At 35.6% G+C, this 60,948-nt stretch overlaps 4 protein-coding genes and 1 long non-coding RNA gene across 8 annotated transcripts; 3 read left to right on the top strand and 2 right to left on the bottom strand.

Annotated features, from left to right (window-relative positions):
- The first annotated feature begins 5,287 nt into the window (after positions 1–5,287).
- LOC138905207 (uncharacterized) lies at positions 5,288–9,431 on the top strand. Its single transcript, XM_070193713.1, has 6 exons — positions 5,288–5,596; positions 5,694–5,937; positions 6,330–6,607; positions 6,704–7,653; positions 8,259–8,778; positions 9,006–9,431. Exons 1-6 carry the CDS (start codon positions 5,288–5,290, stop codon positions 9,429–9,431), a joined length of 2,727 nt encoding a protein of 908 aa, XP_070049814.1.
- A 25,229-nt stretch (positions 9,432–34,660) lies between these two features.
- Positions 34,661–47,403, top strand: LOC104119512 (histone-lysine N-methyltransferase SUVR5). Of its 2 annotated transcripts, none has more exons than XM_009631031.4 (12): positions 34,661–35,024; positions 37,181–37,762; positions 38,826–39,128; positions 39,257–39,367; positions 40,232–40,330; positions 41,114–43,927; positions 44,076–44,237; positions 44,490–44,606; positions 44,673–44,776; positions 44,860–44,997; positions 46,512–46,599; positions 47,009–47,403. In XM_009631031.4, exons 2-12 carry the CDS (start codon positions 37,277–37,279, stop codon positions 47,114–47,116), a joined length of 4,530 nt encoding a protein of 1,509 aa, XP_009629326.1. In that variant the 5' UTR covers positions 34,661–35,024; positions 37,181–37,276; the 3' UTR covers positions 47,117–47,403. The 2 variants fall into 2 exon arrangements, with proteins under 2 accessions (XP_009629326.1, XP_009629327.1); XM_009631032.4 differs by lacking the exon at positions 34,661–35,024 and adding an exon at positions 35,065–35,280.
- Positions 47,404–47,407: 4 nt separating this feature from the next.
- On the bottom strand, positions 47,408–48,366 carry LOC104119511 (uncharacterized). Its single transcript, XM_009631029.4, has 3 exons — positions 48,078–48,366; positions 47,690–47,977; positions 47,408–47,590 (listed from the first exon to the last, which is right to left on the bottom strand). Exons 1-3 carry the CDS (start codon positions 48,163–48,165, stop codon positions 47,511–47,513), a joined length of 456 nt encoding a protein of 151 aa, XP_009629324.1. The 5' UTR covers positions 48,166–48,366; the 3' UTR covers positions 47,408–47,510.
- Positions 48,367–54,326: 5,960 nt separating this feature from the next.
- On the top strand, positions 54,327–60,559 carry LOC104119513 (BTB/POZ domain-containing protein At3g50780). 3 transcript variants are annotated; one of them, XM_070195681.1, is made up of 3 exons: positions 54,327–54,885; positions 55,248–55,890; positions 57,683–60,559. In XM_070195681.1, the coding sequence occupies exons 2-3, from the start codon at positions 55,249–55,251 to the stop codon at positions 58,655–58,657; spliced, it is 1,617 nt and encodes a 538-aa protein (XP_070051782.1). In that variant the 5' UTR covers positions 54,327–54,885; position 55,248; the 3' UTR covers positions 58,658–60,559. The 3 variants fall into 3 exon arrangements, with proteins under 3 accessions (XP_070051782.1, XP_009629329.1, XP_009629328.1); XM_009631034.4 differs by having other exon boundaries at positions 54,328–54,885; positions 55,180–55,890; XM_009631033.4 differs by having other exon boundaries at positions 54,328–55,890.
- Positions 55,701–56,113, bottom strand: LOC138906579 (uncharacterized). The gene is made up of 2 exons (XR_011414046.1): positions 56,011–56,113; positions 55,701–55,975 (listed from the first exon to the last, which is right to left on the bottom strand). It is a non-coding gene; the product is annotated as an uncharacterized lncRNA (long non-coding RNA).
- Positions 60,560–60,948: the final 389 nt, after the last annotated feature.

The following is a 60,948-nucleotide window of genomic DNA, read 5'->3' on the forward strand; positions in this document are numbered from 1 at the left end:
TTTGGCTTGAGTTCCTCTATGGTTTTTGTTCTATGTTGATGGGTAAAGTCCCTTGTTTGGATCTGAGCATGCCATTTGCGAAGAAAGAGTTTGTTGAAGGCCCAGGCAATACTGGGTGTCTCCTTTTGGGCCTGTTGTAGGCCTACTATTATTTCCTATGTAATATTTATATTTACATTCTTTGGGCCTGTAATAATTTGTAATAACAAACAATTTGGGGTGCTAGTGAAATTGAGGAAATGGGTATATTCTAAAGTTTACATGAAAGGGTAAAAAATATGCCTATAGGGTTCGCATGATTTACATGTTGTCAACCTGCTATATATGTTGTTTAATCTCAATATACACTAGTAGAAATCATGCTATTAGGGGAATCACGCACTCACACAACTTGTTTACTATCAAAGCATGAGCTTAAGTACTTTATTTATTCCTATGTCTACTGCTGTGTTGTACTAGACAACATGCCTATAGGAAACAAAATGCCAATAAAATTTCCTTCAATTTGTATAAATGCAGCATATTAGATACCATGCCTATAAGATTATACTAGCTTATGTTCTACTGATCTTCATCTAGAAATCATGCTTATAGGACTTTAATTGGCTAATTTGCTATTGCTATTATAATCATATTGCGCGCCTACAAAATATGCCTATAGGGGCTAAGTATAAAAAAAATCAGTTTCCATTGTCAATCGCTAGAAATCCTGCCTATAGGGTATTATCACTCGCTTAAAATAGTTATAAGATCAACAATGTTATAGACTCTCAAATGCGGTTTCATTGCTTAACTATGCCATCGTTAAAAATCATGCCTATAGGACCGTGTCACCTTCCTAAGACGCATATCTATAAAATCGCCGCTAATAGCTCTAAGCTTACAAATAGTTTACTGCTCCTTCCACCTAAGCCCCTAAGAGCAATAATGCTGGAATTCAGAGTCGCATAGAAACCATGTCTATAGGGGCTTAATGACTTTAATTTGCCTCAATTCTGAAACTGCTTATTCATAATCCTGAATCTGCTTGCGTGAATTCGTTGTCTAAGTGTGGAGGCTAACTTGAGCCTTTAACTGCCTTTACATGAAGTCCTACTTGTTTTGTATGTCGCTTAGTTTTATCATTTTGAGCAGCCTAAGTAAAGTCTAGAACCACCCAAACAGAGGTCCAGTGCCTCCTGGACTATAGGCATGGGACAGGTAGAGCACGCATAGGGTACGACTTAGAATTGAACTAGCTCGCTTTAGATAAATAACTTTAACATAGTAATCGGGTAGCAGGAGATGATAGTCTGTTCCCGCTGAATAATATGAGTAATTCCCTATCTCAAGGGAATTGCGAAGTATTATTTATGTTGCACGGGGTGATCCTTTAGGCTAAAAAACTTAGGACCCCCCCCCTTTCTTTATACATTTATTCATCTAATATAGACCGCTATAGTTATATCCTTGTAACTCTTAAGATTTCTATCAATTCTCATTGTGTTATACTAAAACTCTTTTACCTTTTATTCTCTTTGATCATCTTGCTAATCATAATCCACATAGTTTTAAGTTCGTCCGGGACCCACAGTTGTGGATCTCGAAGAGTGCCTAACACCTTCTCTTTGAGGTAATTTGAGCCCTTACCCGATCTTTGGTGGCGTTGACTAGTCATGCAGAGTTATCTGCACAATAGGTGCCCTAACGCACCTTAAAAATCGTTAGGTGGCGGCTCTCATCTTTTAATACTGGCCATTTAAAAGAGTTGTCATAACGTCGAAGCCCGCTTTCGCGAGAAAACGGGCGCGACAGCATGGCGACTCTGCTGGGGATATACTTAGGCTCTTACCATAATGAACTTGGCTTACGTGGATTACTTTCTTTATTACATGCACTTCCCTTCTTCACCTTTATGTGTTTAAATTTGCTATTACATACATATCCCTTCCCCTATTCACCTTTATTTGTTTAAATTTGTTATGACATGCACATCCCTTCCTCGTTCACCTTTATTTAAATATGTTATGACATGCACATCCCTTTCCCGTTCACCTTTATTTGCTATGACCACTTTTCATTTCATCTTGTCTAAGATTGCCATATCATGCCTCCCCATACCTTTTCCCATATCTGTTTTATTACATTCTTGCATATATTCCACGAACTAAACTGACTCTTTCCTTTTATCTTTCCTTTCTATGTTTACCTTACTATTGTATTTACTGCTTTTACATATTTATTATGCAAATACTTGACAACGTGTTATTTTTGCATAAAGCATGCTCCACATCATACTCCACTTGTGCCAATTATCAACATAGTGGCGCTTGATTAGTGTCCGCGCTCTTCCAAAATTACCTTTTTAAATTGAAAAGGCTTATTTGCGGTAGACTAGTCGATCAGCAGTGCAATAGACGGTCCTGTGCCTTTCCCTCTCAATTTTTCCACTTGGGAGTACCGGTCTAGGACATTCTAGAAACCTTACTCCAATATCAAACATACATGCATCATGTTAAACCTAGTACGGGTTAGAACGTTGTTAATGTAATAGCCCGCTAAGATAAGCCTTGTCCAAAGTCCGACGGGATTTCTACAGTCCCAATGGACACTACAATGTTATGTGCATTACTTGGAGAAAACGTGCCAATATGTTGATCATTATTGTGTGAGTGGTCGAATCTGGAGGGGGAAAGGGCTAACTTTATTTGTTTGCAGAAAATGAAGCACGAAGTCCCCAGGTTTGGCATGGTCCAAAACATTCCACCTCTGCTACTTGACTGGTGGAAAGACCTTGCGCCTTGCGACAAGAATCATGTGAGAAGAGTACTCGGTGACTTGCCGTCTTTGCTTAATATCCAACCAAATAGAGCTTTGATTGAGGCTGCTACCATGTTCTGGGATGAGAAAAAAATGGTCTTCCAATTTGGTGATATAGAAATGACTCCTCTCCTAGAAGAAATAGGAGGCTTCGCTAAGTTGCCGTAGGATAGTCCAGGGTTATTAGTACCGGAAAATCTCACCCCTCACGATTTTCTGAAAATGCTAGGTTTCAAGAAAAATGATGAGTTGCTTTGTTTGAAGAAATCACACATCCCCTTTGAATTCCTTTATGAGCGTTATGGGTATAGTAAGTCATACCGTATTCATCATGAGGAACTTGCCATTACCTCTTTAAGTTGGATGCACCACCGAGTTTATATATTCATCATTTGCTTCATGGGTTTGTTGATATTTCCAATGAAAGGGGGAAAGATTCACACTCGTTTAGCTATGGTTGCAAGAACTTTAATGGGAGGCATCGAGGGGAAAACCTACACCATTATCCCTATGATCCTATCTGAACTATACCGCGCTCTAGATCGGTGCAAGCATGGGTTCGGACATTTTGAAGGTTGTAACCTATTATTGCAAGTCTGGTTATTGGAACACTTTCAGAGGGGAGAATATCATCAAGAGCTTCTGCGACGGCCATTGAATGACTACATAGCTTACCACGATCCAAAGAAAATGACATTCATCCCAGATAGGTTCGCACAACCCGGAAGTGCTGTAAGTTGGGTATGTTTCTTCAGCAATCTGACAGACGAGAAGGTATATAAAATGTTTGAGTAGTTTCCTAGCAGTGAGTTCATCATCAGGTCGAGAGATACTACTCATTTGGTATTGATCGGGTTGCGAGGCATTTATCCTTATGCTCCTATAAGGGTAATGAGACAAGCAGGAAGAAACAGGTCATACCTCGAGTTTCCAACATGGTTCAGTACAAGACAGATTTCAAAGGGGACATCATTCCTTTCAAGTTCAAGGCACAACATTTGTGGAACCAGAAGGTCATTGTGGAAAAAGGGACTATCGAGCCAGACAGGTACCATGCCGGTCACGAGTATTTTTATCCATCATGGTTGGCAGATGATATAGCAGGAAACGTCAAGCTAGGGGTCAATTTGGAAAATAGGATCATTGATGATGCTGCTAAGGCACATGTCAAGTATAGAAGGCTTCGCAAAAGGGCTTTTGAGTCGGAAGATAGGCACCTGGAACAACATAAAATAGACATGGAGTCTATAAATGAATGGAAGGGGATCGCCACTAATGCAACAGAAAGGTTAGAATATCTAGAACAGGGATTGATGGAGCTTGAAGGGAAAATGAGAAAGAGGCTTTCGATTGTCAAAATATAGATGACAGTGAAGGAGGGCATCTAGAAAAGGCTTACATATTGTTGGATATGCGCGATCTGGGGAACTTAATTGATGGAGTCAAAAGAGCCAAGCACGGAGAAGGTCCTCTAGGGACCAAGTAGACTAGAAAATAATGTCCTTTATTGTTTTCTAGCTTAGTTTCAGATTTCAATTGTGATAAGGCTAAATGCCATTAGTAGCTTTATTATTATTATTGTCGATTTAGAGAAGGTTTGGCTCATTTTCACATTAATGAAATGACGCAATTATTGGCATCAATTTTCTCCAAGTCTATGTGTCGCTTAGGCCTACCTTGGGCACAATGAGGTTCCCAAATTAGGACGCATATTATTGCATGATTTTGCAAAATATGTTTAATATTGCAAGCATTCTTTCAATATCCCTTACTAACTTGGTTACCTTTTGCTTTTCCTTCTTTTTGATTATTCCCATTCCCCAAGGTTGGTTCGTGCATACTGGCATCGTCAGCATATCACACTAGATCCAGAGGTCCTCTACCTGCTCCTCCACCAAGTGATCCTAAAGGCAAAAGCAAAGGAAAAATGGATGATTTTAGTGGTATCAGGAAGGAGAACACTATTATAGCTGAGAACGTCGAAACTTCAGATGGTCGGAGCACCCCGACACAGAATGAACTGGTCTTACGTCTGGAACAAAAGATTTTGGAGCTACAAGGAGAACTTGAGCAGGTCCGGAACTTGGTAAACCTCTCTTTTGCTCTAAATGTCCCTGATATTGGTCAACAAAATCCAATTACCCAGAACCAAGCACCACAAAACCCACAAAACCAAAACCCGCCACCAAACCCTCCTGCACCACACCAGTACCCAACACCTCCTCAAAACCCTAATCCTCCTCCAATACCAACTCCGCAACAACAACATCACCACCCAATCCAATACCCGTAGACTACCACTTATCATACTCCCCAGAATATACCACAACCCACTCCTGACCTCCAAAACTCAACAAATGATCACCTTTATACCTAGATCCCTGGAGTCCACCAAAGTAACCCAATATATATGGAGATCTTACCCCACACCGCACAACAAACCCTATACATACCTGAATCAACCGAGAAAGAATTACTCATTAATAACATGGCAGAAGAACTCAAGAAGCTCACTGGTAGAGTTCAAAATGTCGAAGGTGGTAAAGGCATTGAAGGTTTAAACTATAAGGACTTGTGCATTCAGCTAGATGTGGAACTGCCGGAGGGTTACAAACCTCCCAAGTTCGAAATGTTCGATGGAACTGGTGATTCGAAAGTGAATCTGAGGACGTATTGTGACAAACTTGTAGGAGTGGGCAAAGATGAACGAATCTGTATGAAATTGTTCATGCGAAGACTCACCGGAGATGCGTTGTCTTGGTATATCAGTCAGAACCCGAAGAAGTGGGTTAATTGGGTAAGTATAGCATCAGACTTTATGGACAGGTTCAGGTTCAACACCGAGAACGCACCAGTTATTTTCTACATTCAAAACCTTAAAAAGAAACCAACAGAGACCTTCCATTGAATATGCTACTCGGTGGAGGTCTGAGGCTGCAAAAGTAAGACCAACACTTGAAGAAGAACAAATGAATAAGTTCTTCGTCAGAGCTCAAGACCCGCAGTACTATGAAATGTTGATGGTTATTGAGAACCACAAATTCTCCGAAATCGTCAAGCTAGGAGAAAGAATAGAAGAAGGGATGGTGACGAATTTCGAAGCACTGCAGGCCACAAATAAAGCCTTGCAATCGGGAGGTATCTCGAAGAAGAAAGAAGTGGATGTTGTAATGGTGGCCCATGGTCCTAAGTCTCCCCTCACATACCAAACACCTCCACCTACATACCAAGCGCCTCCACCCACATACCAACCTTCACCCCCAGATATCAACAACCTGCTACCACCTACCACAACTATAACACTCAACCCGCATATTATCATTCACCACCACCCGCCCGCCAAAATTACCAAAGACTAAGAGCAAACTTCGACCGCAGACCACCTAGACAATACACCCCAATTGCTGAACCCATAGACCAACTATACAAGAGACTGAAGGCTGCTGGTTATGTCACTCCCATCACTGTCGTTGCTATGGAGAACTCCTCTCAGTGGATTAACTCGAACAAGACATGTGCCTATCATTCAGGCATGAGGGGTCATACAATTGATGAGTGTCGCACACTGAAAGACAAGATTCAGACATTGATCAACAACAAGGTCATACAGGCAAATGAAGCTACACCAAATGTTCATAACAATCCTCTCCCGAATCACAGAGGTGAGGGAGTGAACGTGATAGAGATTGACGAGGAATGGGATCCGGAGGGGTCAGTTGGACTTATTCGAGAGGGAGATGATCCTAAAACATCTCCGGTCACCCTCACACCTGTTATGGTACAAACCCAAGCACCGTTTGAAGTCGAGGTAACCACACCAACACTGTTTGAAGTCGAGGTAACCACACCCTTCACTGTGATGGTATCTCCCATGCCATTTTACAAGTCTGATGCTATCCTATAGGATTATGTTGCGGAAGCAAGGAGGAAAGGAAAAACAAAAATGGAGGAAACAGGTGCGGCACAAGGCATGACTAGAACTGACAGAGTTTATACACCTGAGCACCTGGGAGGAACAAGCAAAGAAGTTGCATCTAAGCCGCATGTCGTTGATACTAGCCCTGCTGACCTTTGGAGAGAAAGCTCGAAGAGCTTCCCTTCATTCATTACTAAGCTAGAGGTACAAGCAAGGGAATACTCTGTTGTCGATCATCTGAACAAAACTCCCGCTCAGATATCCATCTTGTCACTGCTGCAAAACTCTGAGACACACAGGAATGCCTTGATGAAAGTGCTGAGTGAAGCTTATGTACCCACCAACATCAGTAGTGGGAAGATGGCTAACATGGTCGGGCAGGTACTGGAAAGACACAAAATAACCTTTCATGAGGATGAATTACCACCAGAAGGACTAAGTCATAACAGGTCACTACATATCACAGTGCAATCTGAGGATAAATTCATCGCCAGGGTCCTGATAGATGGGGGTTCAAGTCTCAATATATGCCCACTGACTACTCTAAAGAGGTTGGGTAAAGGTCTGTACGAGATACGGATGGGAAGTATGAATGTAAAGGCATTTGATGGATCCCAAAGAGCCACAATCGGAGAAATCAACCTCAACCTACAAATGGGCCCGACCTGGTTTGATGTTGAGTTCCAAGTGCTGGATATATCTGCTACCTATAATCTATTGTTGGGACGACCCTGGATACACGTCGTTGGGGTAGTGGCTTCTACTCTGCATCAGGCTATGAAATTTGAATGGAATCATCAAGAAGTGATTATCCATGGGGATGGAAGCAACCCCATCTACACCAATCAGACCGTTCCCGTCATCGAGAATAGGAATAAGCTGGGTGGAGAAACATACCATCGCATTGAGCGAGTCAACTCAATTGAAAAGGATCAATGGTAGAGTAACAAGATAGAAAGCATATTAATATGGACAGGATATGAACCTGGCAATGGTCTCGGCAAAAACCTCCAAGGGATCACCAAACCCGTACAACCACAGCATCATGGCACAACTTTTGGGCTCGAATATGAATATACTTGGAAAGAGTACCAGGATTGGTCGCCGCCATGGCGTGGTCCTTATTATCCACTGGAACGACCAGTACCACCTCTGCACCAGATATTTCATCAAGCTGACATGATATGGGGATCTGAAGAAGATGAAGTCTTAGCTGGCATGAGGAAACTGTTTCTGGATGAAGAAGATATGGATTGCAGTGCGATAGTTGAGGAGGAGGAGGAGGACCTTACCATTCAGACCATGGGGAAAGGAGTTGTTCTCAAGAATTGGACTGCTGCACCATCCCGGGCCCGTCGAGTTCCTGGGTAGCTTGGCAGATTAGCATCAATTATTTTTAAGTATTTTGAGACATTTTCAGTATTTTGTTTTGAAATAATTGCTCGAGTCATTGAGCCGCATTTGTTAACATTTTAAAGATTTCAATTAATGCATTGCTAATTTTTGTATTTACTATTATTCTCTACATTTTCTCTTTTTACAGCATTATTATTACCTATCTCGATGAACCTGTGACTGTGACATGTAATGAGACAACGCAACATAAGGATAGTGATTCAGAAGACCTGGAAGATGATACGATACCTGAGGAAATCGTCAGAGAAGTGAAAAATTTTAAAAACAAGCCAAAGTCCAATTTGGATGAAACTGAAGCAGTTAACTTAGGGGATTCCGAACTGGTCAAGGAAACACACATAAGCATTCATCTATCACCATCTGAGAAAGAAGAGTACATCAGATTCCTAAAAGAATATGAAGATATCTTTGCATGGTCCTACGATGATATGACGGGTTTGAGCATATCCATAGTAGCTCACAAGTTACCCACTAATCCCACATGTTCACCGGTAAAGCAGAAGCTCAGAAAATTCAAGTCGGATATGAGTTTGAAGATAAAAGAGGAGGTCACCAAGAAGATCAAAGCCAAGGTTCTTAGAGTGGTCGAGTACCCGACTTGGTTGGCCAACATTGTGCCAGTTCCGAAGAAAGATTGGAAAGTCAGAGTATGTGTTGATTACCGACATCTAAACAGAGCAAGTCCCAAAGACAATTTACCGTTGCCCAATATACACATATTGATTGACAACTGTGCCAAACATGAACTCCAATCCTTTGTGGATTGCTTCGCGGGGTACTATTAGATCTGGATGGATGAGGAGGATGCTGAAAAGACAGCCTTCATCACGCCATAGGGGATATATTGTTATAAAATGATGTCATTTGGCTGAAGAATGCCGGAGCCACCTACATGAGAGCTATGACAACTATTTTCCATGACATGATACACAAAGAGATAGAAGTGTACGTGGATGACGTTATCATCAAATCCAAAAGGAGTACGGACCACATAGCGAATTTGAGGAAATTCTTCAATCGGTTTCGAAAGTATAATCTGAAGCTGAATCCTGCAAAGTGTGCTTTCGGAGTCCCTGCCGGAAAATTGTTAGGATTCATTGCCAGTCGTAGAGGAATTGAGTTAGACCCATCAAAAGTCAAAGCAATCCAGGACTTTCCACCTCCGAAGAATAAGAAAGATGTGATGAGCTTTTTAGGGCGTCTTAATTACATCAGTCACTTCATAGCACAATCAACAGTGACATGTAAGCTGATCTTCAAAATGCTGAGGAAATATGCTGCAACAAGTTGGACTGAATAATGCCAGAAAGCCTTAGACAAAATCAAGGAGTATTTATCCAAACCGCCCGTTCTGGTCCTACCAAAGCCAGGAAGACCACTACTGCTTTATTTGTCTGTACTGGATGGAGCTTTCGGTTGCATTTTAGGACAACATGATGAAACTGGAAAACAAGAACATGCAATATATTATTTGAGCAAGAAATTCACACCCTACGAAGCCTAGTACTCTTTTGCCGGAATGCACCTGTTGTACTTTGACATGGATAGCTCAGACGTTGAGGCATTATTTCTGTGCATACACTACATATCTCATATCGCAGATAGATCCACTGAAATATATCTTTCAGAAGCCCATGCCTACGGAAAAGTTAGCAAAGTGACAAAAATTGCTGAGTGAGTTTGACATCGTCTATGTAACTTAGAAGGCAGTCAAAGGGCAAGCATTGGTGGATCACCTGGCAGAAAATCCCGTAGACGGAGAATACGAACCATTGAAAACATATTTTCTCAATGAGGAGAAAGATTAGCCAACCACTTCTTTCAAAACGGAGGAATTCTGTATAGAAGAATTCCTGACTTGGGGTTACTACGGTGTGTCGATGCCAAAGAAGCATCCAGATTGCTCGAGGAAATACATGCCGGAACTTGCGGACCGCACATGAATGGCTTAGTCTTAGCCAAGAAAATACTAAGAGCAGGGTATTTTTGGATGACTATGGAAACAGACTACATCACATATGTGCAGAAGTGTCACCAATGCCAGATACATGTTGATATGATACGAGTACCACCCAATGAACTCAATGCAACAAGTGCGCCTTGGCCTTTCTCCGCTTGGGTCATGGATGTCATCGGCCCAATCGAACCCGCTGCTTCAAATGGGCATAGGTTCATTCTAGTGGCCATAAATTATTTCACAAAATGGGTCGAAGCCGCATCTTACAAAGCTGTAACTAAGAAGGTCGTCGCTGATTTTGTTCAGGATCACATTGTTTGTCGGTTCGGAATGACAGAGTCAATCATCATCGACAATGCCACGAATCTCAACAGTGACCTAATGAAGTCCATGTGTGAAACTTTCAAGATCAAGCATAAAAATTCCACGGCATACATGCCGCAAATGATTGGAGTTGTAGAGGCCGCCACCAAGAACATCAAGAAGATACTAAGGAAAATGGTAGATAATTACAAGCAATGGCACGAGAAGTTGCCATTTGCTATGCTCGGGTATCGTACCACGGTTCGCATATCAACTGGGGAAACTCCTTACCTATTGGTTTATGGCACTGAAGCAGTTATTCCTGCCGAAGTAGTATCCCTTCTTTGAGAGTTATACAATAAGCCGAGCTCAGCGATGCAGAATGGATACAGAGCCGCTATGAACAACTGACTCTCATTGATGGAAAGAGAATGAATGCAGTATTTCATGGTCAACTCTATCAGAACAGAATGGCAAGAGCTTTCAACAAAAAAGTCAGACCAAGGCAATTCACACCGGGGCAGTTGGTGCTAAAACGGATCTTCCCACATCAGGATGAAGCCAAGGGGAAGTTCTCACCCAACTGGCAAGGTCCCTACATAGTTCACTGAGTGTTAACAGGAGAAGCACTCATACTTGCAGAAATGGATGGAGAGATTTGGTCAAAACCTATCAACTCAGATGCATTCAAGAGATACTATCTTTAGGATTATTTACATTTCTTCACTTGATGTAACTGAACTACGCTTGACCTGATTCCCGTTTAAGAGGGGATACGTAGGCAGCCCTGTGGGTTCGGTCACATCTTAATAAAATCTTCATTTTTCCATGATCAGAAACTGGGGCAAGATCGCAAATTCAAGTCGACATCATCATGTGTGGAACAACCAAAAAGTATTGTCAAGAGTATATATTTAAACTGGGGCAGAATTTTAAGGAGGACCCTCAAAATTCTAAGGCAAAGAGGTTGCAATGTCTCTAAATGTATCACAGTAACTGGTTCATCAAAATTATTTGATCTCACAAACATATTTCAAACAACTATATTTTTGCAAATAATTTGTCAAATGCATACATATGTTTAGAAAACTTTGTTTCTATGATAGCCGGATGCTACCCAGGGTAACTCAAAGAGGGCTGCAAGACAAGAGCGAAGGCAAAGCAAGGAGTCAAGAGCACGAACCAACCTTTTCCCCGCAAAACTCATAAGTTTTCTTTGAATGCAGGCACAATGAACACAACAAGAATATTTGCAAATATATACACACAGCAAAATCACTATCTTCATAACGACAAGGTTGCCAAATGCAACACATCAAGCTAAGAAATACTTCACCCTCTCACAGCTATCCTTTTCTTTTCCCGCATAAGGCTAAGCATTTCATTGCATGAGACTAAGCATTTTCTCCTTTCCTTGCATGAGGCTAAGCACTGCCTCCAAGCAATGGCAAGGCTAAGCACTACCTGCATGAGACTAAGCATTGTCTCCTCTTCTTGCATGAGACTAAGCACTACCTCCCTAATTGCATAAGGCTAAGCATTGCCTTTCCTTGCATGAGAATTAAGCATTGTCTCCTCTTCTTGCATAAGGCTAAGCATTGCCTCCCTAATTGCATAAGGCTAAGCACTGCCTTTCTATGCATGAGACTAAGCATTGTCTCCTCTTCTTGTATGAGGCTAAGCACCGCCTCCATAATTGCATAAGGCTAAGCACTGCCTTTCTCTGCATGAGACTAAGCATTGTCTCCTCTTCTTGCATGAGACTAAGCACTGCCTCCATAATTGCATAAGGCTAAGCACTGTCTGCATGAGACTAAGCATTGTCTCCTTTCCTTGCATGGGGCTAAGCATTGCCTCCAAAATTGCATAAGGCTAAGCATTGCCTGCATAAGACTAAGCACTGCCTTTCTAATTGCATAAGGCTAAGCACTGCCTTTCCCTGCATAAGAGTAAGCATTATCTCCTCCTCTTGCATAAGGCTAAATACTGCCTCCCTAATTGCATAAGGCTAAGCATTGCCTTTCCTTGCGTAAGAACTGAATACTATCTCCACTACGCTACCTAAGACCTAACACTATCTCTTTGGTCACCTAGGTCTAAGCACCGCCCTCATCTCACATAAGACTAAGCCTTGTCTTGTCTCGTCCTCGCATATGGCCAAGCATCATATCTTTGCATTTCATGGGCTGAAACATCGCCATTTTGTCCAAAGGCATCATAGTCCGAAGGCATCATCTTCATAGCCGGAAGACACCATTCCATGGTCTGAGGATCTCTCAAAATTGCACATCATTATTCAAAGGCGTCATAGTCCAGAGGCACCATCCTCATGGCCCGAGGACACCATTTCATGGCCTGCAAATCCCTTATCATACGCTTCATGGCCCAGGACGTCATGGTCTAAGGACATCATCCTCACCGTCCAAAGATAACCTTCATGGTCCAAAGGGAATTTGCATCACGTTTAAAATTTCACAATAACCCATATATATATTCACATGCACCGTGTTTTTAGTTTGCAGGTACCCCAAGAGGAAACCGTTCTACAGACGGGAGCAATCTTCGCTCCGGTTTCCGTTCACAATGTTCACATCCTTCAATTGCTTCAAACGTAAACAACTACCAGCAATTGCCTGCCTTTTACTCTATGACCGTTCAGGTATTTGCTCTGTGATACATCCATAACATTTCAAATTCATATTCATGACTCCGCATAAATTCATCCGATGCTATCCTATCCAAAAGAACCATTTTCGAGACATACGACCATTCTTATAATAACTCTATCGGTTCCGTTCACCTTTGGCTCCAGAACTACACACGACCTAATTCCCGTAACACCAGGGATATGTAGGTAACTCAGGAACCATGGTTCGGTCCCTATTTTTTTTAAATCGCATCATTCCTCATTTAATTCGGCCAAAATTGGTCATTATTTTCTTTACCCGACAACTCTTTCATCATTCCCGGGTAAAAGGGGCAGCTGTTGATACCCAATTTTGCTCTCATATTTTCTCAAATAGTATATATACCTTTCAAAACATCATTTTTACATCATTATTTAGTTTACAAAATCTATACATGCATTTTCTATGATTTTCCATAATTTCTAGAGCTTTGAAATTGATTTTTTCTTGTATTTAAATTACTTGAATACTTATTAATTACTCATTCAAATTATTTTGTGATGACTTAATTACATAAAATTATTATTTTACATCTATAATACACGTTTCAAATATTTTTACTTCATTTTTATATAATTACATTAGTATTTTTAAGCTATTTGTACAATCTTGCAAATATAGCCTATATTTTACAATTTTTATTGCATTTGTCATTTTATTCAAGGTCAAAATAATATATTACATTTTTATAATCTTCTACTATTGTTTTAAAGTATTAATTTGCATAAATAACATTTTTAAAATTTATTTAACTATTTTTATTAAATTATTTTCCTCCTAATTTCCTATTTTAAAATCTGGCCCAAAATTGGGATTAATTTCGGACCAATTAAGGTCCAAATGAACCCCTGGCCCAATAGCCTCAGCAGCCCAAACGACCCTTTAAAAATCCGGGCACAACCCGTTTATAATGACCCGCCCCACCTTCCTCTTAATCTTGGTCGTTGATCATTCAACGGCCCGAATTAAAATCCCCACTCTCCTTATATCCCCTCACCCAAACCCTAATCCCTATTTCCCTTCATCAGCCACTTATAAACACTCCCCTCTCCTTCAAAAACCCTAGCCGCCCCCTTAATCTTCTCTGAATCCGTCTCAATCATGGATTCCTTATGTGATTTTCTTACCTTTTACGTGTTACCTCAGTATTACTTGCAAAACTATGGTGTCACTTAGTACTTGCCTAAACTTGTCAAGTACCATCTCTCAGATTCGGGCCCGTTCAACTTCAATCGCTAAGACCTAGACAATATCTCGTCCATATACACGGAAGAATAGCTGATTTCTCATACCAGCAGACAGATTTTCAAACGTTGAACCCTAATTAGGGTTTGATTTTCGATTTCTTTCCTTTACTGGTCGCTTTATGATTGCATGTATATTTTTCCTTTCATTGTTTATGTTTGATTGACTTCTTTCCCTATTTACTCGTCTGATTTAACCACTATATAAATCCCTCCTCATTCCCCTTCGAGGGGGATGGAAAATCAGAAGATTCACTAAAAATTGAAGTTATTATGCTATCATTCTCTCATTCTCTTATTTTATATATTGGTTCTTGGTCGGCTGAAAGCCAAGGCCACCCGAATTTGATTCTTCAACTTTTCTTGGTGCGAGCATTGTCCGGGGTTCATCTGAAGCCCTTGGGAACTCTGACGCATTAAGATTTCGGGTTCTTGTTCTTTGTTGGTATTCAGAGTACTGTGGAGTTTGTTCTTTCTTATTGTCTGTTTATTCAACTAGTAATTGGTAAGTCTCATGGCTTTTTTTTTTTTTTACAATTTTGTTCTTCTGTGTTCATGTCTTGTGTACTCACACCTCTGAAATTCGATGATCTAATGTGTTTCTGGGTTGTCTCTGTGTGCAACCTTGTCAGAATCGAACTTGTTTATGATCTGAACTTCTTTAGCATTTGATTTTACTTGAAATTTCCAGTTCTGAGATATGTTATTTGTACATGCTTAACTTGAACAATTTGGACTCTCTTAAGCTTGTATGTTAGTATCTGAGTATTTACCTTTACTGCCTGGCATGAGTGGCTTCCCTACTTTGTTCTGAATTCTTGTAATAGAATATACTCTAATCTATGTCACTCTAGCTGTGACCTGCTCTCGTGCTATTTTGTCACTCACTATGCCTTTGGCCTACTTAATCCTGTGTTTCCTTACAATGTTTGATATTGTTTTGTCATAACGTAAGTTGGCATGTCTGTCTTTCTGATATTGTGATGGATGCCTAACATAATTTGAACCCCTAGGTTTTAACTCCTTTAAGTTAGTGTTTGGCATTGTGTGCCTTTATATGTTAGTAATCTCAGAAAATCTGATTCCCGTGTTTTCTACAAAATATTTTCTGTCCAATCTGCTAAGCGTTTGAACTTGTGATATCAACCTGTCCTTTGAGTTTTGTTGATTCTCTTTGCTTGAATTTTCTTTGTTTAATTACCCCTGTCATATCTGTTTCTAAAATATAAGTGCCCCTCTTCAAGTGCTATCACTTGATCACTGTTCTCTCACTCTCATTTGTTACCTACACTATTCTGAATCTATCACTCTTGGCCGGCTGAAAGCCAAGGCCACCAAAACTCTCTCTATTGACCTTCCTAGTGTGAGCACTGCTCGAGGTCCATTTGAGATCCTTGTGAACTCTGACACACTAGGATTTGGGGTTTTTGGTCGCTCTCTTTGCTGCTTGAGTTTGAGCTGTTTCTTGCATTTAGCTTTTCTTCCTTACATTATTTGTATAATATGCAAACTGGTTTGTTTAAGTAATTTCTAAGTAATCTAATATTTGGGTCATATGGTCAATTTATGACTGCTTGGTTTGGCCTGAGTTCCTCTATGGTTTTTGGGCTATGTTGATGGGTATAGTCCCCTGTTTGGATCTGAGCATGCCATTTGCGAAGAAAGAGTTTGTTGAAGGCCTAGACAATACTAGGTGTCTCCTTTTGGGCCTGCTGTAGGCCAACTATTATTTCCTGTGTAATAATTATATTTACATTCTTTGGGCCTGTAATAATTTGTAATAACAAACAATTTGGGGTGTTAGTGAAATTGGGGAAATGGGTATATTCTAAGGTTTACATGAAAGGGTAGAAAACATGCCTATAGGGTTCGCATGATTTACATGTTGTCAACCTGCCATATATGTTCTTTAATCTCCATGTACACTAGTAGAAATCATGCCATTAGGGGAATCACGCACTCACACAACTTGTTTACTATCAAAGCATGAGCTTAAGTACTTTATTTATTCCTATGTCTACTGTTATGTGTTAAGTTACTAGACAACATGCCTATAGGAAACAAAATGCCAATAAAATTTCCTTCAATTTGTATAAATGCAGCATATTAGATACCATGCCTATAGGATTATACTAGCTTATGTTCTACTGATCTTCATCTAGAAATCATGCCTATAGGACTTTAATTGGCTAATTTGTGATTGCTATTGTTATCATATTGCTCACCTAGAAAATATGCCTATAGGGGCTAAGTATAAAAAAATCAGTTTCCATTGTCAATCGTTAGAAATCCTGCTTATAGGGTATTATCACTCTCTTAAAATGGTTATAGGATCAACAATGTTAATGCTGGACTCTCAAACACGGTTTCATTGCTTAACTATGCCACCGTTAGAAATCATGCCTATAGGACCGTGTCACCTTTCTAAGACGCATATCTATAAAATCGGCGCTAATAGCTTTAAGCTTACAAATAGTTTACTGCTCCTTTCGCCTAAGCCCCTAAGAGCAATAATGCTAGAATTCAGAGTCACATAGAAACCATGGCTATAGGGGCTTAATGACTTTAATTTGCCTCAATTCTGAAACTGCTTATTCATAATCCTAAATCTGTTTGCGTGCATTCGCTGTCTAAGTGTGGAGGCTAACTTGAGCCTTTAACTGCCTTTACATGAAGTCCTACTTGTTTTGTATGTCGCTTAGTTTTATCATTTTGAGCAGCCTAAGTAAAGTCTAGAACCACCCAAATAGAGTTCCAATGCCTCCTGGACCATAAGCATGGGACGGGTAGAGCATGCATAGGGTACGACTTAGAATTGAACTAGCTCGCTTTAGGTAAACAACTTTAACATAGTAATCAGGTAGCAAGAGATGATAGTCTGTGCCCGCTGAATAATATGAGTAATTCCCTATCTCAAGGGAATTGCGAAGTATTATTTATAGTTATATCCTTGTAACTCTTAAGATTTCTATCAATTCTCATTGAGTTATACTAAAACGCTTTGACCTTTTATTCTCTTTGATCATCTTGCCTAATCATAATTCACATAGTTTTAAGTTCGGTCGGGACCCACAGTTGTGGACCTCGAAGAGTGCCTAACACCTTCTCTTTGAGGTAATTTGAGCCCTTACCCGATCTTTGGTAGCGTTGACTAGTCAAACAGAGTTATCTGCACAATAGGTGCCCTAATGCAGCTTAAAAATCGTTAGGTAGTAACTCTCCTCTTTTAATACTACCCATTTAAAAGAGTTGTCACAATGTCGAAGCTCGTTTTCACAAGAAAACGGGGTGCGACACCATTTTTGTGGATTTCAATTCCTAGAAAAAAGGAAAGTAATCTGAGATCCTTGAGTGAGAACTTGGAATAGAGATGATCAATAAGTTCTTCAATAAAGCAGTCATTATTGCTAGTGATTATGATGTCATCAACATAGACTACTAGATATGTGACACTTGAAGAACATTTTAAGTAGAATAAAGCTGGATCAGCCACAGATTCTTTATAACCTAGTTTGTTAATAAGAAAATCACGGAGCTTTTCAAACCAAGCACGAGGGGCTTGCTTCAATCCACAAAGTGCATTGTGAAGTTTACATACCAATGGACGTCCTTCTGAATCTGTCTGCTAAAAGCCAGTAGGTTGTTTCATAAACACCTCCTCCTTAAGGTCTCCATTGAGAAAAGCATTATTTATATCAACCTGACGAATCTGCCATTTGGTGGTGACTGTTGTAGAGATAATTATCTAAACTGTAGTCCTTGTTCCAAGTAGACTAAATGTGTCAAGACAGTCATATCCAAAGGTTTGAGAGTAACCGTAACGACCCGACCGGTCGTTTTACTTTCTAGATCCTCGTTCCCCTAAATAAGACTCCCCGTATGTACTTTTACTGTTCTATGACTCACGGGGATGATTAGTTCGTGATTTGGAAGGGTTCGGATTGAAATCGAAACACTTAGTTCCTTAGTTTGGCTTTAGAAGGCTAAGTTTGACTTTGGTCAACATTTTCAGTAAACGACCTCAGAACCGGTATTTGATGGTTCCAATAGGTTCGTATGATGATTTTGGACTTGGGGGTATGTTCGGATCGGGTTTTGGACGACCCAGGAGTATTTCGGCGTTTAATATTGGAAGTTGGCACATTGAAGGTTTTAAAGTTCTTTAAATTTGGTTTGGAGTAGGTTTTGGTATTATCGAGGTCTGTTGGGATTCCGAGCCTAAGAACAACTCCGTATGATGATTTAAGACTTGCACGTAAAATTTGGTGTCATTCCGAGTAGTTTAAGTATGAATCGGCGTGTTCGGAGTAAGTTGGAATAATTTGAAGTTCATAAGTTGATCCTATTGGTTTTGGGTTGTGATTCTTAGTTTTATTGTTGTTTTCCGCATTTTGAGGGTTTGAGTAAGTCCGTCTCGTATTTACAAACTTGTTGGTATATTTGGACGAGGCCTCGGGGACCTCGGGTGCAATCCGGATGATACACATATCGATTTAGAGCACAAAAGGGCTGCAAGTGCCCTTGAGTGCACTAGTTCTCTATATAATTTAAGGGGTGTCTGCTGGAGTCTTTGGAGTTGGAGAAAGGTGAAAACGGCTAGGGTTGAAGAAGAGGGTGGACAGCTGGTAGGGTTTTCAGAGATTTGGGAGAGGGTTGTTCTTCAGAGAAAATCTCATTAGGGCGGCGGCTGATTTTGTTCTTGTTAGAGAAGAAGGCTGCTAAGGTTTGCCTTCAAAATGAGGGGAATCCCTTTTCTTCTCTTCTCTTTTCTGCCCTTTAGGGTTTGGGAAAATGGGTGTTTTAAAGAGAGGGAGGATCCGGTTGGGCCAGGCAGGTCTTGGAAATTGGGCTTCTAAAGGGATGGGCTTGACTAAACTAATTTGTGTGGCTAAACTATTATATATATTTTACTCACTAATTGACTAATGACCTAATTAATTAACTAACCTAAGAATGCAGGGTTTTTTTTTGTTTCTAGATATTTATATAATGCATTTAACAATATAATTAAATTCTAAAAATGTAATTTAAAATCTAAAATGCTATGAAATTAAGATTTGGATATTTTTTATGATTTTTATGATTTACGATATTCCTAACATGCATAAATAATGCGAATAAATGCAAATAAATAAAGAAAAACTTTTAAAATTTATAAAATAATTAAAATTATTTTTGAATTATTTTTTAGGAGTAATTTCATATGTGGGGCAAAAATCAGGTGCTCACAACCAAAAAGAATAAATAGAAAAATGAAGAATGAATTAAAAATTGGTAAGTAAATAAGCTCTAAACCCAGATCTTGAGTAGTAGGCCATAAGAATTTTGAAAAAGAAGATGAGAATAGTGAAATGCAAAAGGAAAGAGGATGATCTTGGCCATGATAGTTAAACTTTAGAACATACCGGAATTCTCATTACCGGCGAACACTAGTTTGGGCGCCGACGTTATTCTGTTCAGGTAATGCCAGGAGCAATTTTTTTTCTATTTTATTTTATGTTCTTTGTGTTAGATTAGGAAATCGTTGTTATTATTATAATTGATTAGTGAATTATTTAAGGCATATCAGTGGAGCAGTGATTGTAAGAAGAGAGAAGAGAGAAAGGAAAGGTTGATTTTGTGGCAGGAGAGATGAGGAATAAAAAGAAGAAGAAGAAAAAATGCGCCTTTTTGGAAAAGAAAAGGAAAAAATCTAATTTGAGACTCATGCACCCGCGATGAAGAATACTGGTTTTGCCACATTAGTATTTATATGTAATGGGTATATTTTTATTGAAATTGGAGTGTTCAATTGGTACTAGTGTGAGTTGAAGTGACAAAATAGAAATTGGAGCCAAATTTATGTGGTTGTCTAGGTATTTGTCCTAGTTTATAGGACCGCTGCAGTCCTTCAATGGTGGCATTCTATATTTGTAGTTTCTGATTTAACCAGAGGAGGGTGAGATGCTTGTGACATTAATATATTTATATTATATATCAAATTTAAGCATTGATGGATGGCTCGAGCCTATATCTGTTTATTAATCTAATAGTTTTTGGACACGTGCATTGCATGTGCAGCCCATATCAATCATTACATGACTCGTTGTCAAAAGTAACAATAATTTATTAACCGCATATATTATCTAAAATGTTTATACAACTTATATTATCTGCAAAAAGTTATTTGTAGTCTGGTCCATATTTAAGTGTTTTTTAACCTTTCAAAGTTGGTCTAAAATAAATGTTATTTTAGGACAAGAAAAACTAATTGAAAATTTTAGTAACTTAGTTGGTTGACTACCTTATTTGTATAACTTTCTAAAAAGTCTTCCCCATGTTTGAGGAGTGATAAAGAATAATTTAGTCAAATAATTCTTATAATTTAATGCAAAATAACTTTTTTAATGGGTGTGACGCTTACATGGATAGGAGAGTATTATTCATGGAGTGCAGAAACGTTATTGGTAGTTTGTATCTCATTTAATATTTCTTATAAAAGATTTTTGTTATGCATGTATTTCATACATAAAATTCATCGTTAGTATAATTAAAATTTTAGGTTTATTGTTTATTGTAAGAATGCAATTATGACCTTTTAGTTGTTTATGAATGTACAAAAGAATTTGAAACGATTAAGAAAATTCTCCTTATGTGTTGTGTGTGTGTGTGTGTGTGGGGGGGGGGGGGGGAGGGAAGGAGGTTAAGGGGATGACTTTAGACAGTTTTACATTCCATTTTGTTTGCCATTAGTATCCCATACTCTTTCATTCAGTGCAGGAAGTTAACCAGCCATTTAAAGATTGCTAGTTTATCTTCTTTCCCAACCTGTTTATTCTGGGTAAAATCATGTACATCCCCTAGTTTATTTTAAAAATCAAACACATTTTCAACTTTGAACAAATATCATTATGCTCCTCATATCAAATGTGACTTCTTAAAATATCTATTTTACCCTCTACAATTTTTATCTATTATTTTTATTCTTTAATATAATGATTTTTTTTAATTTTAATTTATTTATCGACTTACCTATAGAAAAATTAAAAAAAACTACTTCGAAACTGAAAAAAGTGAGAAGTAATAATCAAGCATATAAGTTAATGATGTTCAATAGTGAAATAAATGAGAAAAATAAAAAAATTATAATAAATAATTTACTCGTATCAGTAATTTTATTAATAGCAATCAAAACTCAATCTATTTACAAAATTAAGAATAAAAGAGAGTAAAAATTTTATAAATTATACAATGCAGGTAATAAAAAATAATGGGCGAAAAGTATAGGTAAATTTTATAATAAATTTGCAAAAATTATCTATTTACACTTTGCATGAACTTTAATTATGATTTTGAAAAATCTACTAAAACAAATCAAAACTCAAAAATTTATATACACATGAAGAATAATAAAAATAGTAGAACTTAAAATCACACACACACCTACATACATTATATGCTTTTTAATATACATAATATTATAATAATAATAATAATTAAAAAAATTAGCAATACATTTTGTATTTATAATATTAGTGAACTTATATTAAATTATATAATAAGATATAATATTATTTAAATTATGAATAAATACCTGCATTCAAAAATATCTAGATAATATAAAAAAGGTATTACGTATACGGGGAATTGAAAATATCAAAGGGTAAAATAGACATTGCGTAGGATGAAAGGATGAAAATGATAATTGTTCATAGTTGGATGATGAGTTTAATTTTTTATAGTAAACTTATGGGATGTAAATGATTTTCACCCGTTTATTCTTTATTGTTGTTAGCAATTCCATACTAATTCAATTCGCTTCATATAATTTAATTTGCTTCAATTGCTTTATCTTTGACTTAATATTTTATAACTATCATACATTCTATAAAAGAACATTAACGCCAATTTTACAAAATCCACCGTCACTATAAAGTTCATAAAACAAAAGATCTCACCGTTAACGAAAATCAAATTGAAACAATGTGTCAAATATTTATTAAATAAACTTGTAGAAAATTTTGTTCACATTCTTTGAATTTTTAAATTTGTATTTCTAATTTGTCATTTCTGGTGAAATTATTAACATTCTTTTTAAATTTTTTTTACTCAGTCAATTATTGTTGGGAAGGTTTTTTACCTTCTTAAATATTTTCATGGCAGACTATTTCTAGAACTCGAAATTCTTTTGCTCAAAAAATTCGCACTTCCTGCGATAGGAAGTACCGATAATTTCAGATGTTTTGAAATTATATTTTCAAGAAATAAAAAATACCTCCCTTAAAAAGGAAAAAAATATCTCAATATTTTCTTTACATAAAGTAGAAACAACTAATTAGAAGTACAAGAACAATATGTGAATGATAAAACTAAAACGTTATGTGCAAAAATAATAAAACATGTTTAAACGTTCATTGACTGTGGTATATAGAGATTGTAGCCTTACAATTAATATTGTGCTTGAATCTGATGGATATTCACAACACCAGCCTCCAACAGCTTTGCTTACTTATTCATCTCTTAATTTCTTTCTTTGTCTGCAAAAAGAAAGGAAAGAACCATAAGGAAATGCTAAAAAGCATTTTAGACGTCAAAGGAACAGGCCAGGGGCGGATCTACGTGTAAGGGACGGAGTGGCACGCCACCTGTAAGTTTTGGCCGAAATTATGAAATAGTATGTATACATGCATATATATATAGAGAGAAGGAACGTATACAAATATTTTAAGTGGTATCCTTAGTAACAAAAAGTCTCAAGGTACCACTGGCAAGGCATTGTCAATTTCACTCAAATGGTGGGGGTTCAAATCTAGCCTAGCTCTCCTTTGTTACTTCTTTCTCTTTACTTAATTGCTCTTTTTTGTTTATTATAAGAAAAATCAAATTATGGTGGATGTCTACTCTTCCTCCATGATCTTCTCAAATGCTTAATGACATATTCAACGACATATTTCTATGCTTAATGACATATTCAATGACATATTTTTCTTCACTTTTCATGCCTATATAAAGGGCTTGTAATAGATAGAAAAATACACACAATTGAAAAAGAAATAAAAAATCTCTCATCTCTTTCTCTCTATATCTCTTAGCTTATTTTTTTCTTATTCTATATTGTTACTTTGAGTTATATTTATAACACGTTATCAGCACGAAGTCTCTAACCTCAAGGTTGAATTTCACTTTTGTGTTACAGGCACGTCTTTCTGCTACAGCAACAAGTCTGAACTTTAAACCATATAAGTTTATACCAATATTTGAAATAAGCAATGGTCCGGTTATTAGAAAATTAGTATTTATGTGGCTGCTAAGGATGTCACCTCATTAAATTTTCATGAACTAAATAATAGGTGGCATGCGGTATACTAAATAATCTACAAAATTAAAATTATACTTTATTATGTATGCTTATGATTTTACCTTATAATACGATTTTAGTGTGCCTAGTATAATAATTATACATTAGCTTACTGTTAAATATAATAATATAATAATAATAATAATACTTGTAACTATTTTATTTTAATAAGATAAAATATTAGTACAAGAAGTATGTACTACACCAATTTTTTCATTGATAATAGTTTTTATCAAATTAACATGTTGAATCATTTCTATATGGAAAACATATAGTAGTAGATAATAGACATAGACAGAGAATTGTCCCCTAATTTATTTTTGATTCTCTGATTAACCTAAAGGTTCTGCTATATCTCTTTATTTTTCTAGAGAGCATAATACTTAGTTTTCACAAAAGTGCATGGTAACTAGTAGTACTATATTATTCTATTTGATACATTATTTTTCTTTAATGTTTTGGTCATATCACTTTCATCTTAAAGTACGCTTATTGCAGTAAAGATCACATGTGAATTTTCAATATTATTTTTTATTTTCATATATCTCTTTGACACTAATTACTTAGCTGATTTGAGTAAACAAAAGTCTATTGTTGAGAATTATATCCAAATGACATTATGAAGAGTTTAACTCAAGAGGTAAGCATTTCTTCGTATTTGAAATTATTTTTGTCCTTTGCTATTAATGATATCAACTTCAATGAGTTCAAGTCCCAATGCACCATGAGGGTAAGACATCAGGATCAAGTCCTGATGCTCCATGATGATAAGAGTTGAGTTTGAGTCCCAATTCATTATGGCCTAACATGCCTTTATATTGGTAAGATATTGGGTTGGAGTCTCACTATACCATATTGATGATATAATGATGACAAAAAAAATAATAATATATTTTTCATGAAAAGGCATGAATATTGCCCCACTTTATTTGCTCCATTCTTGAAGTGAATGTGGTAGCGGCGCATAATAAGTCTAAATGAAGACAAGTGGTTGAATAATGAACGTGGGCGTTCCAAATATCAAAATAATAATAATAATCACTATGATTATAAAAGGTGAACAATAAGGGTTCTCAAAATAGTCCTTCAAAATGTGAAGGCAATGTTTACCATCAAATTGATATGAAAAATAATAAAGCATGCCGCTGATTATGATCCATTCCTTGAAGAGAATGTGACTTGTGATAAGCATTGAGAATGTAGACCCATTCCTAAAGGTGAATGTGTCAATATGTGATAAAAGTAATGAATAAAGACATACAATGCATGATTAGATGAATACCCCACAACTCACATCTAAGGGAGGTTTGAGTAAAATAAAGAGAATAAATATTATTGTGTGGTTACATGAATATGTCATTGGTCGCATACATATGATACGCCAAAAAATATTTTGGTGTGCCTTATAAAAGGTTATTAAAGGCAAAATTAAAGCAAGAAATGATTTTGCTTATGATGATTCTGACCATGAAAATTTGTTATAATATAATTTTCTCCGTGAAGGAGATATTTACCATATGAATGGTGTGACAAAAGATCTTGTAGTACAAAAGTTATTAAGAGCTCCGAAAAAATTAATTTGTTACTACCCAGATGAATAAAATTATTCACGACATTGATATTGTAAGGTCACAAAAGAAACTTTTTGAGTTTCAAATGTATAAGTCAAAGTGGTTTGCATATTGAGTCTATAAATGAAAGGAATATTGAATATCTTCATATTTCTATAATCATAACGGGTAAATATGAAAGATTACCCGATTTTCTTTCTATTTGTACTACATAAATATAAGCATGATGATGGAATCATATGTAACAAATAAAGTAGAGGTTTACTGAAATAAATATTAGTTGGCATGACCGGTTGACCATCTCGATTCAATTATGATGCAAAAAATTAATTGAGAATTACATTGGCATATATTGAAGAAATATAAGATTCTTCAAGAATTCTCGTGTGCTTCTTATTCTCATGATATACCAGTTAAGGTTGGGATTGAATCCCTTGATTTCTGGAACAAATAAAAGATGATAAATATATGGGCCCAGTCACCTTCCATGTGGACCGTTTACTATTATATGATTTTAATAGATGCATCTATTCTATGGTCACATGTGCATTTGTTATCAACTTCCAGTTTGGCTTTTGCAAGATTGATTGCTCAAATTATTAGAGCACAGTTCCAGAATATAAATTATGATGATTTATCTTGATAATACTGGTTTAAATCCAAGTTGGTTTAGCAGAAATTGTATGCCTCCAATTATATCTAAACTATTGGTTATGAGAACAAAACTGCCAAAATAAAATTTGGTATGTGATATATTATTTAATATACAACAACACTTGTACGCATCTAGCCAAGTTATGATAAGTTCTCCCTATAGGGTCAAGAACCAAATAATTTCCATCTAGAAATATGAATCTGCTATATGATTTAATTTTTTTACCACAATACACAAAGATGGATCCCCAAATAAGGCTAGGGATATGTGTTGGTAATCCCAACAATAGGGAGAGAAAATGGGCAGCTGAAAAAGTAATGCATGTAATGAATTATTATGAGTACATCTAGATCCTCGTACGAGAAAATGTGAACTTGAAGTTCAAGTGATAATTCATTTGCAAAATATTGTCAGTCGTATTTGATTGACCCAAAGCTAAATATCATATTCAGCTGCTAATGCTCCAAATAAAATAAAGTTAATAATGAATAGAGTCTATGGCATGCATGAAGCATAATAGACTAATCGGTTCCAAAGATAAAACTCCTTGAAGAAGGAGAGGAGCAAATGTTCAAGATGGTCATAACAAGGAGGCAAGTGCTCTAGAAGAGCACCACGACATAACACTTTATAAGACCTCATGGGAGAGGCTCAGGTACCTGAAAATAATAAGATAAAGAGATCTCAATAAGTTATGTTTTTATTGGGTAATAGTAGAACCGATATAAAATGATCGCCGACGATATTATTAATATAATGTAGCGCTTAATATTATTAATATTGACGAGGATCTTGAGCTCAAATCTGTCATGAAATTTGGACAGATAAATGATTGGCCAAATAAAAAATACGCAATAAAAATTGATTTCACCTGAAAAATATGAAGTTGTACGGATAGTCCCACCACCTGAAAGTATAAAGTCAGTGGAGGTATAAATGTATTCTTGTGCGGAAAAAAAAGGTCAAGTCGATAGACATAAAGACGACTTGTGTCACAAGAAGATTTGTAAATATCCTGGCGTTGATTATATAGAGATATGTTCTCCTGTGGTGGATGTCGCCATTTCAGGTTTTAATCTGGCCATACAAGAAAAACGTGATATGCGTATAATAGAAATCATTGAAGGATTTAAATTGTTCTGAAACATATTAAGGTTTTCAAGAAATTTATTAAATAAAGCTTCAAAAATTCTTATACGGATTGAAACAATCAGGGCGCATGTGGTATAATTGCCTCAGTGAGTACCTGTTGAAAGAAGGGTATACGAATGATTCAATTTGTCCTTGTGTCTTTATAAAAAGATTTGGATCTAAATTTATTATAATCACCGTGTATGTTGATGATTTAAATATCATTGGAACTCCTAGGGAGCTTCCTAAAGCAGTAGACTATTTAAAAAAAAAAAAATTGAAATGAAAGATCTTGGAAAGATAAAATTTTGACTTGGTCTACAAATTGAATATATGAAAGATGAAATTTTTGTCCATCAATCAGCATACACTAAAAAGATTTTAAAGCGATTCTATATGGATAAAGCACATCCATTCCGACCTCATGAAAATAATGAAGAGCTTCTTGGTCCCGAAGTACCATATCTTAGTGCAGTTGGTACACTAATGTATCTTTCTAACATTGCAAGGTATGACATAACTTTTTCAGTTAATGTCTTAACAAGATATAGCTCTGCTCCTACAAGGAGACATTAGAATGGAATCAAACACATATTGCAGTATCTAAAAGGGACTACCGATATGAGATTATTTTATGGCAATGATTGCAGTCCCGATCTTATTGGTTATGCCGATTCTGGGTATTTATCTGACCCACGCAAGGCTCGATCTCAAATAAGCTATGTGTTTACATATGGAGGCACTGTCATATCTTGGCGATCGACTAAGCAATCAATCGTGGCTACTTCATCTAATCATGATGAGATAATTGCTATTCATGAAGCAAGTCGAGAATGTGTATGGTTGAGGTCTATAATACACCCTATTCGAGACAAATGTAGTTTGAAGTGTGACAAACTACCCACAATTTTGTATGAAGACAATGCAGCATGCATAGTCCAATTGAAGGGAGGATTCATAAAAGGGGATATGACAAAGTAAATTTTACCAGAGTTATTTTTCACATATGATCTTCAAAAGAATGGTGATATCAATATGCAACAGATCTGTTCAAGTGATAATATGGCTGATTTATTCACCAAATCTCTACCGACGTCAACCTTCAAGAAACTAGTGTACAAGATTGGGATGCGAAGGCTCAAGGATGTGAATGGATGCTCTCATCAGGGGGGGTTAATACGCGTTGTACTCTTTTTCCCTTACAAGTTTTTGTCCCACTGGGTTTTCCTTGCAAGGTTTTTAACGAGGCAACCAAAAGTCATATTTCTAAATATGTGTACTCTTTTTCCTTCTCTAGGATTTTTTTTCCATAGAATTTTTTTTCCTAATAAGGATTTAACGAGACACATTATCTATGGACATCTAAGGGGGAGTGTTATAAGAAAAATCAAATTATGGTGGATGTCTACTCTTCTTCCATGATCTTCTCAAATGCTTAATGACATATTCAACGATATATTTCTATGCTTAATGACATATTCAATGATATATTTTTCTTCACTTTTCATGCCTATATAAAGGGCTTGTAATAGATAGAAAAATACACACAATTGAAAAAGAAATAAAAATCCCTCATCTCTTTCTCTCTATATCTCTTAGCTTGTTTTTTTCTTATTCTATATTGTTATTTTGAGTTATATTTATAATACTATTGGCTTTTTTTTTTATCTTATTAGTTTATTTTTATTCAAAGAAATCTCCATTGTTGCACTTTCCTAACTCCTCCGTGATTTATCAATAGATAAAGAAAAATTAATTGTTTTCTCCTGGACCACAACTCTGAAAATCCATTTGCAGAAACCCCAAAAAAAAAAAATCCTTGAATAAGTTATTGTTTTAATCAATGATGAAAGTTTATTATTTTGTCAGATTGCTCTAAAGTAGGACAATTGTATATAATATCGAGTGAGTTAATTTTTATGAAAAATATAAATTGAAAAATATTCGTAAACTTACTTAATATTTAGAGTGCTTATTAGTACAAGTTTTGCCTTAAGTATCTAAATATAAAGTGATAACGAGTTTTTTTTCTTGTACAAAATGTATAATCCAGTTGAATTTTTATGCTTTTTTCCAATTTATCATAATTATTACGTAATCTTTTTGCTCGATCGATTTGTTTATATTAACTCCAAAGACGAATAACCCGAAGTCCCAAACCGAAACCCAAATAGACCAAACTAATTAAATTTATACCCTATTAGACAATGTAAATTGTAATATGACTACGTTCAAAATTTTTGGCACCCGAAACTTTTAAATCCTGGATCTGCCTCTAGGAACAGCCTTCTTATAACTCTTTCCCGGTTGGAGTTCCTTGAGGCTTGAGCTTCCGTTTATGTATTTATTAATTGAGCTAGTATACGTTTAATTATTTAATGGAACTTTTCAAATTCTTTAAAAAATTTATAGCAAATATGAGGTTGGCTAACGTATGTCTGGTTAAGGTATTGATTTTACTGAAGGATAATATAATCTTTTAATTTTATAGGGTTATTTTAGTCTTTTAACCTTTTGATTTGGGTTTCATACTTATAATATAGTATGATATATTTCTCTTTGTATCCCAAGTATTGCATAATTTGAGCTATTTTAGTTATCGATCGATCCCCTTGTGATTTTTAAAAAAAAAATCTATCCTCCACCTATATGTAATTTTTGTTTTCATATTATGATATCTTCATTGTTATTTTTTACTTTAAGTAATTTTTCTATAATTCAAATGATGACATGGCTCGTTGTAAAATAGTACTTAATTAAGCAACGAATAGAGAAGTTCTTTTTAGTAATTTATTATAAAATCTACAGTGAATTTCAAGTCTAACGACTCGATCAAAAGTTAACTCTTTAGGTGTGATTAAATATTTTTAGTTTGTTCTCTCTCTCATCTTCTTATCATCCTTAAGAGTTAAGACTTATGTCCAACGCTTGATAGTGGGGAGGAAAAGACAGAGAATGTGTTTGTGTGATTGGAGGTTCTCCTTTTTAGAAAATGCTCTATTGAAATATCTACAACTTTTATCAATTTTAATTAATTCAACGAGGCGGTTTGTCAAAACTTTTTGCAATTGCAATTAAAAGAAACGAGTCAGTTTGTCCTTCTCTTTCTTTTTAAAGCTTGTTATTTGTTAATTCTAAGAATCTTCCTGTAAATTATGGATTAGCAAAAAAAAAAAACATGCCTAGTATATTTTGCTAGTATTGCTTTGTAGGTTCACATAACCAAGCCACTGAGATTTTCTTGAAATTTTAGGTGGCTTCTTAGTGATGTTCGGTCAAAAATGCATATATTTAATCGTTGTTGCCTCATATTCTAATATTTTTAATCGTCTTTTGAGTATTAATTATATTACTTTATGTTTAATATTATATTTTAACTGTGTAAGAATAAAACAGTGTGAAAATGAAGAAATTTGAAATAAAATTGAATAAAACGCGAAAAAAAAAGACAAAGGGGGACACCTTTGGTGTTTGTCCCCGAGTGTAGGACAATAAAAAATGGGAATACAATTTGAAGTGAAGAACAGAATTGAAATTAGGCAAAACATTCTGCCTCCAGCAGAGCGCTGGCCTGGGCTTGCGTGTGAGATTTTTTCTATTTCATCCGGACAAGGTTATTTTGACTCTAAGACGCTCCTAATTCGTATAAAAATAAGTCTAAACCTGTTTTGGAGGGGGAGACACCAGAAAATAGACGCATTGAACACGCGGGAGTAAGGATTCTCAGTTTTTCTTCATCTTATCTTCCTTTAACTATATAGTTTATTAGTTCTAGAGTCTTGGGTGCTACATGAACGTTGTAGTTTGGCACTTGAATTGTTCTTATTATTTTATCATATTGGTTTATTTATTCAATCTTGCTCTTAATTATTTGATTGCTTGATCACTAATTGAATACTATCTACGAATCTATGATTGAACTCGGGGGAGGGAATTCTAGATTGCATATAAGACTGAGTAGATCAAGATCTTGAACCTGAGTACTGGAACGGATTTGCGATTAGGATAGGGATATACCTAATCGTCTTGCTTGGTTACTATACGGGAATTATTAATGCGTTTTTGTTAATCCTAATTTTATAGGAATATAGGCATTAGGTTAGCTTGAATAGGCGAGTAGGAATTCAGGAGAATACTATGAGTAATATTAATCCTGCCAATCAATAAATCAGATAAATTAATTAGACAATTTAAGTGAAAAACTCAACGGGATTGTTAGCTAATCCATAACTCTGGAATATTCTCTCCCATTGAATTTATCTCTAAGCTTGCCAAATTGTTTTCTTTTAATTTCTTAGTTTGCTACTCTAGATTAGTTGTAGTTAATTAATCACACTTTAAAAAATCGCTTGAATAGATTAATTGTTTTAATTTAATTTAGTAAATAGTTAATCACAAGTCCCTGTGGGTACGATATGCTTACAATCCTATATTACTTGTACGGCCACGTATACTTGCGTGTGCATTTGGGAGCAACACTTACTCACTTAGGCATTAAAATTAGGTTAGGTTTTCCTATATCTCCTTGATTTAATTTCATCGGAATACCTGGTCTTTTAGACCTCTGTACTTCCTAATAGTCTATTGTGGGCGTTAGTCTCACGGAACTAAACCCCACACATAAGCCCATGGGCGTTTTACGAGTGCTCTGTCCTGGGGCGAGCCCCGGGCGAGTCCCAAATTTGCCTTTCAAAATAGAGCTCTCCCGTCTTATTTATTTGTCATTTTAATTTTTAACCATTTGAACACCTTCTAAAAAATGATAATAATTGACTAAATTTCTTATTTATCCTTTGATCTTTTGATTTTTCTAATCTCAATTTAAAATATTTTTTAAGTAGCATGAGTAAATCTTGGATTAAATATTTTTTTTTCTTTCTAAAACGATAAATTACTTTTATCAAAAGTCATAAGCAAATGAGGTCAGATTGGTGATAGAAACTAGTAGCTTGTTTGGCCAAATCGGAGAAATCAGTTTATTTTGGGAAGTATTTTTTTCAAAAGTGCTTTTGGACAGAAACAATTGTGTTTGGCTAATCACTCTGAAAAGCACTTTTGAGCAATAATTTGTGTTTGACCAAGCTTTTCAGAAAGTGCTTTTAAGTATCAAATTACGAATAATGACATGAATATATTTACTCAATACTAGTTAATAGCCTTTTTGGCCAAGCTTCTCAAGAGAAAAAAAATGCTTTTTTTCTCACATGCACTTTTTTTCCGTAACTTGAGGTGTTTGACCAAGCTTTTTTGGGAAAAAAAGTGCTTTTGGGAAGAAGCAGAAGCAATTTCTGAGAAGCAAAAAAAATAGCTTCTTCCCAAAAGTAGAAGCAGAAGCAGTTTTGACTTTTCTTCTTACCAAAAATACCCTTAACAAAATATAGTATATACCAAAATAACCGTTAAACCTAATACTTAGGATATTAATGTATAAATATTTCTTATTATTTTTAGGATAACTTTCTAATATATAGTGACTTTAGGGGTGAATGCTGTTATATTTGTTGAATGATTTTTAATATATTTAACTTATATTAAAATAATTAAGTACTTTTAAATTTTATTTTCATATTTTACTTAAATAAAATGAAAAGATTTAATTATTGCTTGTAATAACAAAATTTTAAGATTATTTATTTACTTATAATATTAACTATTAAGCAAATCTATTCATGTCCTTATTCGTAATTTGATACTTAAAAGCACTTTCTGAAAAGTTTGGCCAAACACAAATTATTGTTCAAAAGTGCTTTTCAGAGTGATTAGCCAAACACAAGCTACTTCTCTACAAAAGTACTTTTTTCAAAAGGACTTCTCAAAATAAGTTGTTTTTTCTAGCTTGGCCAAACATGCTATAATATTATAAGTAAATAAATAATCTCAAAAATTTGTTATTACAAGCAATAATTAAATCTTTTCATTTTATTTAAGTAAAATATGAAATAAAATTTAAAAGTACTTAATTCTTTTAATATAAGTTAAATATATTAAAAATTATTTAACAAATATAAAAGCATTCACTCCTAAAGTCACTATATATTAGAAAGTTATCCTAAAAATAATAAAAAATATGTATACATTAATATCCTAAGTATTAGGTTTAACTGTTATTTTGGTATATACTATATTTTGTTAAGGGTATTCTTGGTAAGAAGAAAAGTCAAAACTGTTTTTACTTCTACTTTTGGGAAGAAGCTACTTTTTTCTGCTTCTCAAAAAATGCTTCTGCTTCTTCCCAAAAGCACTTTTCCCTCAAAAAAGCTTGGCCAAACACCTCAAGTTAGGAAAAAAAATACTTTTGGGGAAAAAAGTACTTCTGGCCTCTTGAGAAGCTCGGCCAAACAGGCTATAGATCATGTCATGGATAAGTTAAAAAGAAAAGTGAATTTTAGTTGAGATTGAACCGTAATTGCTGTTATTATAAAAGAAAAAGTTTTTTGTATTGGGAACCTTATGGGAATGTACCAAAGAAAGACACTATTTACCAACAACTAGCCATTTTAATTATGCTACCAAAAATAGCCAAAATAAATTACCAATGATATACAACATTCAAAAAACATAGGCAATTTTTTTTTTTTTTCAATGAGTATTGTTATGATTCATTGAAAACACATAGATGATGTGATATAAAAAATTAGACGGAGCTTGAAGGAGAGTTAGATTAGTTTGGAGTCAAAATTCATTACCATTAATATAAAATACTAAAAAATTTGGGCAAAAGGGATTTTTTAAATAGGTATGGTTGGAATTCATTGAAAAAATATAGATGAGACAATATACAAAATTCGAACAAGATTAGAGGTAATTTGAACTGATTTGGTATCAAAATTCATAGTTAAAATCGAGTTTAAAAGATTATTTTATGACACATGTATCAAACATGTATCACGTATGTGTCTCACACAGAGGTATACATGGATATACATGTGATATACATATGATACATATGTGATACACAAATGATACACAGTGTGATACACATATCATCTTTTTCATGTTCATCTTCTACTTCAAATTTTCATTCCAAACCACCTCAAGACTCTATCAAATCATCCCAAAAATGAGATTCAAGCTTCTTAAGATGTACTCAATCTATTCTAATAAAACTCACTCAAAAGAAATGAAAAATTTGACCTTTTTTGGCTACAAATAACTAATTGACTAATATTAATAATATTTGACTAATATTAATAATATTTTATGAATTGACCAATTTTTGTAATAAGCTAGTTATAGATTAACCGATAGTTTTCCTTTTTGTATTTTCTAAAACTACATAGACTTTTATATAATTTGGAATGGCTCGAAATCATCAACGGTTGTACAGAAGCCCATATCGGCCCAACAAAGGCCCATTCATGTTCCGTATAATATAAAATTTCGGGATTGAAATTCCTATTTTAACCTTCTGCGAAAGTAATTCATGTCTTCCTTGGTGTACTTTACTGCACAACATCCAATCAGTCGCTCAACGCATCTCGATGTAGTCATTTTCCGTTGCTAAAATTCCATAAAAGCCACTAACCAACCCATGTATTTCCAAATCTAGACACGCTTCACGTTACGGAATTCTCAATTTCTCATGCCTTACCGATTCTTTACCAACACCCCCCCCCCCCCCCCCCCCCCCCACAACGCTTAGCACGCCCCACGAAAAAAACTCCATTAATAAATCTACTTAGGTTTTTTCCTCTTCCGTTTTATTTTCTTTTTCATCTATAGTTAGAATTGAACACAACTTTATCTATTATCTTGCCCCTGTCTTCTTTCTTTTCGATTTTTTTCAAGTTTGTCTTATACATTTTTTTTGGACCTGGGACGTGCCCAATCGACCATTATTTCTTAGCATAAAAATCTGGTCACCACGCATTTATTATATCTTCCTTATTTTCCCCCTAGCACTTGCAACAATTCCTTAGTCAAGAACGAAATTGACACCCCCACTAAAATCTCCAAATCTGCACCTACTGCAAAAAATTGTTAGAAATTCTTGATCTCTGCTATAAAGGTACATTACCTATCATCTCTTTCATGCCTGTATTTTAGCTTAGACAATATTAGTGTTGATATACATACATATATGTAACATTTTTTATTTGTGGGGTTGCCATGGACCTATGTCTTCATACCCAAATACGACAAGCAACATGCACCAGTAAACCCTTAAGCACCAAAGCAAAATCCCACTTTCCTTTGATTTAATTTTTCTAATTGACTAATTACAAAGATTCCTAGGGCATGCACGATTGATACATACATTTGGGGTAGGTCAATTCAATTTGGTACTTTTTAATTTGGACCCACCTTTTCAATTTTGGTTACTAGGCTTTGTCGTAGTACATTCTTGATCTGTGCAAACAATTCAATTTTGATACAGTTAGGGTTCTTATTGTCTTGCTGCTAAGTGATAATTAAGATAATATAGCGTTTTGTAATTGTGTTTGATTTGTTAATTTGCAAGTTCAGACACATTGGTTTGAAGCTGCTGTCTTTGGTTATTGGCAGCGATACCAGTATGACTTGTTTAAAGCTAATTTTTTCTGAAAGTGTTACAGTTTTCTTAGTAACTCCCCAGCTTATCGTACAAAATTGACTAGAAATTCTGGTCATGTTTCGGTTACAGTTGAAATTAGATTGAACTATGGTCTAACTTAAATTGTGCAGCAGTCCATTAAAGCTGGACTGCGAAGTGGATGCTGAGATGGACAGCTGAAGCTTTCCGGGTTGAAACAGTTGAATTATTAGTTGGTAGAGCGGGATTCGACATGGATTAGGACTTGAACCAGCGGAGATAGTTTGCTGATTTGACTGATATAATTGGGCATTATTTACTTTATATTTTTTTTTCTAGTTTTGGTTTCAGAAATTTCTTCGCAGAAGGAAAGTGAGGACTTCAGTAAGATAAAATATGCTGCATTTTCCCTCTCAAATCTTTCAGATATAAAAGATAATTCTCTCTTTTTCATTCCTGATACGTTTTTGGGATCTATTTTTTTCTATAAGTAATCAAAGATTTTATAAATGCTTGCACTAAGCCAGTGCGACAAAAACATAACTACAAAATGTGCAAATCCCCTATTGTGTCTAAAATTGGTTTTTGGGATCTGTTTTCTGGAAATAAGAAAGATTATATTTTAGAACATTACTCATACTAATTTATGAAAAACTTTAAATTTGAAAATTTGCATATATTATACCTTCTTGTTACTCCCATTATAAATAGAGCTATCTCCTTTCTGGAAGAAAATTATTATATGCGTCTGTGTGTGTTCGTGTGCGTGCATAATTTCCCCCTTTTAACTATAACTTTGCTGTTTTGATTTTAAAATACCTATAATAGGTCTACTGACCTGATTTATGAAGTGCGATTATCTTCTTAGATTCTTACGGAATTTCTAGTATATGCTCAAGTTTCCCAGCAAAATGCTTAGCTGTTTTAAAAGATTTATTTTTTAATTGTATTTGATCAGTAGGTATATAAGTGCGAATAATATGACGGGAGCAGAATTAGTTGCAGATTTTGTAAAATACATTCAGCTACAGTACTAATTATTAGAGACAATATGATAAATACACACATTTTTTAAGGTAATAGTAAAATTCTTCATGCAACCTAAAAGAAAAAGAGATTTTTGACACTAGCAAATACACTTGTGAATGTTACCTTCTTATGTATTATTTCACCAAGACTGGATCCATGAGAAGAAGGCTTTAATAAGCCCTTACTGAAAGTTGAATTGTATAATTGCTGAAATAGATTCAGTTGGTTGCCTATTTGCTAATTGTTTGTTAATTGCAAGTTAAATGGATTTTTAACAGAGTTCAATTCAATCGGAAGAGTTAGTCTAAATCAGTTAAATGCCAACTCTGTGTGGCACGTGCTTTAAGATTTGAGTTCTAATGGATGAATTAATAGAGATTGTCTGGAAATATTCTGCCTGCTACTTCAAAAGATTGACATTGCTCCTGTATGCAACCTAGTTAAAAACTTGAAATAGGTGCATGTTTTGGTTTGTCATAAGTTCTTGTATTTGGCATTGAAAAAAGTAGTAACTTATATTTATACAGCTTATTGCTAAGAAAATAAACTGTATGCATGTAGTTTGCCTCAGAGGTTTGTAAATTTATTTATTCTTAGTATTTTTGGATTACTTGTTCAACCAGGGATATCGGTCAGGGTTTAGCATATAATATAGAGGTTGAATTGAGTACCAAAACCATACAACCATCGTATGGCAGTGAAGATTATTTTCTGCAATTATGGTAGTGCTCCCATGTTCCAATGTATGTTATGTCACGGAGTCTGATTGCCCTCAACAAGGCTCTGGAACTACTCTTATGTATGGTGGAAAATCAAACCACCTTGAACATGCAGAACAAGTTCAAGCCGGTGATGTGAAAGTCGATGACATAGTTCTTAATACGAAGGTGTGCCAGGAAGAGAAAGCAGATGGGCATCAACGCACCGTCGAGGATTTACCAACTCCAGACGGGCTCCCTACTAGAGATGCATATTATGATTTTGGAGGAGATAACCAAATGCTGTCGAATGATTTCCATGATTCTGGAGATGACAATGTTGAGGAACATGACCATGTTACAAGACCTGGCCTGGCGTCTGAGCGCCTGCAGCCAGTTGTTGACAACATTGAAATTGGAGTCCCTAACACTAACCAGGTGGTGGGATCCTCTCCCTGCGAGTCCAAGTGGCTTGAAGAAGATGAACCTCTAGCTGTATGGGTCAAGGTAATTATTGGTATTTGGTCATTTTCTCTCAGTATATATCTCTATAACCTCTTTGCTGAACTTTTCCTATTTTGATAGAGACCCAGTTGGACCCGTTAATTCTTATGTTTGCTTAAATCATCTTTAAAAGTAGATAGCAACATAACATGTTCCTGCATGTTTTTGTTTGGCGAAGGAAGTAGTTCCAGGTGTGAGTTGTCAAACTGAACCCGATTTTCACTTTGGAAGTCTTAGACATGAGGCCAAGCCATTTAGCTGTATAGAATGAAAAACAATTTTCTTTTAAAAAAGAAAGTTCTGCACATCAATTAGCCAAGTTTAGTGAGTCTAGGACATATTCTCTTTCAATGCAACAGATTGAAAATGTTACATCAAGTTTTCTGTGGATTGGTAAGATCATGAAGATACTTACCATTTTGGCTGATTAAATAAATTTTCTTTCTTTCCTTTTTTCATGTACTAAGAGGGATCTCTGAAATTATTGACAAAGGACTTTTGTCATGGCACATTACTTCCTTTTCTTTCGGTGAAGTTGAGTAACTTTTGTCAATAGCACACCAAGATGGTGTCAAAAGTATGTACATATATGTCTCTACCACAGTAATCTATCAAACTATCCTAATTAAATATACGAAAGGGGATTCTATCTTTACATAGTTGATATAAATGAATCAAAAATAGAAGTAAAGAGTAATATCAAGGAACATATGAGACGAGGCAAAGTTGACTTGTAAAATTGATGTTGGACTTAATTTGTTGGTCGACTTGTAAAATTGATGTCTGTCCATCTTAAGCAGCAAATTTGTATTTCCTTTCTATGCTCTAAAGTACTGTGGAATAATTTTAGTGTACAATATGATGCTCTTTGTAAATTATAATTTTATGGAAGCACATTCTCATTTTGCCTTTGTTTCCCAACTCCAATACCCTCCCCGACCCCACCTCCCTCTCTCCTTCCCCGCACCCCCCCCCCCCCCAAACCCACCCCACCCCAAAAAAAAAAGCAATAAAAAGAAAAAAGATTGGTTACTGATGATTCTCTATTGATTTGCATATTCTGTAGTGGAGGGGCTTGTGGCAAGCAGGAATTAGATGTAAAAGAGCTGATTGGCCATTATCGACTCTCAAAGCTAAGCCTACACATGAGAGGAAAAAATATCTTGTGATATTCTTTCCTCGCACCAGAAATTATTCGTGGGCTGATGTGCTCCTGGTTCGCCCAATCAATGAATTTCCGCATCCCATTGCATATAAAACCCATAAAGTTGGGGTGAAAATGGTGAAAGACTTGACTCTTGCTCACCGTTTTATCATGCAAAGACTTGCTGTCAGCATACTGAATATTATTGATCAATTACGTGCGGAGGTTTGCATTTGAAGCTCATATTATATATAGAGATACACTGAGACACACACTCACGTTTGACTCCTGCTTGTTTTTTCACTTTGTTGTTTTATCTTTTTTAAGTTAACATTGTTACTTGACTCATGTAGGCTCTAGAAGAGACTGGTCGCAATGTGATGGTATGGAAGGAATTCGCAATGGAGGTTTCCCGCTGCAAGGATTATCCTGATCTTGGAAGGATGCTTTTGAAACTTAATGATGTAAAATCTCCCATCTTTGAAGCTACAGAAAGATGCATACGTTCCCCCTTTTTTGTGTTTCCTTTTTCCAGCACTCTCCTTGTGGTTCATGACACTAAAATCTGGTTCCTGAACTGCATTGTTTTTGACTTTTTTCTGACACTGCAGTGCCATTCTTTTGCGTTTTTGTTCTAAAATAGTAATGTATCTTATGTGGATTACTCTTCTTTGGATGTTAAAGAACCATCATCATTAACTGTCAATTTTGTTGAACCCTCTGTTGATCTTTAAGCTAAGTAGAACGACCACTTGCCAAAGGTTATCGTGTCCAAGTAGGCCTTTGTGGCTGACAAAAACATCTACACTTTGGAATTTTGATACTAGCCAAATTTGTTGACAAACTCTAACTTGGTTGAAATTTCTTTTCATTGGTTGACAACTGACATTTTAACCAGTGAGTCGACACACGTGCTAGCATGGCCAAAATGGGAATGCTTTTTTGGGCTTTCATGCGTCTTATCATGAAGATTTTTCCAAATCGATCCCTTGAGTTAATACTTTCCTTGATAAAGTATAGTAATGAATGCAATAATGTATGTTTGTCCGTGCTACGTTGTATACGAGTTTTGTCAAGTGGAGTGTAAAATGAGTTCAGTTTACCCAACATCCATGCAACACTGTATGTTTGTCCATAAAGGGCCAAAGCAAATAATTGTGATTCGTAGAGAATCATGGTTTGACTCCGGATGGCTTGCACTGTACTTATTCTAGCTTGGCCTGGAATATTGCTTCTCTTGCTTGGCCTGGAATGATGCTATTCTTTCTCAGATTGGAATAATGCTATTCTTACTTCTGCCTGGATAACACAATCACTTTCTTCTGCAGATGATACTACCGTCATATAAAAATTCATCTTCGATGGAGTCTTGGATTCAGGGCTGTCAGAATGCAAACAGTGCTGAAGCAATTGAAATGCTGAAGGAGGTAAATCCCTAAATGATGCTCATATATGCGCCCGTTCTGTTGTACGTATGTGCTTTAAATTTTTATTGTTTGTTTTGCTATTCTTTTGTTGTCTTTTCCTTGAGTGAAAATTTCATTGCTTCTGGTAATAATGATTAATTAACTATTACATATGTCTACTTGACTTCTCATGATTGAGTTTTTGTTTGTTACATTGGAAGACTTTAGACTTTATTCTACACCACTGATGCAGTTATATGGATAGGTGCTGCTCTTTTGAGAGCTGATTGCTGCCTTTGAATGTGAAGTTTGCAAGAACTGAAGTATGATTGTGCTCACCAACAACCCCACCCCCCCCCCCCCCCAAAAAAAATAAATAAATAAAGAAATAGGGAAAAAAATACCTAAACTACCATCATCAAGAAGCAGAAGCCCCCCAAAAAATAAATAAATAAAGAAATAGGGAAAAAAAAACCCTAAACTACCATCATCAAGAAGCAGAAGCCCCCCAAAAAAAAGAGATAGAGAGAGAGAGAAAAGAAGCAGAAGCCAACTTCCCCTTGCCACTTTTGATAGGGGAAATGATGTATTTGTGTCAGTTACTGACTTGTACTTTCACCTCCTTTATGTGAACTCGTTAATCCTTGATTGTATTTGCTGCTTCACTGATAGCAATTTCTACCTTAATAGCATTTTACCATATTAGTGGAAGCCTCATTTGGTTGAATGGATGCTGAACTAGTCTTTTGAATTTTCTGATATTCATATCTTGGCACAGACTGAACCTATTATCCTGTAATTCAGGAATTGACTGGTTCTCTTCTTTGGAATGAGTTGAACTCACTTCCAATTGAAGCATTACATCTTGATCTGAACTCTCAGTGGAAGAACTGCAGATCTGAGGTTATGAAATGGTTTTCAGTTTCACATCCTGTATCTGATAGTGTAGATGTTGAACAACCGAATAATGGTAGCCCATTGGCGGTGGAGTTTCAGCAGAGCAGAAAGAGGCCCAAGCTTGAAGTTCGTCGTGCTGAGGCACATGCTTTGCCGCTGGAATTTCAAGAGTCACATCAGACTGTCACTGCTGGAATTGACACTAGTGTTCTTGGTGGCCATAGTGTATCCAACCATGTACTCTTAGATTCTGAACCTACAAAAGATGACATTTCTCTCGGAGAGGCTCCTCAAAGTGGTTCTCCCGGTAGTATGACAGATAGATGGGGAGAGATTATTGTTCAAGCAAACAATTCTGAGGTCATTCAGATGGAAGATGCGGAACTGACTCCTATAAATGGAGTTGTTACTAGTAATTCCTTTGATCACGGGAATAAGAATCGCCAGTGCGTGGCTTTTATTGAAGCCAAAGGAAGACAATGTGTTAGATGGGCAAGTGATGGTGATGTTTACTGTTGTGTGCACTTGGTCTCTCGTTTTGCTAGTAGCTCCACTAAGGCGGAAGCATCGCCACATGTTGATACACCTATGTGTGGAGGGACCACTGTTCTTGGGACTAAATGTAAGCATCGTGCCTTGTGCGGCTCTTCTTTCTGTAAGAAACACAGGCCCCACGATGAGAAAGGATCAGGCTCCAGTTTGCCAGAGAGTAAACACAAGCGAAAGCATGAGGACAGTGTCCTTAGATTGGATACTTCAAGTTGCAGAGATGTCATTCTCGCTGGAGAAGTTGAAGCTCCGCTCCAAGTTGATCCCATCTCATTTCTTGGTGGAGCATCTTGCAATAGAAACAACTTGATTGAGACACCTCAGCATTTGCAGACTAAGCCTAGTGGTTCGGAGATGCATTGCATTGGATTGTGGCCACATGGAAGTGAGCCTTGCCTAGAAGGTCCAAAACGATATTCATTATACTGTGAGAAGCATTTACCAAGCTGGCTTAAACGTGCGAGAAATGGCAAGAGTAGGATAATTTCAAAGGAAGTATTCTTAGAACTTCTGAAGGATTGCCACTCCAGGGATCAAAAGTTGCATTTACATCAAGCTTGTGAGCTTTTCTATAGACTTTTAAAAAGTGTACTTTCTTTGAGAAACCCAGTCCCAAAAGAAGTGCAATTCCAGTGGGCCATATCTGAAGCTTCTAAAGATGCAAAGGTTGGTGAATTCTTAATGAAGTTAGTTTGTACTGAAAAGGAGAGGCTGAAAAGTGTTTGGGGCTTTAGCTCTAATGAAAATGCACAAGCTTCCCCTTACATCGAAGAACCAAGTCCAATATTAAGGATTACAGATAATGACCAGGATCACAATGATATCATTAAGTGCAAAATTTGCTCAGAAATGTTTCCAGATGAGCATGTGCTTGGCACACACTGGATGGACAATCATAAAAAGGAAGCTCAATGGCTGTTCAGGGGTTATGCATGTGCTCTCTGCCTGGAATCTTTTACTAATAAGAAAGTTTTGGAAGCTCACATGCAGGAGAGGCATCATTCGCAGTTTGTTGAAAATTGCATGCTTTTCCAGTGTATTCCTTGTACTAGCAATTTTGGGAACTCAGAGGAGTTATGGTCCCACGTGCTCGCCACACATCCTGCCAGTTTTAGGTTGTCTCATACTGCTCAAGAGCATCATTTTTCCGTAAGTCAAGATTCGTCAGAGAAGCCTGATATTGGCAAGTCAGTGTCTGCACCGAATATTAATTTTGAGAACCAGTCTGGTTTCCGAAAATTCATCTGCAGATTTTGTGGCCTGAAATTTGACTTGTTACCTGATCTAGGCCGCCATCATCAGGCTGCTCACATGGGTCCTAATTCTGTTGGCTCTCATATCTCAAAGAGAGGCATCCGTTTCTATGCTTATAAACTAAAGTCAGGAAGACTTAGCCGTCCGAAATTCAAGAAGGGTCTTGGATCTGTAGCATATAGGATTAGGAACAGAAATGCTCAGAATATGAAGAGACGCATCTTGTCATCAAACTCCATGATTAGTGGAAAATCTATGATTCAACCTAGTGCAACCGAGACAGCTGGTCTAGGTAGACTGGCAGATCCCCACTGCCTAGATATTGCAAAGATACTGTTTGCTGAGATTAAGAGAACAAAGCCACGGCCAAGTAACTCAGACATCTTATCAATAGCTCGGATTACTTGCTGTAAAGTTAGCCTCCAAGCCTCACTGGAAGCAACCTACGGAATTTTGCCGGAGCGCATGTATCTCAAAGCAGCAAAATTGTGTAGTGAGCAGAATATCCTTGTAAGCTGGCACCAAGATGGTTTCATTTGCCCAAAAGGATGTACACCTGTTCGTGATCCTTGCATAGTATCCTCATTACTTCCCCTTCCTGATCAAGTGAATAGAACCAGCAGTATTCGACCAAATTCCACTATAAGTGAGTGGATAATGGATGAGTGTCACTACGTCATTGATTCTCAACAGTTCAAGCATGAACCGTCCGACAAAACTATTCTCTTGTGTGATGACATAAGCTTTGAACAGGAATCAGTTCCGATAACTTGTGTGGTGGAAGAAAATCTTTTTGCCTCCCTCCACATTCTTGCTGATGGTTCCGATGGCCAAATAACCACGAGTTCTCTTCCTTGGGAGAGCTTTACTTATGTAACCAAATCGTTGATTGATCAATCCGTTGGTCTTGAAATAGGGGTAACTTCTTTTGACTTCTAGTAGCCATGCAACTTCCATTTCATCCGGCCAAGCACCAGAACAAGTGGTTTTCATAATCTTAAGTTGTTGAATTCTCTCTCGCTCACTCTCTCTCCTCTCTAAATCATTTTTTTCTATTTTACGGCAGAGTTACCAATTGGGGTGTTCTTGTCCAAATTCAGCCTGCTCTTCTCAAACTTGTAATCATATTTATCTTTTTGATAATGACTACGAGGACGCAAAAGATATTTGTGGGAAGCCTATGTGTGGAAGGTTCCCGTATGATGAGAGAGGTCGGATAATGTTGGAGGTAAAAGATACTTTCTTTTGATTAGTGTTGCATATTCTTGTGACTTAGGTAGTTCGTTAGTGATTTTTGCTGATAATTACTTACTCTAGGATGCCTTGTGTACTATCTTCTGCTCAATAACCTGGATTTGTCTGATAACTGTGTTGGCTGAGAGAGTGTAACTACAATCACCATACATGATGCTAGTAATTTTGTAGGATGTGCTTGATTCGATTAGCATATTGCTGCCTGATTGTCTAACTTTATTGTCAGGAGGGCTACCTAGTCTATGAATGCAATCAATGGTGCTCTTGCAGTAAATCTTGCCAGAATCGGGTTTTGCAGAATGGATTGCGTGTGAAGCTAGAAATATACAAAACCGAGATGAAGGTAATACTTTGATCTGAAGTTATTAAGAGGTTAGTTTCTCTAGCTATTTACCATTTTGGCTCACAGGGATGGGCGGTCAGGGCAAGAGAAGCAATCCTTCGCGGTACATTTGTGTGTGAATATGTCGGAGAGGTACTTGATGAGCAGGAAGCAAATAAAAGACGCAATAGGTTGGCACACATTCTACTTGGTAAATTGCTTTGTTGCACTTTATTGCACCTTATTTATATCTGGCTCCTTCCTATTTGAGTAGGTATGGCAGAGAAGGTTGCGGGTACATCTTGGAGATAGATGCTCACATCAATGATATGAGCAGACTGATTGAAGGGCAAGCGCCATATGTAATTGATGCTACTAACTATGGAAACGTTTCCCGTTACATCAACCACAGGTACTATTGCAACTCTCTTGTTGATTTGATTTAATTGAAATGTGGTTATAACTGTGTCAATTTGCATTATATTTGGACCATCAGCTTCTATAATAGTGTAAAAGTAAAGGCAAAGACCAGGTTAGTTGCATTTTTGGCCAACTTGTTTAAGTAATGACAAGAATAAAGCTTCAAGCTTTATTTATCAGCCCACGCATTTATTCACAGATAAAGGTTGACTGAACTATATCTTGATGATAAATACATCAAAATCAGTAAGCAGGTGATAGCAGTTGCTAATGAAGTTCTTAGATTTGATTGTAAAGTTAATCAGTGGCTTGAAAAAAGTATTTTTGATGTAATGTCGGCATGGATAGTGAGGCACAATGTTTTGAAGTAGTCCTAGGATTGATGACGTTATGGCCTATGGGCATGAAGAAATCGCTACGTTTCTTTATAATGTATATCCTTAGTAAGCTGTTTGTGATAATCTGATACAAAATGTGAAAATGTCGAGCATGCCAACATAGATAAAATACCGTCACATGGAGATACCCCTGTATATTTGCCCTTGAGTTTATCAAATAAGTCAGTCTTACCTAGCTTTTACTTGAGTTTTTGGAATTCTATAACGTATCACATTTTTTAAGCATGCAAACATGCCTTTGATAAGGAATTCATCAATATGTGATGGGTGAAATCATTCTTGTCAAAAAAGTAAATAATCTCTCCTTGCTAACTGTTGAGCTTGACCCGAGGTTAACTAGATCCTTGATTAAGCTCATTCCATGTTCTTTTTCCTCTTCTTCCCTCCGCTTTCGCTTACTTTGGTCCATTCTTTTTGTTGAGAAAATGGCCCTTGGTCTAACTCACTCCAAAAACTGGCTCAAGTGGTGAGGTTGTCCAAGACTATATAAGAGGACTACATCCTAGTACATACACTTAACCAACGTGGGCCGGAAGCTTGGATATTTGGAGTGATAAGTAACATATCATGATTCATGGGTGAACCAACTTTGAGAAGCGGCTCCGATACGAATGGTCTGAATATGGATCTTGGATCGAACTCTCCCCAAAAGCTAGCCCAAGTTGTGGGAATGTCCAAGACCATATGAGGAGATTACAACTCTGCACAAACCAATGTGGGATACTAATACTTAACAACTTTTTTGTATGAGATGGAATATCTCAACTCAAAGTTGCTTTATAATGCCAAATGGCACTTAAAATGGTCAGTACATTAAGCCAACAAATATATTTATTGCAATAAGAGCATTAAATTATTTGATGATTGTGCCAACAAATCATCGAGTGCTTCTACAACTCTTTCTCTCTTCTTCCTTTCTGTGCTCCTACCTGGGTATTGCTGAGAGAATTAAATATATATAGCTGAAAATTATTTGATGATTGTGCCGAGTTTTTGCATCTTATTTGTGTTTCCTGCTGTTGGTGATGAGTTGGTGTGTAATTTTGTTTCACATTGCTTTCAGTTGATTTCTTACAAAGTTTTGGTTTCTTATTTGTTGCTACTTTAGTTGCTCGCCGAATCTCGTGAATTACCAAGTTCTTGTGGAAAGCATGGATTATCAGCTTGCACACATTGGTTTTTATTCAAGTCGAGATGTATGTTCTCTCTCCTCTTTGGTAGATATTGGTCTAGTAACCATGCACAATTGTATGATCTCTAAGATTTTGAAAAAATAAAGATTACTGCTCGTCCTTACTTTCTTTGTTGAACTGGAAATTTTGGGTACCTGAATTCATCTTATCTAAAACTTACCCACACCTGGTGCTTACACCAAATCATGCAATTTAACCATAGGAATTGAAAATTAAGAAAGAAACATCCAATTAACCATGATTAACTGATAAGTGTGGGGTATCCAAGACACGTGTCTTCGAATCATTGATTTGGTGTGGACAACGGGTGAGGGTAAATTTTTACTCTTTACGGCTCTGATACGTTTCCCCCCCTCCTTCACTTTGCCTTTTGTGGCTCTGACACATTGTGGCCCCTCGACTTCTTGAGCAGATACTTGCAGGTGAAGAACTGACCTATAATTACAGATACAAACTATTGCCTGGAGAAGGGTCTCCATGCCTGTGTGGATCTTCCAATTGCAGGGGACGTCTTTACTAAATCCTCTGCTTAACATGTTGTGCATTCAAAGCCTCATGCAATAAAATCTGTAGAGATTGGAATGCAGAGGCCTGGTGTGTTTCTTGCAGGAAGCGAAAAGTTTGTAAATGTCCTTAGGTTTCCTTGGCAAATATCAAATGGGTTTTCTGTGACCTAGTTTGTCACACCCGTCTGTGATGTAGTATTGAATTTTACCATCATAGGTTTTTGTAGCTTTCCCCATTTCATTTTTCTTCCTCTGTAGTAACTCCATTTTAATCAGAAATGTCCGTATGGTCAATTTCCACACCGTGTTATAAAGACGGATCGTCTCTTGTTTATATACTTATATGAAGGATGAGTACACTGTGGAAGTTTTTATTACATGGATCAACAAAAGGGAAGATCAGTGAGATTAAAACTTCATTTCTGGCCTTGAGAACAATAAGAAAGCAAAGGACAGGCCATAACCTATTGCAACCAAAATTGATTGTCCTGCAATACAAAACAGATGCACAATAAAGTAAAAAGCTAGAACTAATACCCATATGAGAATCAAACCAAAAAAAGAAAAAAGAGATTTAGGAAAATTACCAAATTCAACATGGTTTGCAAGTGAAGGATTATTAGTGTCTGATTTTAGCAGTTGTAAAGACATGGAAAGAATAACAAGTCCACTTCCAAGCTTTTCCCTGACAAGTCTCTCCCTCATATCGAACGACCAAAGTCCAGTTATTCTTTGATGAAAACGAACATCTTCAATGACAACTTTGAGGAATAAGATGATTCCCATCAAGAGTGCAAATTTGGCTGTTTTTGTGACTCCGTTGACCACGTTGACAAGGCAAGCCATTGCATATAGGGGAAACCACAAATACCAATCTGAAACCAAAGAAAACCCCTCAAAAAACAAAAAGAAACCTACTTGGGAATCTCACTTCTCAATAAGAAAAATAGCTAATAGAAAATACAACAGGATTACCAGGGTCATTGAATTGGAAAGAGGCAGACAGAGCAAAAAGGAGGGCCATTAAAAGTGAAACTGAAAATCTTGATGCTGCCATTTGCATATGAGGTTTTTGAGAAGATGAATTGACTTTTTTCTTTGCAGTTATGGGCGGAGGAAAGAATCTCTATCTAGCCCAATCCATCTAAGAGTAAATTCAGCAAAAGTTGTCCTACTCTTCATTAGTAACAAAAAAAAGTTTATTTTATTATGTCATGAAATGTTGACTAGGACTTTTGCATCTACCTTTGTTTGTTTCTCTCTGTGTTATGGAGAAATTTTTTTGTTAGTTTTCCTCATTTCACTCAACAGTTTTACATGAATCACTAGTTAATATAAGTTGGCCTCAGACCATGCTTTCTCCTTTGACTTCCATGGCCTTCAAATAATTGACAAATCTAGTAAGAGGAACGAGCTAAACTGTCAACAGGATTATAAGGACCTGCTCCTCTCTAATATTTCTCCAATAAATAGAGATTATTCAATTTCACCAAATTTTTATGTTTAACTTTCTTTCATCTATGTCTAGGACTGAAACTTGCACTACCTTTTCTTTAGAGAACAAAGAAACAAAAACAGTTTTAATCCTTTAATTCTTTCGTTAACAGGTAGTATAATATTTAATAATCTATATCTATCTATTTATACTATATTAAAAGCACGAAGACCCTTAACGAAATGCCGTTAGCCTTTTTTACCTTTTAGAAAAAGGTTTCACATTAGACAAAGTTGTAATTTTATTAACTTTCCTAATATCTGGCACTTTAAAATCAACTAAAATTTTGGTTATAAAATATTTTCTTATTAAACTAGGTAAAAAGTTCTAATATTTAGGATTTTAAAATCAATAAATTCTTTTCCTTATATAATTTTTTTCTTATTTTAAATTGTTAATGTCTTACTATTTTTTTCTATAAATAAAACTATAATAATAACGTGTAGATGCTCCAATATTCTCCAACCATAAATAGAAAAGAATATATGGACAGAGATATTAACACATATCTTACGTCTTATTTTTGCTTTTGGGGGAATTATTCTTGCACCTCTTTAATTTCATATTGATAATATTAAAGTCCCATATTTTATATTATATATTTTTCACCAACTCCTTTTAAAAGTATGACATTGAACATGAAAGTTTTTCCATAATATATTTAAATTCTAGAAAAAGCTATCTATAACTCTTTTTTTTTTGTTCGGTTGTGCATAAAAAATGTATACACCTATGGTCCTACACCAAGTTACTTGAATAAAAAGTCTCTATATCCTTTTCTATTCCATTTACTGTTTAGCTAAAACTAAAATAAAGAATAGTATTATTCTATTATATTTCTTTACTTTTGTTATTCGTTATACGAACATGAATATATACAATAACTTTTATTATTTTCTACTTTCATGAACCGATCTATATATTTTTATATTTATTTTGGTTTAATGTGTAAGAAGCTATAAACAATTATTAGAAGATATATTAAAATTTATTTTTCATATTATGCTAACTAGCATGAAGGACAAATGCACGGCTATAGACAATAGGGTGGCCTCATTTCGCCTTACCAACCCCAAGGAAACTCCGAATACGGGCCTAGATCATTTGTACACAACCTTTTTTGGTTCTAAGATCCAAAGTTGAGAGAAAAGCAGTCCAGATCATACGCTAAGGTTCCTAAGCAATCACTTAGCGGAAAAGAAAGTGATCTAGCGATGACAACCAGGAGCAGATAAAAGATTGTCCATAAAATACGGTAAATATAAAAGATAACATTTGATACATTCAGATGTAGAATCTAGATGCATGGTTATGGATGGAGAAGAAAGCTCTCTAAAAAAAAAAAGAGTTGATTATGGATGCTATTTTGCGAGAGTGTGTTTTTTTAATCTGTTAGAAATAACTTCTACAATTTTTTTTATCGATTAAGAAAAAAAAATTGAATAGACCTCTTATATCAGTTAATTTATGTCTTTTAGAATGAGCTTGAGAATACACAACTTTCCAGTTATTTTTAGTTTAACTTTTAAATCTTCAATAAGGTTATATGTTCTTGTTGAAACTAAAAAAAAAAGCATGATAATTTGTGAAATTGAAGTAATAAAATTATAAAATTGGGAGAAATATTAAGTTGAACCGAGTAATTGAGATGCTAGATTGAGAACTTCTATGTGGTAGAATTTTTTCCTTCTTGAGTAATTGACTGAATAGGATCAACAATTATTATTTTCAAGAATTCTTTTTTTGTAAATTTTTATTTTTGTAACTTAAACATAATTTTCACTATAAAAAGCATATAATTCATTGAGACAGGTTACACGCGCAAAGCGCGTACTCTAAGACTAGTATTATATTAAAAGCACAAAGGCTCTTAACGAAATGTCGTTCGACTTTTTTGCCCCTTTAAAATAGAGTTCACACTACACAAAATAGTCATTTGATTATTTTCATAATATTTAGAATTTTAAAATTAACTAAACTTTTTTACTATCAAACCTTTTGTTATTTGAACTATGTATAAACTCCTAATATTTAGGAATTTCATTCTTTTTTCCTTTTTGAATAATTTATGCCAATTAAAAAATTAGGCAATATTTTCGCTTCTGCTTGCATATACACAAATCATACTTTTAGTTTTATGTACCTGATCAAATCTAAAGTTGTATGAATTTATATTTCCCAATTAATCAATGTGCGTTGGGAGTTAATAACCAATCATCATTTAGTGGAGGTGATTACTTTAAGTAACTTCTGATAATCACTTATATTGTTTATGAAATATTAATTAATCCACAACAAACAACTCTTAGAGTTTAGAATCTGCTAAGCTGATCTATAGATTGTTTTCTTTTATTTATCTTCTTTTACTCTTTGCTTGAAATTTATAATTAAAAGAAAAAGATGGTTGCTGCAAAAAGAAACTAACCTACGTACACTAATCGAAACAAAATTATCATTTAACTATTAATTTAAGATTTTAAATTAATGATTTATTAAGTTCTATTAGTTAGAACTTAAAAAAATTAATTAAAATAGCTTATATATATATATATATATATATATATATATATATTCTTATTTGACCAACTTTTATATTTAATAAAAAATAAATTAAACAACAAGCATATAAAGTAAACTTGTGACTACAATTAATATTTTAAATTTTCGATAAATATAATTGATACTTTCAGATAGCGATAACTTTTATCATTTTATTCTCCTATAATTTTGAAAAAAATTTCTAATCACCGTGAACTCTTAAAATTTCAAGGCCATTTATTGGTAGATTCCGTCTAGCATTGGCAAAGATGGTAAAAAAGAGGTTTAGACTTTAACGAAAAACAATTCGGGCAAATTTTCTACACGAAAAAAAGGTCCACTTAACTTACCTATAATTTTGATAAATTGTGGATGACAAATAAGATTTTTATGCACCTAAGTTACAACAAAAAATTATTCAATCACCATGTTGAAAGATCTTTAAATATCGAAGATTAAAAAAACATAGCTAAGATAAGAATCCCAAAAAAGAAGGAAAAAAAAACAAAAAAACAGAGCATGTTTTTAATTTTACAATCACTTTTGTAATACTTGGAAAAGTGAAGTAGTTTATGAAAAATAATTCAACTTCCTTTTTCTACCTACACCATTTATTTAGAATCTTGACAAATGAGGATCAGATATTTATCGATTCCTTACAGAATAATTAGAAAAAGTTTTATTCACCATGTTAATCTATACAACTAATTTGACTAAATTGATCATCATGTTCAAAAGATATTGAATTTAGCAATCGTGTCAATAATAACATTTTTCGTCATCATTTAAATAAAAATTGCATTTATCTTAACGTCAACTGGAATTTTTTAAAATTCTATTCTTTTGTATAAATGTTTTATTGATTGACGTAGTATACATGCGCAACACGCGTACATTAAAACTAGTGGTGATATTGTTATGTAAGATTATATCCCCTCGCTAATTTAAACGCCAATATTTTGTTTTAAAATTAAGTTTCATTATTATTTTTGTTAATTTATATAGTTTTTAATATATTCAATTAGAAGAAGAACATCTATTTATCAAAAAAAGATTTGGGATCTCAAGATGTTTAAAATTGAAAACAAAAAGGCAATGTTTTTGGGTATTTAAAAATAATTGGCTAATAAATTAAAGCTCTAAGCATATGTGTCCTTCGCCAACACAGGAATATCATCAGATTCTTAAACAAAGTCCATTCCCACGATGTGGGGGGGGGGGGGGTGTAGTGAGGCTGTTTTCAAGGGAGCACACAGATTTTGTAAGATACCACACCCCACATGGACCATACAATTACAAAGGAATTAGAATTAGAATGATAGGAAATGCCAATAAATGGGGTCAATATTATATCAAAGTGATATATGCTTAGGCTTAGGTATGGACTTCTTTTTGGACACTCCTATTCATGAAGAGAACATGGTGCTTTTTTTTTCCTTCTCATTCTCTAACTACAATTATATATTTTTATACCAGTCTAATTTGTTCCGATATTCATACTGATATACCGAAATACTTTTGTAAAAAATATATATTATTATATAATATGAAAAATTAGTTCCAAAAAGAGTTTAATTATTATAATAAAGTATTGTTATAAATGATGGTTGCTATAAAGATGTCAGGAATATACCCACATAATCATAATCACTTTGCACATCCTATAATTGCACTTTCACAACAAGCCATAGCGCATGTTCATAAAGATAACATTGGTCCACTTCCCCTATTCTCTTTTCATATTCCTTGGAAACAAAGTTTAAAAGCCCTATTGCATTGCACCCTCTTTTACTATTGCGTTGCCCTATTGATTTGTGATCTCACTTTATTTTTTACTATTAACTGCTAATATTTAAATATTTGATTTGATAATTAGTAATTTTTTACTTTTTAAGGTAGTTGGCGAAGGAGTCATAAGGTAGTAACGTATGCAATGATTCTATCCAGTTAAGCGCCAAGTTGCTAGCCCCACTCCATTTTGAAAAACAACTAATTAAGATTAAGCAGTAATTAACTGATGTTTAGTGGGTAGTGAGTTTGTTGGCTAAACTCCAATCATGACAAAAGTCATCTTTATGTCAATTACTCCATACATCCAATTAATAATTAATTTTTACGGACTTTACTCTTTAGATTAGTTGTTAGAGACAGAAAAGAGTCAGAAAAAGAAACCAAAACTATGGTTTTGATATTGTCAACTTTAAATACATCTCTCTTGTTATGCTAAATGCTTACTGTTAAGTTCCCTCTTCCCTTGGTCAAAACTTACTCAATACCAATACGGAAAATAAAGAAAACAACTAATGCTATTTTCAACAACTTCCCACAAACAAAGGGCACAAAACTAGAAATGCCAAGCTTTGCTTTACGTATGCCCACATGCAGATTTCAATAGTCAAGAATCAAAGATGCTTTTAATAAAAGGAGAAATTAATGGTACCCCATATAAGTCCACTTCTTGGAGTTCCATCCATTAATTTCTTTCCTTTATCCCTACGGCAAAGTTGTGTACCATTTTCATTTTTCTCAACATCAAGATGCGCAAATTACCGCTCCACCCCCACCCCCAACAAAACAAAACAAAAACAATTGGAATTTTAGTTATATACACTGCTACTTGATAGTGTAATTTAACTAGATATAGTGGGTTGCTTTATTAATTACGAGGTTACTATACTATGTTTGCTATGAAGTTATTTTTAGGCAGTATCGGAGTCACGTTTTAATGATACCTCTTTGTCGAAAAATTACACACTGATGCTAGGTAAAAATATTTATTTTAAGCATATATATTATATTATTGAATTTTCTTAGTTTTTTTATATGTGTAATTTTTTATATTGTGATACTTCTTAGTGAAAATCTTGCTTTCAACAGTCAACTTAATTTGATAATGTAAGAATTTTAGATAGAACTTAAACTCAGATTTGGATTATTACATCTGGTCTTATAATGTTACTTTTGGAGATGCTTCGAGGCTAATATTGTCATTTCGTTAACTTCAATGTACTACATGTTTTGTTTGAAAACGATAGTGATTTCCTTTTCTCAAAATTCCTATTCTTTTTATATTAATAATTTAAGGAGAATCAATTCTGTAAAGACCCAGAAAAGCAAAGAGAGAAAATCTTTTTATCTAAAACAAAATGAGGAAGAAAAAAACAAAAAAAGCAAAAGCAAGATTAGGACTTCGAGAAGACAGCCCAAATGCATGCCTGTCTCGTTTGATCATTCAGTTGTAGAGAGACAAAGAGCGTCTCTTCTTACTGTGTGTGTGTGAGAGAAAAGATAAAATTCTCAGACCCACAAGTACGTACAGTGTCATTAAAACAGAAAAAAAAAGAAAAAGAAAAGCATCATCAGCGAGACAAAGCGATAAAGTTGCAAGACACAGCGCATAAGCCATCACTCTCACTTTGTGTCGTGTTTTCTTTAGTATTTCATTTGGACCCCAATTTTATTTATTTTTTAATTCCAAAATATATATAAACATATAGGAACTCATCATTCCACTCTGTTAAATCTTCTGTTTTAGTGGTTCCCTTGATGCTTGACATCAAAGCTACACTCAATCATTTTCAGTGGCTCTCTTGGACTCTTAAAATTAAAGATAGATATTGGGTTTCAAAAAATTCTGAGATATAGCTTTTCTGTTTGTAGGTGACTGTTTGTTCTTTTCCTTAACAATTTCCTCGAGTTTGGTGTTTCAAGAATCCCTTTCTCCTGCTTTTTAAGAAGCTCTTGGGACTGGTGAGTTTCAAAAATCCTTTCTTTTTGTAGTTGTGTTAATTTCTTGAGACCTGTATTGTTAAAGGTTTAATCTTTTGTTTGTTGTACTCTTTCAGATTAATAAAGAAAGAAACTTTTTTTTTCTTTATTGTTAAAGTTTTGCAGTAGAATTGGTTTAGAAGGAAGAAAAATGAGGTCTTTTGATGTTTTGTCACAATCCTGATATTTTCATTCTTATAATCAAATAGTTTCTCAGCTCTGAGTTGTCGGCCTGATAACATATAGTGGATGTTGAAGCCATTGTTTTGTCTTTAGGTGTCCAGTCTTGTTGTCTTTGGAAATGCCATTATAAGTGAATTAATTGTGCTTTGAATTTTGCCAAGAATGGCTGAAATTAGAGTTAGAAAGGTAGAACAAGGCCAAACCAAAATTAGGAATGTTCCAATTGCTGTGACCCCAGAGGGTTTCTGGTGTTGTCCCTCTCCCAATGTGTTTCAGAAGAGCCTCAAAACACAGAATCCTTTAAACAAGCCCAAATCTCCTGTTCCTACAACCCAAACCCCGGCTCACAAGAAACAAACTTCAGTTACTGAGAAAAGACCGGCTAGTGCAGCACCTAAATCAGGTATTGTTTCTGATGAAAAAAGAGGTGTTAGTTCTGATACACCCGTCGTTAGTGCATCTGCATCTGTGCCTGCAGAGAGAACGCCTCGATCAAAGGTTGAAAATGTACCAAGGAAAGTATCGATTGAGTTTGGTGAACCAGGAACTAGTGATCTCAGGGTGATCTTGCTAGGAAAGCAGGGGTTCACTGTGAAGTTGAATGTTCACAAGAGTATTCTGGTAGAAAATAGCAGTTATTTTGCTAATAAAATATCAGAACAGCAGCCGGTTTTTCCTTGCATTGAAATTGATGATTGTGAGGATGTTGAGATATATGTTGAAACCGTCGGCCTCATGTATTGCAAAGAATTTAAGCAGCGGTTGATCAAACAAAGTGTTTCTCGTGTTCTGCGTATTATCAAGGTAATTTGGAAATCTTGGAATGGACTTCCCTTTGTATATGTGTCTGAGTTTTTCCACTAGAACTGCTGCTTATATTTTAGAGTAACTCCCTAATGTTTTCTTTTGTTGAGAAAGAGTAACTGCTTAATGTTTTTCTTTTGTTGAGAAAGAGTAACTGCCTAATGTTTTGTTGATGCAAGTAGTTAACTTAAATCAACAGTTCCCCATAAAGTTCTGTTCTTTCATTTTGTAAATGTAACTCAAATATGCTATGTTTCTGTATACCTGCCATAGCTCTTGCTTCCATATGTTTAGAGTGATCAACAGATTTATTGAAAGTTGCTTAAAGATGAAGGCATAGGCTGTTCCAAAGCAACTTCTGTGTTTCATGGCTTTTTTAAATTCAAACTATGGCTACGACATGCATATTATTGGAAACATCAACTTAGCTCTCTGGTACTACATTGCTGATCAGTATACTTCATGTAGTGTAGATTTTGTTATGTTAGCTAGTAGATGATACTGGTATGAGTTTAGCATGCTGATGATTTCTAGCAACATAAGTGGAAAAAAGCAGCATACTAAGGGGGAAAGCTTTTTAAATAATCTCTCGCTTTCTCGTACTATGTGCTCCCCACAGGTGTGAGAAATTTAGACTGCCCCAACGCTCTCACAACTCCATCAGATGCATGGGGCTCTGTTCCTGTTTACTGATGCAGGAAACAAATTTTTGTTTTTGTAGTTAACTGTAACATTGTTGCAGATTACAGCTAGATAACACTAATGAAGTCAATATAAAAACCTCGTTGAAATATATATTCAGGCTAATCAAATCAGTTTTTTACTGTCTGAGGAAGGTGAACTGTGAAAACCTTTTTGTCGGTGTGTGTGTGTGTGTGGGGGGGGGGGGGGTGTGTGTCTCTCTCTAATGCAGGCATGTGTTTCTTGCTTGTATGTGTGGTTAACAATTCAGGAAGGTCTTAAATAGTGTTAAAAACTTTGTTTGAGCTCCTTCAGAAATCCTAAAAGAGATTTCCGAGAATTAGGAAATACGGTCGATTATTGTACTGTATTGTAATGTCAGATAGTTGGTTGAGGCGAAGTTGTTGTATATAGTATACTAGCATAAGACAATTTGAATTAGACGCGTATTGCTATCTAGGCTATTTGATAACGGATAGGTATATACATTTTGAAATTCAATTGTCAACTGCAATAGGGGTTTTTATCAAATGCTAGGCTAGATAGGAAGGTCTTAATTAGTGTTAAAAACTCTTTTAAGCTTCCTCAGAAAACTCGCACAGAGGTGTGTGTGAGTTAGAGCATATGGTTGATTTTTGTGCAGTATAAACTAACGTACACTTGATTTAGGTGTAGTAGTTGTTGAATAGATAACATCGGAGAATTTGAATGTCTAATTGATTAAAAGGATAGGTATGTATGCTTTGACATTCAATCATCAACTGCAGTAGGTGTTCAACAAATGCTCTGCTATTAGCTGTAATATGATATTAGTGATAACAGGAATATGTCTGCTCCGGTTATTGCATTAATACTAATATTCTCGTTTTAAATGGAGCTTAATTGAACCAATTCCTTACCCAAAGTTTGTGACCATTTCTGCGTGTTCTTACACAATCCTTGAAGCTTCAATATTTTAGTTTCTTGAATATTCCCTCTGAATCAGTAAACTCTCAATTTTATTTGCATGCAAATCATTCTTATATCCTCATTAATCATGGTAATTGGATATTCCTATGATGTTTTATCTTCCGAAATAGTAAACAATTCCTAACTCAGAATTGCATTTTAGGTAGCAGAACAACTTGGATTTAAATCATGCATGCAGTCATGTTTAGAGTATTTGGAAGCAGTACCATGGGTTGGGGAAGAAGAAGAGGAGAAAGTTGTTTCATCAGTCCTACGGCTGCAGAGTGAGGGAATCGGAGTGACCCCTGTGTTAAAAAGGGTGTCATCTGATATTTCTAAGCCTCACAAGGACACATTCTCTCACATCCTAGAGCTGGTGCTAAAAAGTAATGAAGAGAGAAGCCGCCGTGAAATGAAATCCATTGTATTGAAGCTCCTCAGGGAGAATAACAGTCTTCCAAGTTCATCTGACTCAGTTGACAGTTATAATGAAATAATATATGGCTCGTGTAGAAGTTGCCTGGATTCAGTATTGAGTCTGTTCAAACAAGCAGCTGAACCTGAGTTTAGCAACAACTCCATTGATTGCAGAGAACCAGTGGTGAAGCAGATGGTTCTAGAGGCGGATAACCTCTCGTGGATGCTTGAAATTTTAACCGATAGGCAAGCAGCAGATGAGTTTGCGGTAACGTGGGCTAGCCAGCAGGAGTTGGCTTCTCTGCATACAAAACTACCTATTGTGTCTCGCCACCATGTTAGCTGCATCACAGCGAGGCTTTTTGTAGGAATAGGAAGAGGGGAACTTCTGCCGTCAAAGGAAACGCGTAACCTCTTGTTACAGACTTGGTTACAGCCATTGATCAATGACTACAGCTGGTTGCAGCACGGATGCAGGTCGTTTGACCGTAAGGTAGTGGAGGAAGGAATCGGCAGAACAATCCTAACGCTACCTCTAGAGGAGCAGCAGAGTATTTTACTTTCTTGGTTAGGCAGTTTCCTCAAGGCTGGTGATAATTGTCCAAATCTTCAGAGAGCATTTGAAGTCTGGTGGCGTCGGACTTTTGTCAGACCATATGCAGAGTCAGGAAATATCCGCCAATTAGACCACTTGATGACTCCAAAGATGACAGAACATTAGAAGCTGATGTATAATGTAATGGTAACTGTTGAAGATCAGTGTTTTTGTTGTATGCAATCAAGAAAGGATGAGGTTGTAAAATTCAATGGTGTAAAGTGTTTTAAGAAGGGCTTTCTTAAATGAAGGGATAAGCTCTCTCAGTCGTATAAAGCCTAACTGATTCCAAGAATTCCTTGTGTGAATCATGTAAATCTTCAAGAATATCATTTCAATTGTCCAATTTGGTGTGTTAGTGATTTTGTAACAGGTATGTAATACAAGTTGGTTGTGTTAATTTGTAGTTTGAATCAAATTTTCTGACAGGACCTTTCCTCTCTCTGCATAGAGTCCAATAGTCCACGGCTTATGTAATATACTGTTTTAGGGTTCAGGTTCTTCTCTAACGGCCAATTTGCTTGTGTTTTTTGTTATTTTCCTACTATATAGAAGAGCGCAGAAGCAACTCTCCGTCGACATCTCTGCTTGCCGACAGAGGGTTATTTTCGTCACTTCACATGCAACTGTGTACTAAATTGTGTCTATTAGTGTCATTCTACGCTTACTCAGCAGTCACCGCTACATGCGTTGCTGACACAAGTTACAACTCCATTTCCCTGTGGATTTTGCACTACTTTGTATTCATAGGTTAATCAATCAGTGAAAGCTTTCTGAGAGGAAAAATTGGGTTTCGGTTGTGGTTCTTCGCCGCTCTAGCCTTTTTTCATCAAAGTAATCGAATTGCAAAGTTCACTTCATTAATCTGTACTGCGAAGCTTCATCTCCGGTCTTGATTTGGCACGCGTTTGTTTAGACAATAATCATTATTTGATTTAGAATTAAAATTAGGCATTTTTTGTTTTCAGATTTTGTTTCTTTTTTTTTTTTTTGGGTTCCAGCTCATTAATTTTTATTTTTTTGAGACTCATCTCATGGATTGAAACATTTGCACTCCACTGCAGTGCCATCTCTGTTTTACCATAATTTTGCTCTGCTTCACCCTCTTCGCTTTCTTCAAAGTTCATTTGTCTTCTCCTTCTTCGTCATTTAACCCTTATTATTTTACTGTGATTTTTATTTTCGTAAATTAAATATTAATTTTTGGAATATAAAATGGTATTTTAACAGAAATTTTGGGTTTTTTCCTGAGTTTTCCGAAGTTTAAAGATGGTTACATGGTTGAAAGGTTAGTTTTACTGTTCTATTTCTTCTCCTTCATATTGGTGAGTGATTATTTTGTTTCAGGATTCTTGTTAGGAGAGGGAAACAAAATTCGATGAGCTTATGTTCGGAGTTGATGTAGATTGGCTGATTATACCAACGTGGACGTTCAGGAAGTGTATAAAAAGAGAATAAGTAAAACTCGATACTTTGCGAATAGAATTGCTTGATTATTCCCTAAGCATGTTGAGTTTTAAACAAGGTTTACAAGCTATCCAAAAAGAAAAAGAAGGCAATTCCTACTCCTAATTAAAGAGATTCTAAACCCTTCCCATATTTACAAGGAATTGTTTTTCTTTTCCATATTAACAATTTACTAATTCTTAATGCTCCGTCTTTTGTTGGAGTGTACATGTCGTATGCTCCTTATTTGCCGCAAGATATACTCAATTTTGGAGCCATAGAGTGACTTTGTAAGAATATCTGCTAATTACTGGGGAATGAGTTGACTGAGCTTTGGTTTCAAGTATCTGGTGATTAGACGTTGAATGTATTAAAGTGGTTTCCTATCCAGCTACAAAGGATTAGTATTTAGTTGTTGTATGCTTGAATTATAATAAGTTGAATCTATTGTGCAAGGAGATTAACAAAGAATTTTGTGGTTTCATGGATCAATTCAAGTGTCATTAGTATCAACAGTTTCTCAAAGACGATGGCCTCCTGGGACTTCAAGATGATCAAAATGTTAAACACTCTGGTGGAAGGTCCATTGTTAATCTGGTGGGATATCCAATTTGTCAAGTTCTTAAATCTCTGTCCTTTTATTATTTCCTTTTCTCCCCTTTCCTATATCTCTATAGGTGTCTCAATTAACTTTTCTTTATTTGACGTGCTCTTTTGTTTTTTCATCATCTTATCTCCAATAATCGCTTGGTCATACTTCAACTTCATCTCTGGTTTGTTTGCACAGAAAAAGAATAGTCCATGCTTTTGGCAAATGCTTAGAGAAATCATCAAATTCAAGCAGGATGTCATAACGTACTATTTCATCCTTTAGCTTGACTATCGGTTAATAAATCCGTTTGATGTTGATGTTTCATTATTACAGCACAACAAAGTATTCTTTGGTTGAAAAGGACTAAATCATTGTGTTT

The sequence above is a fragment of the Nicotiana tomentosiformis genome, chromosome 2 (assembly GCF_000390325.3).
Source record: "Nicotiana tomentosiformis chromosome 2, ASM39032v3, whole genome shotgun sequence".
Classification (NCBI taxonomy): domain Eukaryota; kingdom Viridiplantae; phylum Streptophyta; class Magnoliopsida; order Solanales; family Solanaceae; genus Nicotiana; species Nicotiana tomentosiformis.

What these genes read in the sequence shown, in the direction of transcription:
- LOC138905207 (XM_070193713.1), top strand. Translation starts at nt 5,288, where the DNA reads ATGGCAGAAGAACTCAAGAAGCTCACTGGTAGAGTTCAAAATGTCGAA. An exon ending in CGAAGAAGTGGGTTAATTGG is followed by an intron (nt 5,597 to 5,693) that starts GTAAGTATAGCA and finishes AGAAACCAACAG; the next exon opens with AGACCTTCCATTGAATATGC. An exon ending in TCAATTGAAAAGGATCAATG is followed by an intron (nt 7,654 to 8,258) that starts GTAGAGTAACAA and finishes CTCTTTTTACAG; the next exon opens with CATTATTATTACCTATCTCG.
- LOC104119512 (XM_009631031.4), top strand. Translation starts at nt 37,277, where the DNA reads ATGGTAGTGCTCCCATGTTCCAATGTATGTTATGTCACGGAGTCTGAT. An exon ending in TATACAAAACCGAGATGAAG is followed by an intron (nt 44,607 to 44,672) that starts GTAATACTTTGA and finishes TTTGGCTCACAG; the next exon opens with GGATGGGCGGTCAGGGCAAG. An exon ending in TCCCGTTACATCAACCACAG is followed by an intron (nt 44,998 to 46,511) that starts GTACTATTGCAA and finishes TTGCTACTTTAG; the next exon opens with TTGCTCGCCGAATCTCGTGA.
- LOC104119511 (XM_009631029.4), bottom strand. Translation starts at nt 48,165, where the DNA reads ATGCAAATGGCAGCATCAAGATTTTCAGTTTCACTTTTAATGGCCCTC. An exon ending in TTTCCAATTCAATGACCCTG is followed by an intron (nt 47,978 to 48,077) that starts GTAATCCTGTTG and finishes CTTTGGTTTCAG; the next exon opens with ATTGGTATTTGTGGTTTCCC. An exon ending in TGCAAACCATGTTGAATTTG is followed by an intron (nt 47,591 to 47,689) that starts GTAATTTTCCTA and finishes TTTGTATTGCAG; the next exon opens with GACAATCAATTTTGGTTGCA.
- LOC104119513 (XM_070195681.1), top strand. Translation starts at nt 55,249, where the DNA reads ATGGCTGAAATTAGAGTTAGAAAGGTAGAACAAGGCCAAACCAAAATT. An exon ending in GTGTTCTGCGTATTATCAAG is followed by an intron (nt 55,891 to 57,682) that starts GTAATTTGGAAA and finishes ATTGCATTTTAG; the next exon opens with GTAGCAGAACAACTTGGATT.